The sequence below is a fragment of the Mustelus asterias genome (assembly GCF_964213995.1).
Source record: "Mustelus asterias chromosome X unlocalized genomic scaffold, sMusAst1.hap1.1 SUPER_X_unloc_2, whole genome shotgun sequence".
Lineage (NCBI taxonomy): Eukaryota > Metazoa > Chordata > Chondrichthyes > Carcharhiniformes > Triakidae > Mustelus > Mustelus asterias.
In genome coordinates this window covers 179545-251633 of record NW_027595347.1, presented here as the reverse complement: position 1 = coordinate 251633, position 72089 = coordinate 179545, and the positions used below count along the sequence as shown (strand labels likewise).

The 72089-nt window shown below is 44.8% G+C and overlaps 1 protein-coding gene across 1 annotated transcript; it reads left to right on the top strand.

Moving 5' to 3' along the window:
- The first annotated feature begins 20568 nt into the window (after window positions 1–20568).
- On the top strand, window positions 20569–27196 carry LOC144491328 (putative G-protein coupled receptor 139). Its single transcript, XM_078208991.1, has 2 exons — window positions 20569–20638; window positions 26295–27196. The coding sequence occupies exons 1-2, from the start codon at window positions 20569–20571 to the stop codon at window positions 27194–27196; spliced, it is 972 nt and encodes a 323-aa protein (XP_078065117.1).
- Window positions 27197–72089: the final 44893 nt, after the last annotated feature.

Sequence of the window (72089 nt, the reverse complement as noted above, 5' to 3'; positions counted from 1 at the left end):
AGTAGATTCTTAGTTTCAGATATTTTTTATTGAATACAAATTCCACCAGCTGCTGTGTCTCGATTCCCAGAACATTAGCTGAGTTTCCGGGTTAATACTCTAATAAATTAATAGACTAGTACCACTAGGCCATCGCCTGCCCCTCATATAGTATGCAGAAAGAACCACGTCAACAGGTTTTCATTGGAACATAGAACATAGAGCAGTGCAGCTCAGCAACAGGCCCTTTGGTCCACGATGTTGTGCCGAAGATGGTGCCAAAATGAAGTAATTCTTCTTTCTTTCCTTGCTCCATATCCCTCTATTCCCTGCAATGACATGTGCTTATCTATAAAATCGATGGGCCGAAAGGCCTCCTTCTGCACTGCAGTGATTCTCATTCTAATTCCAATAGCTCAGATGGCTTTGTTGTGTGGAATACATCTCTGCGTGGACACAATGACAGCAGCTCTGAGGTTAACATGAACAGACCTCGATATTGTGAGTGTCAAGAAAATACAAAAAGAAAATTACAGAGAGTGTGTCTGTGTGTGTGAGAGAGAGAGAGAGAGAGAGGATTTCTCTCGTCATTCACGCCGGCAGAATTCTCCAGTACCGCCGACAGTTCACCGCCGCCTGCAGTATTCCTGCCAGCATGGGATGATGGCAATGGGAATTCCCATTGACAGTAGTGGGACCTGGTAATGTCGCCATTATCAATCAACAGACCACCTCTCGTCAGTGGCAAACACGCAAACACGCAGTTGAGAGGCCGCAAAATTTTGCCCACTGCCTTCTTCCACCAACTTCTAGCAGCAACTGAGAAAGAAAATTAAAAACTCCACTTCAAACTACTGCTGGAAAGCGAAACAGAAAACTGGACTTTTCACTGGCATATCACCTGACCTGTCATTCATCCCCTATTCAAACTCCATCCTGCAATCTCCAGAGGACCATAAAACGCCAGGAAACTGCCTTAGAGCAGATTAAATCAACATGGCGTGCATTATATTGCTTCAGTAACAATTAGTGGACACCACTACAGACATCCCAGCACCAATAAAATGCCAAATATGCTTCAAAAACCTGCAGAGAAACATAATTGAAACATTACCTATTGGTACAGTGTTGTCACATTGACTCCAGAAAATCATGGAGGGTAACAGCCTCTTGTCCAATGGATGCATTGGAGACAACAGAAGAGGTAACAAGACTGCATTGATTTGCATTTACTTTAAAGCTTCCTCAACAAAATAAAATAATATCATACATGACATAATGGCCACATGGCTGACTAACTCGATCCTTTCGGTTTAATTATTTGCTTCCAAAAGGCAGAACCAACTGCCAAATAAAGACTGCAGCACATGCCTCCTGGCATGGCTGTGAGGCGCTGGGTGGTGTACGAAGGAGAGCAGGAATTGGTGCTGCTGGTAGAGGTAAGAAACTTCCTGTGACTGAGCAAAGAACCTGACAGTGCACACTGTGGACAGATATGGTAGTTAAACTCATTGAACACTGGAGGTAACTGTGGATATTGATGAAAAATAATAAACCTGTAACCCAGAGAAGTATGAGAGTACTTGTAGGTAGGCACACGAATAACACCTTCCCTGGATTGAATCTTTAATTGCCCCAAAGGAAATTGTTTAACCACAGAACAGAAACTCCAAAGTATTTTATGAAATTAGCCTAGATCCTAATGTTTCCCTTTGTTTTTTGGCATTAGGGTGTTTCACTCCAGGCACGATTCAATTGACCCACTAGGAATCTTTGATCAAAACAAACTGCATTTATTTAGAACATAATTAAAATTAATGAGCATGACATTTACCAATTTAAATACATGGACATTACAAAGAGAACGATCAGCTTAATGCGGCGTAGGTCCATTCAATGCCTGATGGCAGCAGGGAAGAAGCTGTTCTTGAGGCCACATTTGGAGTACTGCGTCCAGTTCTGGTCGCCGCACTACCAGAAGGACGTGGAGGCGTTAGAGAGAGTGCAGAGAAGGTTTACCAGGATGTTGCCTGGTATGGAGGGTCTTAGCTATGAGGAGAGATTGGGTAAACTGGGGTTGTTCTCCCTGGAAAGACGGAGAATGAGGGGAGATCTAATAGACGTGTACAAGATTATGAAGGGGATAGATAGGGTGAACAGTGGGAAGCTTTTTCCCAGGTCGGAGGTGACGATCACGAGGGGTGACGGGCTCAAGGTGAGAGGGGCGAAGTATAACTCAGATATCAGAGGGATGTTTTTTACACAGAGGGTGGTGGGGGCCTGGAATGCGCTGCCAAGTAGGGTGGTGGAGGCAGGCACGCTGACATCGTTTAAGACTTACCTGGATAGTCACATGAGCAGCCTGGGAATGGAGGGATACAAACGATTGGTCTAGTTGGACCAAGGAGCGGCACAGGCTTGGAGGGCCGAAGGGCCTGTTTCCTGTGCTGTACTGTTCTTTGAGTCGGTTAGAATATGTCCTCAGGCTTTTGTGTCGTTTCCCTTTGGAAGAAGGTGGAAGAGTGTATGTCAGGGGTTTGTCGGGTCTTCTATTATGCTGGCTGCTTCTACAAGGCAGCAGGAATTGTAGACAGTGTAAATGGGTGGGAGGCTGATTCCCGTGATGGATTGGACTATAGTCACGAAGTTTGTCGTTTATTGCGGTCTTGGATTGAGCAGTAACCACCCCAAGCTGTGATACAATCAGAAATAATGCTTTATATGGCGCATCTGTAAACGTTAGTGAGAGTTATAGTGGACAGATCAGATTTCCTTTGCCTTCTGAGAAAGTAGAGGTGTTGGTGGGGGCGGGGAGCGGGGGGGGGGGGGGTGGGTGGAGTGGGGGGGGGGGGGGGGAGGACATGTTGTTGCTGATCTGCACATCTACAAGCTTGAAGCTCTCGAATATTTCTACTTCGGCCCTATTGATGTAGGCAGGGGCATGTCCACTTCTACGCTTCCTGAATTTGATAACTATCTCTGTCATTTTGCGAAAATTGACAAGAGAAATTATTGTCGTCGCACCAGTTCACCAGCTTCTTCATCGCTTTGCTGTGCTTCGTCTCGTCATTGTTTGAGACTCGACCCACTACGGTGGTGTCATCAGCAAACTTGAAAATCGAGCTGGAGGGAAATTTGGCCACACGGTCAGAGATGTTTATGAAGTATAGTAAGGGGGTGAGGGCACAACCTTGTGGGGCACCGATGTTGAGGATGATCATGGAGGAGGTATTGTTGCCTATCCTTCCTGATTGCGGTCTGTGGGTTAAGAGGTTCAGTATCCAGTCGCAGTAGGAGGAGCAGAGCCCCAGGCTAGGAAGTTTGGAGATGGTTTCGTATGAATAATGGTGCTGAAGGTTTAGCTGTAGTCGAGAAATAGGAGTCTGTCATAGATGTCTTTGTTATCTCGGTGTTCCAGGGTTGAGTGCAGGGCCAGTGAGATGGCGTCTGCTGTGGACCTCTTGCCACAGCAGACGCCATCAGTCGGTGAATAGTAGTGGATCCAGGCAGTCTGGGAGGCCAGAATTGATACGCGCCATGACTAATCTTTCGAGGCACAAGATTAATAACCAGAATTGGCAGATTATATTGTTAAAACCCAGGCTGGAAATTGCATGGTGTTTTGTGAAGTAGGCCATTTCCCAATTTTTACATTTGATTTTGGCTCAGGTGAGCGTATGGTGTTTCACTCCAAGTTTTTCAAGACTCCCACCAGAAATCTTATCAACCAAACTTTATTTGTGAGTGGGAAATCATGCCTCACAAATTTGATTGAGTTTCTTGAAGGGGTAACCAAGAAAGTAGATGAGGGCAGTGCAGTTGATGTTGTCTGCATGGACTTTAGCAAGGCCTTTGACAAGGTACTGCATGGTAGGTTGTTGCATAAGGTTAAATCTCACAGGATCCAGGGTGAGGTATCTAAATGGATACAAAATTGGCTTCTTGACAGAAGCCAGAGGGTGGTTGTAGAGAGTTGCTTTTCAAACTGGAGGCCTGTGACCAGCGGTGTGCCTCAGGGATCAGTGCTGGGTCCACTGTTATTTGTAATTTATATTTATGATTTGGATCAGAATATAGGGGCATGGTTAGTAAGTTTGCAGATGACACTAAGATTGGTGGCATAGTGTACAGTGAAGAAAGTTATCTCCAATTGCAACGGGATCTTGATCAATTGGGCCAGTGGGCTGACGAATGGCAGATGGAGTTTAATTGAGACAAATGCGAGGTGATGCATTTTGTTAGATTGAACAAGGGCAGGACTGACTCAGTTAATGGTAGGATGTTGGGGAGAGTTACAGAACAAAGGGATCTCGGGGTACATGTTCGTAGCTCCTTTAAACTGGAGTCGCAGGTGGAAAGAGTGGTGAAGAAGGCATTCGGCATGCTTGGTTTCATCGCTCAGAACATTGATTGCAGGCGTTGGAATGTTTTGTTGAAATTCTACAAGACATTGGTAAGGCCACACTTGGAATACTGTGTGCAATCGTGGTCACCATATTATACAAAGGATACTATTAAACTAGAAAGAGTGCAGAAAAGATTTACTCGGCTGCTCCCGAGTAAATCTAACCTTTACCAATTACAAGACTTCAACATGGAAATTATAATCCTTAGCAGCTAGCTGTCTCTGTTATAGAGTCACACAGTCATACCGGTTTACAACATGGAAACAGGCCACTAAGCAAGTCTCAATTGCCCACGTTGGCCCACAAACCTCTACACCCATCATACCCATGTAACTGTCTAAACGCTTTTTAAAAGACAAAATTGTACACGCCTCTACTACTACGTCTCGCAACTCGTTCCGGACACTCGCCACCCGTTATGTAAAAAATTGGCCCTCTACACTCTTCTGCATCTCTCCGCTCTCACCTTAAACCTCTGCCCTCTAGTTTTTGACCACTGGGAAAAGATATTGACTCCCTACCTATCTTTGCCCCTCATTATTTTAATTTCCTCTGTGAGATCACGCCGAAGACACGTAATCTCCAGGGGAAAAGGTCCCAGGCATCCAGCCTCTCCTTATAACACAAGCCATCAAGTTCTGGCAGCATCCTAGTACATGCTTTCTGCACTATTTTTAGATTAATAATATCCTTTCTATAACAGGTTGACCTGAACTGTGCACAGTTTTACCTGCGTGGCCTTACCAATGTATTGTATAACTTCAACAAGACGTCCCAACTCCTGTATTCATTGTTCTGACCGATGAAAGCAAGCATGCCAAATACCTTCTTCACCACTCTGTCCCCCTGTGGCTCCACTTTTAGAAAGCTATGGACCTGTATCCCTGGATCTCTTTGTTCTATATCTCTTCCCAACGCCTTACCATTAACTGAAGAGGACATCCCTGTTGTTCCGATTTGAAGCAATACCCCATAGACAGACACCCTTCTTCAGTATTAGTGGCACAAAAATCAAATATACTCACGTCATAAATCTTAGAGGAAATATCAAACATACAAAAATGAGCAGACACAGGTCAATTAAAGGGGGGAAATCCCAAACACTGCACTTTGAATATGTTCATGCAACATTTCTGAATAACGTGCTTATCACCTGGCAATTTCAGTTACACTTCTGAAGGAGTGAGTGAAATCTGTTTATTCACATAAGAATAAGCACGAACTCTACACCTGCACCCCAAAGAAACCACGAATTCCCTCTCTCCACGTAGTGTTTTAGTTTCAGAGTTACATTTGCTCTCATTTCTTTTCAAAATGAAACTTAATTTACTACTCATACAAGAATAATTCTGACAAATCCTAATCATTCATATGATCTCAAAGCAAAATGCAGCAGATGCTGGAATCTTAAACAAAAACAAAGTCAACCTGCCTCGAAATGTTGGAGCTATTCTCTCTCCACCGATGCTGTCAGACCTGTTGAGATTTTCCAGCGTTTTCAGTTTTTGTTCCTAATTATTCATAGTTACCTACAGGGTATAACTTGGAACAATGCAATATAGGTGGTCATTTGACCCAACATATCTGTGCTAGCACTTTGAATGATTGATCCAATTAATCTCACTCCTCACTGCTCTTTCCCCATACCCTTGTAAATTACAATGTTCATCCAATTCCCTTCGGAAAGTCATGATTCAATCACTTTCCAATACTCTTTCAGACAGTGCATTCTGGAGTGTAAGGTTGCATTGAAATACATTGAACTTGATGGCTTGTGTTATAAGGAGAGGCTGGATGCCTGGGACCTTTTCCCCTGGAGATTACGTGTCTTCTGCGTGATCTCACAGAGGTAATTAAAATAATGAGGGGCAAAGATAGGTAGGGAGTCAATATCTTTTCCCAGTGGTCAATACAGGCCAAAAGGCCTGTTTCTGAGCTGTAATTGTCTATGGTTCTATGGTTCTATATCATTAGTTCTCTTGTTCTTTGCCCATTTTCCAGAATCTGTGTGCCTTTGGTTACTGACCCTCCTGCCACTGGGAACAGATTTTCCTTATTCCCTCTCTCCAGCCCCAGGGTGATTTAGATTCAATCTCCCTCAGCCTCTCCACATTAACTGGAGGGTGTAGGTTTAAGGTGAGAGGGGAGAGATAAAAAAGGGTCCAGAGGGGCAATTGTTTTCACACAGAGGGTGGTGAGTGTCTGGAACAAGCTGCCAGAGGTAGTAGTAGAGGCAGATAAAATGTTCTCTTTTAAAAAGCGTTTAGACTGTTACATGGGTAAGATGGGTATGGAGGGATAGAGGCCAAATGCAGCAATTGGGATTAGTTTAGGGTTTAAAAAAAAAAGGGGGGCATGAACAAGTTGGGCCGAAAGGCCTGTTTCCATGCTGTAAGCCTCTGTGACCCTATGACGTCATGTTAGATTTTCAGCTGTTTAATACTTCTGGCCAGAGATCCCCCCAGCAAGTTTCAGAGAAGGATAAATCCTCAAAACAGCAAAACCTCAGAGAGGTAAATTCATTCTTCAACTTCAGAGAACGGTAAATAGACTCTGCTCTACCTCAACTCCACAAGCAGCCTCTTAACTTGAATTTTCTGTGAAGAACCCAGCATCCCCGGCACATGATCATACCTGCCAATCATCCCAATGAAGCCTCACTCTGCGCAACTCAGGGGGAAACTGCAGAACAGCATTAGTTGAGATTACAACCAACATTCTAACCATTAGAAGCAATTTTACCGCTGCAGTGACAATACAGGATGTCGGTTGAAGTGAGAACGGCTCCGAGTGCATAGAACTGCGACAGCAGATCCTGCTCACGGACGTGACTCAAAGACATTTCTTAAAGGCACACTGTCGCCTGTTGTGAGAAAAGGCCTGGCAGGTTAGCCTTGCATCCAGTGAAGTTCAGAGGAGTAACAGCAGACTAATGGACTCATAGAGTCATACAGCACAGAAAACGTCCTTTGTCCCATCGAGTCTGAACTGACAATATCCACCACTAAATGCACGCTAATCCCACTTTCCTGCAATAATCCCATATCCTTGAACGTCCTTGAATATTGACTTGATTAGGTAATGCAAACTCCTGAGGGAACATGATATTTTTGACGTGGAAAGGATGTTTCCTCTTGCTTGGGAATGTAGAACTCAACGTCACAGTGCAAAAATAAAGGCTCGCTATTTCAGAGATAGATGTTTTTTTTTGCAGAGGTCTTGGAATTCTCATAATCAAAATGCGGTCGAGGCAGAGTTTTGAATAACCATAAAACATAAGTAAATGTATCCTCGATCCTCGAATGATGGCACTCAATTGGAAGTTAGAGCAGCCTGATCTTATTTCAAGTAGGATTAGAATCAAAGGATCGACACCCATCAATCCACAGCTCAGCCTTGAACACCGTCATCACAACAAACTTCATCTCCAAACTCTGTGGCCTTGGGCTCGGCTCCTCCCTCTGTGACTGGATCCCAGATTTCCGAACCCACAGACCGCAATCAGTAAGGATAGGCAAAGGCACATCCTCCACAATTATCCTCAACACAGATGAGCCACAAGGCTGTGTCCTCAGCCCCTTAGTACACCCCTTAAACACTTATGACTGCGAGGTGAATTTCCGCTCCAACTCCATATTTAAAGTTTGCCAATGACACCACCGTAGTGGGTCGGATCTCAAACAATGATGACATGGAGTACAGGAAAGCGATAGTAAACCTGTTGAACTTGGGGATCATATATGTGTGGATCCGCAAGAGATGGGTGAGATCCTAAATGAATATGTCTCATCATTATTTACTGTTGAAAATGGCATGGATGCTAGGAAGTTTGTGGAAATAAATTGGGATGTCTTGGGAGTGCACAAATTACAGAGAAGGAGGTGCTGGAAGTCATAAAGCACCTCAAGATAGATAAATCCCCGGGACATGATGAAGTGTATCCCAGGACGTTGTGGGAGGCAAGTGAGGAAATTGTGCAGAAATAATAGAATCATCGACAGCCGCAGATGAGGTGCCTGAAGATGGGAGGGTGGCAAATATTGTGCCTTTCATTAAGAAGGGCTGCAGTGAAAAGCCTGGGAACGCCAGGGCGGTGAGTCTAACATCTGTAGTGGGTAAGTTGTTCAAAGGTATTCTGAGAAACATGATCTTACAGGCATTGAGAGAGGCAAGGACTGATAACAAATAGTCAACATGGCTTTGTGAGCGGAAACCCATGTCTCAAAAATTGCATTGAGTTTTTTGAAGGCGTAGCCAAGAAGGTACGTGAGGGCAGTGCAGTCGACGTTGTCCCGATGGATTTCAGCAAGGCCTTTGGCAAGGTACTGCATGGTAGTTTGTTGCATAAGATTAAATCTTACAGGATCCAGTTTGAGTTAGTCAAATGGGTACAAAAATTGATTACAGAAGACAGAGGGTGGTTGTAAGTGTTTTTGTTTTCAAACTGAAAGCCTGTGACCAGCGGTGGGCCTCAGGGATCGGTGCTGGGTCCACTGTTATACGTCATTTATGTTAATGATTTGGCTGCGAATTAATGGGGCATGGTTAGTAAGTTTGCAGATGACACCCGGATTGGTGGCATAGTAGGCAATGAAGAATGTTATCTAGGATTGCAACGGGATCTTGATCAATTGGGCCAGTGGGCTGACGAGCGGCAGATGGAGTTTAATTTGGATAAATGTGGGGTGATGCATTTTGGTCAATCGAACCAGGGCAGGAGTTACGCAGTTAATGGTAGGGCGTTGGGGAGAGTTACAGAACAAAGAGATCGAGGGGTACATGTTCATAGCTCCTGAAAGTCGAGGCACAGGTGGGAAGAATGGTGAAGAACGCATTCGTCATGCTTGGTTTCATTGATCAGAACATTGAATACAGGAGTCGGGATCTCATGTTGAATTTGTAAAATACATTAGTAAGGTCACACTTGCAATACTTTTATAAATCTGGTCACTCTATTACAGAAAATATATTATTAAACTGGAAAAAAGTGCTGAAAAAGTTTACTACGATGGTACCAGAACTTGATTGCTTGAGTTATGAGGAGAGGCTGTATCGACTGGGACTTTTTTCCCTGGAGCATGGGAGACTGAGGGGTGATCTTATAGAGGCCTAGCAAAGAATAAGGGGCATAGGTCAGCGAGACAGCAAATATATTTCCCCAAAGTTACGGGTGTATATAACTTGAAAGCATAGGTTTGAGGTGAGAGGGGGGTGATACAAACGAATCAAGAGGGTCAGTTTTCTTTTCATTCAGAGAGTGGTGAGTGTTTGCAACGAGCTGCCAGAGGCAGTAGTACAGGCGGGTACAATTTTGTATTTTAAAAAGCGTTTCGACAATTACATCGGTAAGATATACATAGAGGAATATGGGCCACAGGCGAGCAATTGGGTCTAGCTTATTGGTGGGTGGCATGGACAGGTTGGGCCGAAGGGCTTGCGTCCATGCTGTAAACATGTATGAGTGGCATCTGGCACTTAGTTTCAGAGCGGAGTGCGTCTGACCACAGTTAGGCTGTTAGTCTATTTTACGGATAACACAATAGTTCAAGATATATTCTGTAACCTGTGCTGTCCTAAAAAGCATTGTGTCTATCTAGGAAGTAGGAGTGAAGGAGTATCGCAACATAGTCAACTATTTCACACCCAATGAATACATTTTATCTGATGTTTAAAAGCAATTTTTCTAACACACATTATTGTCTTTGGAGACAGAGTTCTATTCCAGGAACAACACGTACAGTTGTAACATCAACTGGGGAAGGTAACACTTACTAAAAGTGTCCCACTTTTCTCAGCGACAAATTATCAAGTTCCAAATCATAGATTCCATAATTTCTATTCAACTGGTGGCAAGTTAGCTTGCATAGAGATGTTTACTTTAACGCTTATCCATTCTTGAATACTGGGATAATAGATTCATATCCCGACAGTGCAGAAGAAGGCCATTCAGACCATCGACTGTGCAATGACAGCAATCCCTCCCAGGCACTATCCACCTCACACCGCATAGTGACACTGCTAATGCCCCGACACTAAGGAGCAATTTAGCATGGCCAATAAACCTAACCCCCACATCTTTGGACTGTGGGAGGAAACTGGAGCCGCGAAGGAAACTCACGCAGACACGGGGACAACGTGTAAACTCCAAACAGACAGTTAACCGCGGCCGGAATTGAACCCGGGTCCCCGGTGTTGTAAGCCAGCAACGCTAGCCACTGTGTCACGCTGTCACCCACAAGCTTGCTAAATTCAAATTTGTTATTTCCATGCAAAAATCAAACAGGAATGGATTGTAGCATTCGAAATTTGATTTGATTAGATTTGGTATTCTCACATGTATTGGGATAGAGTGAAATATACTTTTATTTGCACGCTATACAGATAAAACATAAAATCTATAGAGTACACGGGAGAAGGAAAGAAGAGGGTGAAGAATATAATGTTACAGCAATAACTTGGGTGGAGAAAAAAGATCAGCTTCATATCCGGTAAGTCCATTCAAAAATCTGATGGCAGCAGAGAAGAAGCTGTTCTTGAGTCATTTGGTACGTGACCTCAGATTTTTGTAACTTTCTCCCAATGGAAGAATTTGGAAGAGAGTATGTTCGGGGTGTGTGGGGTCCTTGATTATGCTGTTTTTCCCGAGGCAGCAGCAAGAGGTAATGCCTCGGTCTAATACAGATAGGGAATATACAGTAAATGGTAGGACACTTAAGAACATTGATAGGCAGAGGGATCTGGGTGTACAGGTACACAGGTCACTGAAAGTGGCAACGCAGGTGGAGAAGGTAGTCAAGAAGGTATATGGCATGCTTCCTTTCATTGGCTGGGGCATTGAGTGTTAAAATTAGCAAGTCATGTTGCAGCTTTATCGAACCTTAGTTCGGCCGCACTTGGAATATAGTGTTCAATTCTGGTCGCCACACTACCAGAAGGATGTGGAGGCTTTGGAGAGGATACAGAAAATATTTACTAGGATGTTGCCTGGTATGGAGGGCATTAGCTATGAGGAGAGGTTGGAGAAACTTGGTTTGTTCTCACTGGGACGACGGAGGTTGAGAGGCAACCTGATCGAAGTCTACAAGATTATGAGAGACATGGACAGGGTCAATAGTCAGAAATTTTTACCAGGGGTGGAAGAGCCAATTACTAGGAGGGATAGGTTTAAGGTGCGAGGAACAAGGTTGAAAGGAAATGTACGAGGCCGGTTTTTTTTCACAGAGGGTCGTGGGTGCCTGGAACTCGCTGCCGGGGGAGGTAGTAAAAGTGGATAGGATAGCGACTTTGAGGGGGCGTCTGGACAAATACATGAATAGGATGGGAATGGAGGGATATGGTCCCCTGAAGGGTAGGGGGTTTTAGTTCAGTCAGGCAGCATGGTCGGTGCAGGCTTTGGAGGGCTTTGTTCTCTGAGTCAATGCATGGGAGGCTGGCTTTTGCAATGGAGTGGGCTTCCTTCAAAACCCTTTGTAGTTGGAGGCGTTGGTTGGCTCTTAACTACAGCGTCAAAGTGCAGGTACCAGGATAGTTTGTTCGTGATGTTGACACCTAGAAACTTGAAGTTCTCGACCATCTCCACATCATCACCATTGATGTGGACAGGGGCATGACCTCCAATACGGTTCCTGAAGTTGATGACATTCGCCTTCGTATATACTGAATTGTGCCGATTTAACACATTGGTGATATCACAGAATATATTCGCGTTATGTTGAAAGTAAAGATGTGCCAATACTCACTCATACCTGAGCTGTCATGAACAGCTGTCTGACCAAGAGGTCATCAAGTCAGTCAGTCGCACTGTGTGTGGATTATTTTGATGTGGAGATGCCGGTGTTGGACTGGGGTAAACACAGTAAGAAGTTTAACAACACCAGGTTAAAGTCCAACAGGTTTATTTGGTTGCAAGTGCCACTAGCGTTGGGAGCGCTGCCCCTTCGTCAGGTGGAGTGGAGAGCTGCTTACAAACATGGCATACAGAGGCACAAACTCAATTTACAGAATAATGATTGGAATCCAATCATGAGTATGTAAATTGAGTTTGTGTCTCTGTATGCCGTGTTTGTAAGCAGCTCTCCACTCCACCTGACGAAGGGGCAGTGCTGCGAAAGCTAGTGGCATTTGCTACCAAATAAACCTGTTGAACTTTAACCTGGTTTTAATAAGAACATAAGAAATATGAACAGGAGTAGGCCATCTAGCCCCTCAAGCCTGCACCGCCATTCAATAAGATCATGGCTGATCTGATAGTGGGTTCAGTTCCACTAACCCGCCCGCTCCCCATAACCCTTAATCCCCTTAATGGTTAAAAATCTACCTACCTGTGTGGCGGCGCGGTAGCACAGTGGATAGCACTGCTGCTTCACAGCTCCAGGGACCTGGGTTCGATTCCCGGTTTGGGAAACTGTCTGGGTGGAGTTTGCACATTCTCCTCGTGTCTGCGTGGGTTTCCTCCGGGTGCTCCGGTTTCCTTCCACAGTCAAAGATGTGCGGGTTACGTTGATTGGCCATGCTAAAAAAAGTGGCAATTTGTTTTAGCACACATCTTTTAAGGAGCAGTTGATAGGACTGCAGGACAGGCATGTGCCTGTAAAGAGGAAGGATAGGAAAGGTAGGATTCGAGAGCCATGGATAACCAGTGAAATTGTGGGTCTAATCAAAAAGAAAAAAGAGGCATACATGAGGTCCAGGCAGCTAAAAACAGATGGAGCACTGGAGGAATACAGAGAAAGTAGAAAAGAACTCAAACAGGGAATTAGAAGGGCAAAAAGGGGTCACGAAATGTCATTGGCAGACAGGATTAAGGAGAATCCTGAGGCATTTTATACATACGTTAGGAACAAGAGGGTTGTTAGGGAAAGAATCGGACCTCTCAGGGACAAAGGAGGGGACTTATGCTTAAAACCAAAGGAAGTAGGAGAGATCCTAAACGAATACTTTGCATCAGTATTCACAAAGGAGAGGGACATGTTGACAGGTAGTGTCTCAGAGAGATGTGTTGACCTGTTAGAAGAAATCTCAATTACAAGGGAGGACGTGTTAGGTTTTTTAGGAAACATTAAGACAGACAAATCCCCAGGGCCAGATAGCATCTATCCTCGAATCCTCAGGGAGGCAAGAGATGAAATTGCTGGGCCTCTAACAGAAATCTTTGTCTCTTCACTGGACACAGGTGAGGTCCCAGAGGATTGGAGGATAGCAAATGTGGTCCCGTTATTTAAGAAGGGTAGCAAGGATAACCGGGTTAATTATAGGTCAGTGAGCTTGACGTCCGTGGCAGGGAAATTGTTGGAGAAGATTCTTAGGGATAGGATACTTGCGCATTTAGAACTGAATAGTCTCATGAGCGATAGACAGCATGGTTTTGTACGAGGGAGGTCATGCCTCACAAATTTGGTTGAGTTTTTTGAGGAGGTAACAAAAACGATTGACGAGGGAAGGGCCATGGATGTCGTCTAAATGGATTTTAGCAAAGCGTTTGACAAGGTTCCTCATGGCAGGCTGTTGCAAAAGGTTAAATCTCATGGGATGAAAGGTGAGCTCGCTAGATGGGTGGAGAACTGGCTTAGCCACAGAAGACAGAGGGTAGCAGTGGAGGGGTATTTTTCTGGTTGGAGGTCTGTGACTAGTGGTGTTCAGCAGGGCTCTGTACTGGGACCTCTGCTGTTTGTGATCTATACAAATGATTTGGAAGAAGATGTAGCTGGTGTGATCAGTACGTTTGCGGATGACACAAACATTGCTGAATTTGTGGATAGTGATGAACATTGCCAGAGAATACAACAGGATATAGATAGGCTGGAACATTGGGCGGAGAAATGGCAGATGGAATTTAATCCAGATAAATGCGAAGTGATGCATTTCGGTAGATCGAATGTAAGGGGGAGCTGTACAATAAATGGCAGAACCAACAGGAGTATAGACACACAGAGGGACCTGGGTGTACAAGTCCACAGAACCTTAAAGGTGGCAGCACAGGTGGGGAGGGTGGTGAAGAAGGCATATGGCATGCTTGCCTTCATTGGACGGCGCACAGAATATAAAAGTTGGCATATGATATTGCACCTGTACAGCCCACATTTGGAATACTGCGTCCAGTTCTGGACGCCACACTACCAGAAGGACGTGGAGGCTTTGGAGAGAGTACAGAAAAGGTTTAACATGATGTTGCCTGGTATGGAGGGTCTTAGCTATGAGGAGAGATTGGGTAAACTGGGGTTGTTCTCCGTGGAAAGACGGGGGATGAGGGGCGACCTAATAGAGGTGTATAAAATTATGAAGGGCATTGATTGGGTGAACAGCGGGAAGCTTTTTCCCAGGTCAGAGGTGACGAACACAAGGGGTCACGGGTTGAAGGTGAGGGGGGCAAGGTTCAACACAGATGTCAGGGGGACGTGTTTTACACAGAGGGTGGTGGGGGCCTGGAATGCACTGCCAAGCAAGGTGATTGAGGCGGACACGCTGGGATCGTTTAAGACTTATCTCGATAGCCACATGAACAGACTGGGTATAGAGGGATAGAAATGAATGGTCTAGTTGGGCACATGAGCGGCGCAGGCTTGGAGGGCCGAAGGGCCTGTTCCTGTGCTGCTTTGGTCTTTGTTCTGTACAGTTGCAGCATGACCTCCCTGCTTTTATACTCCATCCCTCTCGCGATAAAGGCCAACATTCCATTTACCTTTTTGATTTCCTGCTGCACCTGCAAACTGAATTTTTGTGATTCATGCACAAGAACCCCCAGGTCCCTCAGCACAGTAGCATGTTGTAATTTTTCACCATTTATATAACAGCCTATTTTACTATTCTTCCTTCCAAAGTGGATAACCTCACACTTACCAACGTTATACTCCATCTGCCAGATCCTTGCCCACTGACTTAGCCGATCCAAATCTCTCTGCAGACACTCTGTGTCCTCCACGCAATTTGCTTTCCCACTCATCTTTGTGCCATCCGCAAACTTTGTTACCGTACACTCGTTCCCCTCCTCCAGATCGTCTATGTATATGGTAAATAGTTGAGATCCCCTGCGGCACGCCACTAGTCACTGATTGCCAACCGGAAAAGCACCCATTTATTCCGACTCTCTGCTTTCTGTTAGATAGCCAATCCTCAATTTACGCTAACACTTTACCCCCAACTCCGTGTACCTTTATCTTATGCAGCAATCTTTTGTGAGGCACCTTATCGAATGCCTTCTGGAAATATAAATATAAAAAAGGGGCGGCACGGTAGCACAGTCGTTAGCACTGCTGCTTCACAGTTCCAGGGACCTGGGTTCGATTCCCGGCTCGGGTCACTGTCTGTGTGGAGTTTGCACATTCTCCTCGTGTCTGCGTGGGTTTCCTCCGGGTGCTCCGGTTTCCTCCCACAGTCCAAAGATGTGCCGGTTAGGTTGATTGGCCAGGTTACATATTGCCCCTTAGAGTCCTGAGATGCGTAGGTTAGAGGGATTCGCGGGTAAAATATGTGTGGGTAGGGCCTGGGTGGGATTGTGTTCGGTGCAGACTCGATGGGGCAAATGGCCTCCTTCTGCACTGTAGGGTTTCTATGATTTCTATGAAATACACCACATCCACCGGTTCCCCTCTGTCAACCGCACTCGTTCTATCCTCAAAAAAGTCCAGTAAATTAGTCAAACTGACTTTCCCTTCATGGATCCATGCTGCGTCTGCTTGATTGAACCATTCTTTTCCAGGTGTCCTGCTATTCCTACCTTAATGATAGATTCCAGCATTTTCCCAACTACGGATGTTAAGCTAACCGGCCTGTAGTTACTTGCCTTTTGTCCACCTCCTTTTTTAAACAGTGGCGTTACATTAGCTGTTTTCCAATCAGCTGGCACCTCCCCAGAGTCCAGTGAATTTTGATAAATTACAACTAATGCATTTGCTATTACTTCCGCCGTTTCTTTTAGTACCGTGGGATGCAGGATTCTCGTTCCCCACTAATTTTGGGTTTTTTAATTTGATACTCTCCTTTATTTCCTTCGTTATCCATGGCTGGTTATCCCTTTTCTTACATTCCTTCTTTTTCACTGGAATATATTTTTGCTGAGTACTGAGAAAAATCTCCTTAAAAATCCTCCACTATTCCTCAACTGTTCCACCAATTAGTATGTGTTCCCAGTTTACATTAGCCAACTCCGCCCTCATCCTATTGTAATCCCCTTTGTTCAAGCAGAGGACACTGGTTTGGGACCCTACTTTCTCACCCTCCATCTGTATTAGAAATTCAACCATATTGTGATCACTCATTCCAAGAGGATCCCTCACAAGGAGATCATTAATTTTACCTGTCTCATTGCACAGGTCCAGATCAAAGATAGCTCGTTCCCTTGTAGGTTCTGTAACATACTGTTCCAGGAAACTATCGCGACAGCATTCTAAGAACTCTTCCTCAAGTCCACCGCGTCCGACTTGAGTTGGCCAATCAATATGGAGGTTAAAATCCCCCATGATTATTGCTGTTCCATTTTTACATGCATCTGTTATTTGTTTGTTTATAGCCCGCCCCACCTTGAAGTTATTATTTCGGGGCCTATAGACTACGCCCACCAGTGACTTTTTCCCCTTACTATTCCTTATCTCCACCGACATTGTTGTTAAACTTCTTACTGGGGATTGTCTTATCAGAGTCAAGCTATCACATAGTGGGCAGAATTTTATTCCCTTCTCCAAGGCAGGTTCGATGGCGGAGTGGCATTAAATGGGATGGGTGGGTGGCAGGTGGGAATACGGACAGATGCCACCGCTGTATATGGGAGGTATGGTCGCACAGTGGTTACTGCCGCTGAACAACTTCAGGGACCCGATTTCAATTCCAGCCTCGGGTCACTGTCTGTTTGGGATGAAATTTCAAATGTTGCAATCCATTCCTTTTTGATTTTTGAATGGAAATAACAAATTTGAATTCTGAAAGCTAGTGGGTGACAGCGTGACACAGCGGTTATCACTGCTGACTCACAACACCAGGGACCCGGGTTCAATTCTGGCCTCTGCTAACTTCTGTTTGGAGTTTACACGTTGTCCCCTTGTCTGCTGGGTTTCCTCCAGATGCTGGGATTTCCTCAAAGATTTGAAAGATGTGTATGTTAGGTGGATCGTAGACTCCTACGGCCCAGAGGGGGACCATGTGGCCCATCGAGTCTGCATCCACTACAATCCCACCCAGGCCCTATCCGCATAACCCCATTCATTTACCCTAGCTTGTCCCCCTGACACGAAGGGGCAATTTGGCATGGCCTCTCCACCTGACCCGCACATCTTTCGAATATGGGAGGAAACCGGAGCACCCAAATGAAACCCACTCAGACATGGGGAGAATGTGCAAGCTCCACATAGATGGTAACCCAAGCCGGGAATCGAACCTGGGTACTTGGCGCTGTGAGGCAGCAGTGCTAAATGCAAGCCACAGTGCTAACCCATAAATTTGTAATCCCTGACACTAAATCCCTGAAGCTTGGCACAACATCGTGGGCCGACGGGCCTGTTCTTTGCTGTACTGTTCTATGTTCTATGTTCTGACTGGGAATCGAACCCAGACCGTGGCGGAGAAAGCGATGAATCCGAACTGTGGGAGTGTCAGGGGGATTAGCACCGTAAATCAGTGGGTTACAAGGATTGGGCCTGGTTGGGATTGCAGTTGGTGAAGACTCGGTGGGCCAATTGGCTTCGTTCTGCACTGTAGAGTTTCTTTGATTCTATAAGGAAATAAAGATAATAAGCCTGCATCAAGTGATGAGATAGAATAAGGAGCAGAATTGCATATATCAGTTTTACCCTCAATCTAGCAGTGATAGAAAGGGTAGGGAGTATCTCCCTGCAACACACTCATGCTTGGAGTCCACGTGGCTCTCTCCAGGCTGACTGCTCCATAAGACCATAAAACCTTAAGACATAGGAGCAGAGTTAGGCCACTCGGCCCATCAAGTCTGCTCCCTCATTCAATCATGGCTGATTATTCATATCATCCCCATTCTCCTACCTTTTCCACATAACCCCTGATCCCCTTATTAATCAAGAACCTATCTATCTCTGTCTTAAATACACTCAATAACCTGGCCTCCACAGCCTTGTGTGGTAAAGGGTTCCACAGATTCACCATTCTCTGACTGAAGAAATTCCTCCTCATCTCTGTTTTAAAGGATCGTCCCTTCAGCCTGAGGTTGTGGCCTCTGGTTCTAGTTTTTCCTACTCGTGGAAGCATCCTCTCCACGTCCAATCTATCCAGCCCTCGCAGTATCCGTAAGTTTCAATAAAATCCTCCTTCATCCGTCTAAACTCCAAGGAGTACAGACCCAGAGCTCTCACCCGTTCCTCATATGACAAGCTTTTCATTCCAGGGACCATTCTTGTGAACCCCCTCTGGACCCTTTCCAAGGCCAGCACATCCTTCGTTCGATACGGGGCCCAAAACTGCTCACAATACTCCAAATGGTGTCTGACCAGAGCCTTATCCAGCCTCAGAAGTACATCCCTGCTCTTGTATTCTAGCCCTCTCAACATGAATGCTAACACTGCATTTGCCTTCCTAACTGATGACTGAACCTGCACGTTAACCTTAAGAGAATCTTGATCAATGACTCCCAAGTCCATTTGTTTTTCTGATTTCCTAAGCATTTTCCTATTTAGAAAATAGTCTATGCCTCCATTCCTCCTTCCAAAGTGCATAGCCTCACACTTTCCACGTTGTATTCCATCTGCCACTTCTTTGCCCACTCTCCTAACCTGTCCAAGTCCTTCTGCAGCCCCCCTGCTTCCTCCATACCCCCTCTATATATCTTTGTATCATCTGCAAACTTTGCAACAAAGCCTTCAGTTCCTTCCTCCAAATCGTTGATGTATATTGTGAAAAGTTATGGTCCCAGCACTGACCCCTGAGGCGCACCACTAGTCATCGGCTGCCATCCTGAGAAAGACCGTTTTATCCCCACTCTCTGCCTTCTGCCAGTCAGCCAATCCTGAATCCATACCAGGATCTTACCTTTAACACCATGGGAACTTAACTTATTTAACAGTCTCCTCTGCAGCACCTTGTCAAAGGCTTCCTGGAAATCTAAATAAGTCATGGCCACTGGCGCTCCTTTATCTAACTTCCTTGTTACCTCCTCAAAGAACTCTAACAGATTTGTCAGACGTGACCTCCCCTTGACAAAGCCGTGCTGACTCAGTCCTACTTCATCATGCACTTCCATGTACTCCGTGGTCTCATCTTTAATAATGGACTCTAAAATCTGGACAATGACCGAAGTCAGGCGAACCAGCCTATAATTTCCCATCTGCTGCCTCCCTCCCTTCTTAAACAGCGGTGATACATTCGCTACTTTCCAGTCCTCTGGTACCGTCCCTGCCTCCAGTGATTCCTGAAAGATCACCACCAATGCCTCTACAATTTCCTCAGCTATCCATGGTAACAATGCAGTTTTCTCGAAAACAAAACTCTATGGAATCAAAAGGAGTCAGCGTTTATTTTTCAGGCCACAATCAGATTAGCCATAATCTTATCTGAATTGCAGAGAAGGCTCGAGGGGAGAGTGGCCCACTTTGTTATAAATTTCTACATTGGGAACTATCATTACTGGCAGTAAGGTGACTAACCAAGGTCTTTTTCCCAGGGTAGGGGTGTCCACAACTAGGGGGGAAAGGTTTAAGGTGAGAGGGAACAGACTTAAAAGGGACCAAAGGCGCAACTTGACGCAGGGGGTGGTGCGTATATGGAATGGCCTGCCAGAAGAGGTGGTCGAGGCGGGTACAATTACAACAATCGAAATACATTTGGACAGGTACATGAATGGGAATTGTTTCGAGGGATATATGCCAAACGCAAGCAACTGGGTCGAGTTCAATGTAGAGAAACTCGTCGGCAGGGATGGGTTGGATGGAAGGGCCGGCTTCTCTGCTGTATATCTCTGTCAGTTTATGACTCGAAAACAGTAAGCGTATTTTCTCAAAACTGTGTTTCTCAAAAGCTTTCCTGACGTTATGACATCAGTAATGATCAGGGAGTGATGCAATCTGTGTTTTGTTTTGTTTCAGGGTACTTTAGTGGTTATTGAATTTGTTGCAGACTAATTGTCTCACCGGGGATTTGCAACAAGCTTAAAAGAGGGATCTTCGTTTTTTTGACACGAAGTAAGTCAGTCTCTCGCCTGCACTTCAAGGGACATCACGGAAAATTAGAGGAGATGCACGGGCAAGTCACCGGCCCAGTGTATGCGATCTACTATCCAGTTCTGGCAGCATTTGGTGTCCCAGGTAAGTCAAAATGACGAACAATTCCTTTCATGCATCACCTCGAGCTCTCTCTGTGCTTTTGCCGTTTAACCGTGGATGGACAGTTTCCTTTGAATAAAATCCATTCTTCCCTGACCTTGATTCGATCAATAAGGCTCATTCTCTGTCCATTGTCGAGCAAATGAGAACAATAATTTGGCTGCTGAATACAAGATTAAACTTTTTGTAGAACTATTTGTATTTTAAGATAGCCCTCCCTGCTGTACAAATTGCACCATTGGTTTTGAAAGCAAATTTTCGTCTTTATATATTTTTAGAAATGGAGTAATGAATAAAGAGGAACATAATGCATGTCCAACACGAACACTTGTAACAGTACCTGATTTCTGAACATGCTGTTTGATCAACAGAAGAGAGGGTATTTGAGTGGAACGTATTGCTCTCTATCCAAATCAACAGTTATAACTGTCCATTACTTCAGTCTGATTTTTATTATTAGACTTGGAGTGGGCAAGAGATGGAGATGGAGTCTCAAGCTACAAAATCGCCATTAACAAAAATTCTACATGTTCTTGACCATCCCATTATATCAGGACCACCCACAGCAACCAATCTAATCCAGTCGCTGGAGCATTGTGTGCTGTTTTGGTGTCCTTTTCTGAAGGGGGATTTTGCGATAGAGGGAGTACAACAAAGGTTTAGCAGGCTGATTCCTTGGATGGCAGGTCTGTCATGAGGACAGACTGATTCAGTTACGATTATGTTCACTATAGTTTAGAAGTGAGACGAGTTCTCATAGAAACTGAAAGAATTGCAAGAGGGTTAGACAGGGTGGATTCAGAAAGAATGTTCCCGATAGTGCGGGAGTCCAGCCTTACATCAGTGGTAGGGAAAGTATTGGAGAGGATTCTTCAAGACAGGATTTATTCCCACTTGGAAATAAGTGGACGTATTCGTGAGAGGCAACATGGTTTTGTGAAGGGGAGGTCGTGTCTCACGAACTTGATCGAGTTTTTCGAGGAAATGACGAACATGATTGATGAGGGTAGGGCAGTGGATGTTGTCTACATGGACTTCATTAAGGCCATTGGCAAGGTCCCTCATGGCAGACTGGTACAGAAGGTGAAGTCGCATGGGATCAGAGGTGAGCTGGCAAGGTGGACAGAAAACTGGCTCGGTCAAAGAAGACAGAGAGTAGCAGTGGGAGGGTGCATTTCTGAATGGAGGGCTGTGACCAATGGCGTTTTTTCAGGGATCAGTGCTGGGACCTTTGCTGTTTGTAATATATGTAAATGATTTGGAGGGAAATGTAACTGGTTTGATTAGGAAGTTTGCGGACGACACAAAGGTTGGTGGATTTGCGGATTGCGATGAGGACCATCAGAGGAAACAGCAGGATATAGATCAGTTGGAGACTTGGGCGGAGAGATGGCAGGTGGAGTTTAATCCGTACAAATGTGAGGTAATACATCTTGGAAGGTCTAATACAGATAGGAAATATACAGTAAATGGCAGAACCCTTAAGAGTATTGATATGCAAAGGGATCTGGGTGTACAGGTGCACAGGTCACTGAAAGTGGCAACGCAGGTGGAGAGGGTAGTCAAGAGGACAGAGGCATACTTGCCTTCATTGGCTGGAGCACTGAGTTTAAAAATTTCGCAAGTCATGTTGCAGCTTTATAGAACCTTAGTTAGACCGCTCTTGGAATATAGTGTTCAATTCTGGTCGCCACACTACCAGAAGGATGTGGAGGCTTTGGAGAGGGTACAGAAAAGATTTACCAGGATGTTGCCTGGTATGGAGGGCATTAGCTAGGAGGAGAGGTTGGAGAAACTTGGTTTGTTCTCACTGGAGCGACGGAGGTTGAGGGGCGACCTGATTGAAGTCTACAAGATTATGAGAGGCATGGACAGAGTGGATAGTCAGAAGCTTTTTCCCAAGGTGGAAGAGTCAATTACTATGGGGCACAGGTTTAAGGTGCGAGGGGCAAGGATAAAAGGAAATGTACGAGGCAGATTTTTTACACAGAGAGTAGTGGGTGCCTGGAACTCGTTGCCGGGGGAGGTAGTGGAAGCGGATATGCCAGTGACTTTTACGGGGTGTCTTGACAAATACATGAATAGGATGGGAATAGAGGGATATGGTCCCCGGAAGGGTCGGGGTTTTAGTTCAGTCAGGTAGCATGGCCGGTGCAGGCTTGGAGGGCTGAAGGGCCTGTTCCTGTGTTGTAATTTTCTTTGTTCTTTGTTCTTTGTTCATTGTTCTTTGTTCTAATGGTCATAGTTTGAGGATGAATGGTAAACCTTTTAGACCTGAGGTGAGGAGAAATGCCTTCACCCAAAGCGTGGTGAATGAGTGGAATTCATTACCACAGAAAGTAGTTGAGGCCAAAACTTTGTGTGATTTCTGAAAGAAATTAGATCTAGCTCTTGGGGCTACAGAGATAAAGAGATATGTGAGGAAGGCGTCTTCAAGATATTGAATTTGATGATCAGCCATGATGAAAATGGATGGCGCAGCACGCTCCAGGGGCCGAATGGTCTATTTCTGCTTCTAGTTTCTATATCAATGGATCCCTTTCCGTGCTGTACTCTCGAACCTTCATGCAATTTAATCCACCCTGTTGTCGCTGCACAAAAGTGAAAAGGTTAAGATATTCAAATAAAATCCAATTACTGCATGATTTCCAAATTATTCACTTAACACTTGCTGCACTATTATGCATTCGATGCACGTTTTCACTTCTCTGCACAGCATTGATGGTGAATGTTGACTTTCCAAAGGCATTGATAGCTCTCAGTTATCTGAAACTTTCTGGAGATTAAATTGATTTGTAAAATAGGTGTTGGACAATCATGTGTTGCGGGAGATGTCTGCTCTTGGTACCCCACATGACTGGTTCTGAACACCAACAGGGAGATAGTGAAATGGCCTTGTAATCCTTGTAAAGTCAGAAACAAAACAAGTGTTTCAGCCTTGAGAGAAGCATGTCGGATTGATTGTCCGATATTTAAGAACATAAGAAATAGGAGCAGGAATAGGCCATCTAGCCCCTCGAGCCTGCCCCGCCATTCAATAAGATCATGGCTGATCTGACGTGGATCAGTACCACTTACCCGCCTGATCCCCATAACCCTTAATTCCCTTACCGCTCAGGAATCCATCCATCCGCGCTTTAAACATATTCAGCGAGGTAGCCTCCACCACCTCAGTGGGCAGAGAATTCCAGAGATTCACCACCCTCTGGGAGAAGAAGTTCCTCCTCAACTCTGTCTTAAACCGACCCCCCTTTATTTTGAGGCTGTGTCCTCTAGTTTTAACTTCCTTACTAAGTGGAAAGAATCTCTCCGCCTCCACCCTGTCCAGCCCCCGCATTATCTTATAAGTCTCCATAAGATCCCCCCTCATCCTTCTAAACTCCAACGAGTACAAACCCAATCTCCTCAGCCTCTCCTCATAATCCAAACCCCTCATCTCCGGTATCAACCTGGTGAACCTTCTCTGCACTCCCTCCAATGCCAATATATCCTTCCTCATATAAGGGGACCAATACTGCACACAGTATTCTAGCTGCGGCCTCACCAATGCCCTGTACAGGTGCATCAAGACATCCCTGCTTTTATATTCTATCCCCCTTGCAATATAGGCCAACATCCCATTTGCCTTCTTGATCACCTGTTGTACCTGCAGACTGGGCTTTTGCGTCTCATGCACAAGGACCCCCAGGTCCCTTTGCACGGTAGCATGTTTTAATTTGTTTCCATTGAGATAGTAATCCCATTTGTTATTATTTCCTCCAAAGTGTATAACCTCGCATTTCTCAACGTTATACTCCATTTGCCATATCCTCGCCCACTCACTCAGCCTGTCCAAATCTCTCTGCAGATCTTCTCCGTCCTCCACACGATTCACTTTTCCACTTATCTTTGTGTCGTCTGCAAACTTCGTTACCCTACACTCCGTCCCCTCCTCCAGATCATCTATATAAATGGTAAACAGTTGCGGCCCGAGTACCGATCCCTGCGGCACGCCACTAGTTACCTTCCTCCAACCGGAAAAACACCCATTTATTCCGACTCTTTGCTTCCTGTCGGATAGCCAGTCCCCAATCCACTTTAACACACTACCCCCAACTCCGTGTGCCCTAATCTTCTTCAGCAGCCTTTTATGGGGCACCTTATCAAACCTTATTTGCATTTCCCAAATTGGCCAGTTCAGAAGTGAGAGTGAACAGCATGTCCAAAGCCACTATTCATTCGACGCTCTTAACATCCTAGTATGGGCTGCCGATGAAGTTATTCCAGCTGCTCTCGAAATATCGATTGACAGCATTTGAAGATAAGGAACCCTCCTTACATTAGGACAAATGTCTCCATTTCAAAACGCAAATAAATGAAGGACATTGACCCCACAATGTATCTGTAAACGGTTTGATACAATTGACATCTGATTGCATGCGTAAACAGCAAAAAACTATTTCTTTAATTGAAACGGAGTTTTGAAAATCGTTCTATGGACGTTCATTTTTTTGATTTGATTTATTATTGTCGCATTTATTGGAATACAGTAAAAAGCATTTTTCGTGCACCCTGTTCAGACAAAGCATACCATTTGTAGAGGACAAAGGGGAGAGGGAAAGGAGAGGGTGCATAAGTGACATTGACATGTTCTGATAATTACCTAAGTAATTTATTTCCAAAACGATTTAATTTATATTCTAACCGGCTAGTGATCACAAATTATTTAAAACAATGTGGTAATTTGTAAGCTTCATTCCTCGTGAGGTATTGCTAATCATTCATGGATATTTTGTGTTGAGGTTTAAGTTCTCTGCAAACTGCTCCGGCGATCTGAGCTGACATCTCCACTTCACCCAGCATCCTTTCGCCAATCAACACTGAACTCCGAGCACAACTATGAGCCCTCCCAATATCTGAGTCAGTGGTTCTACCAGAGTCGTGAAACCATACCTTACGGTCCGCTGGTGACTGTTTGATCATATTGTGGAATTATATTTCCAACTGAAATTTGGGCTCTCAGTTTGGGAATCTTATTTGCTGACAACCTACCTCGACTTCTTGGTCCGTTCAATGATGGACGTCAGTGATGTTCAGAGGAAAAAAATACTGGAAAGTAAAATGGATGGAGAATAGCAGTTAGACCACCCCACCAACACTTGGCAGTAAAACCGACAATAAGCATTAAGGGGAAGAGATGGCCTAGTGTATTATCACTTGGGCAATTAATCCAAAACCTGACCTAATGTTCTGGAGCACATGGGTTCAAATACTGCCAAGGCAGCTGGTAAAATTTGAATTCAATAAAAAAAAATCTGGAATGGAGAATCTACTGATGACCATGACACCATTTTCGATTGCCAGAAAAACTCATCTGGTTCACGAATGCCTTTTAGGAACGAAAATCTGCCACCCTCACCTCGTCTGGTTTAGATGTGAATCCAAAGACACTTTGTGGTTGACTTTCAACTGCTCTCGGACAATTAGGTATGGACAATAAATGTTGGCGAGCCAATGATGCTCATGTCCCACGAATTAATAAGGATGAAAACATGCCAAGCTCCTAAGTAAGACATAAATACGTATTAAACATCCAAAAATTGGTAACTGATGCCGACCTAAATAATAATTTTATTAATCTATTCTCTTCCATCCACAGCTAATTTAGTGACCATTGTGATCCTGTCCCTCGGAAGGTGTGGGCTCTCGAAATGCATCACTCGCTACCTGGTGGGAATGGCGGTGACTGATCTTTTGGTCCTTACCACTGGAGTGATTTTAAACCGGATTAGTGTCATGTACTTCCCTGTACGTTTCCTGTCGATCACACCGGTCTGTCGCCTCAAGATTGCTCTAACCTATGCAGCGAGAGATAGTTCAGTCTGGTTAACAGTTGCTTTCTCGTTTGATCGATTTGTCGCCATTTGCTGTCAAATGTTTAAAACAACCTACTGCACAGAGGGAAGGGCAGCTGTTACAATGGTAACACTCTGTGTCCTCAGCATTTTAAAGAACATTCCATGGTATTTTGTATACGAGCCATTGTATATGATTAATGATGTCCCGTGGTACTGCAACATTAGGTTAGCTTTTTATTCTGAGCTTGCCTGGACAGCATTCGACTGGCTTGACCGGATATTGAACCCTTGCATCCCGTTCCTCCTGATGTTGCTCTTCAATGCTCTGACAGTCAGGCACATTCTATCAACTCTGAGAATCCGCAGAAAACTCTGCTCCCAGAGCAACGGAGAGAAACAGAGTGACCCAGAGTCAGAGAGCCGGAGGAAGTCCATCGTTTTACTCTTCACCATCTCAGGCAGCTTCATCCTGCTGTGGATGACCTATGTGGTGAATTTCCTGTATGTGCGGACCACGCAGGATTATAAGATCTCTGGTTTCAATGATCCCAAGTTTATTCTGCAGGAAAGCGGGAATATGCTGCAGTTATTGAGCTGCTGCACCAACACATGCATTTACGCAGTAACACAAAAGAAATTCAGAGAAGAATTCATGAAAATTCTGAAATATCCAATGAATCTTGTCAATAAAATAGCCAATTAAAGAACATATCTGAATACATTCTACAGATCTCAGAGAGGTTTCAAAGGTGATTCTATGACAGAGAAATATTTTCTCTGAACATTTTAACACTGAGGGGAATCGTTTAGGCTTCCAAGCTCTCACCAACTGACAAGTAGCCACATGGTTTTTGAAACTTGTACTGCAGCCATGTACCTTATGTACTGGAAAGGAATATCAAAATATGTTTAACTGGGAACTTTCTGCCTCTCACACCCCTTCCAAACAGGAAGCACCTGGCTATCACCATGCTCTGGGCAAAAAAGTCACATAATTCTGAGATGTCAGCATATCAGAGTAAGTATTCAGCCGCCGATGTTCACTTGTAGGCTACCTTGAATCACATGGGCTCTGCATCCAAAAATAGACAATGATTATCTACCCTCAGGAGCACAACTGGATATCCTTAACATTATTCTGGGACTTTGGACATTCAAGATGCATACACTTTGAGCATGCACTCTTCTGTCATTAAGCTTCAGCACATTGCAACTTCTCAGTGAAGCTTCTCATTGAAGCCGGGTACCACAGAGGCACTGTGGTTGGCATTGCTGCCAATCAGCACCAGGGACCCGGATTCAATTTGCGGCTTGGATCTGTGTGGAGTCTATACGTTCTCCCCTTGTCTGAGTGAGTTTCCTCCGGGTGTCCTTGTTTCCTCCCACAGTCCGAAAGACGTGCGGGTTTGGTGCATTGACAATGTTAACTTCTCCCTCAGTGTACCCGAACAGGCGCCGCAGTAGGGATTTTCACAGTAACTTCATTGCTCCGGAATTGTAAGCCTATTCCTGACAACAATTGATAAACTTAAAGTAAACTTAAAACATATGTAGCCTTTACCCTGTAAATGTCAGGGGAGTGAGGTGCTTTGTCAGGCAGAATTCGCAAAAGTCACCTGACCCCCTTTTTGAAAACTAAATTATCGACACAGATACGAAATATCGCATACGACAAACTTCATATTATTTGATAAGAAAAGAAGATTATAGCCCATTTCTGGAGCTTGGCCTGTTGCAGGAAGCGTCGGTAGATGATTGCTTGCAAGAAACATCAAGCACCAAACTGAACGCCTCTGCAGATTTGGATTTGGTTCTGCCCCCTTCATATTTGTCTCATACGGTCTTACTCTAATGTTATGCCAACATTTAGCAGCGCTCTATGGATTACATGACTGCAGATGAAACGATGAGTAAACCACAAATGACACCAATAGAAATTTGGTTCTTCAGTGGTTCAACTGTTGCATCCTGCAAGTCCAATGTCCCTGCCTCAAAAAGGATTTTTGGCCCTTTTGCCATTGTCTTCAATTTTGCATGGCGGCCTTAGAAATGTTATTCTTCTCTGTTCACTGCTTCCAAGTCGACAGTGAGATCCTGTTCTGAGTGGCCTCGGGAGACCCCAAGCTTCACTTTGGTTAACGCTCATTGTTGCATAAGTGGAATTTGACTACTACAGTGCTTCCTGGTCTGGAGGATATGAACTATGAGGATAGGTTGCATGAACTCGGTTTGTTCTCACTGGAATGACAGAGGTTGAGGGGCGACCTGGTAGAGGTTTACAAGATTATGAGTGGTATGGACGGAGTGGATAGTCAGATGCTCTTTCCTGCGGTAGAAAAGTCAAGTGCTCGGGGACATACGTTTGTGGTGCATGGGGAAAAGTTTAGAGGAGATCTGTGAGTCATGTGTTTTACACAGAGAGTGGTGAATATCTGACCTGGGAGGTGGTGGGAGCCGCTATGATGGAGGCATTTAAGGAGCAACTAGACAAATACATATATAGGATGGGAATGGAAGGATACGGACTCCGTAAATGCAGACGGTTTTAGTTTAGGCAGGCATCATGCACAGAGCAGGCTTGGAGGGCCGAAAAGGCTGTTCTTTGACTCCGAGAATCATAGAATTCCCACAGTGCAGAACGAGGCCATTTGGCCCATCGTAGCTGCAGCGACCACAATCCTACCCAGACTCTATTCACATTACCCCACTTCTTTACTCTGCCAACCACCTGACACTAAGTGCCAATTTAACGTAGGCAAGCAAACTAAATCGCACATCTTTGGACCTTCGCTCTTTGTTCCTTGACAGCACTGCCAGTAACACCAGCTTTTTGATGCTTGAGGTTTGACTGATTCGGCGCCACATGTTCTGATATGGGGCGGGAATTTTTCATTCTGCTGTTCTGGTAGTGTGAAGTAACAGAGCGGGGAATGCGAGTGAGACACGGAAAATGAGGTTCGCACTCAATTCTTGCATCTCCAAAATTTGGCGGACACATTCTGCCGGTGATTTCAACATTAATAACATGCATTGCCATGGTGGTCAGTGTGTGGAACGAGCTGGCAGAGGCCGTAGTAGAGGCGGTACAATTTTGTCTTTGAAAAAGCATCAAGAGAGTTACATGGATAGGACAGGTAGAGGGTTAGGGGACAATTTGGACTAGCTTAGTGGTAAATACTCGGTGGCATTGACAAGTTGGGCCCAAGGCCCTGTTGCCATGCCATAAACCTCGATGACCCTATGACACAAATATGCCCAAATCGCAATACTCTGTGATTGTGATTGCTGCAGACTCGATGGGCCAAATGACCTCTTTCTGCACGACCTAGATTTCTGAAAACATCGGTGGATGTTTCCAATCGGATGGATCACAGATTTTCCCTATCAATGGGCATCAGACATGATGGCCTCACCAGTGGAACCGGAGGCCGTTGGGGCCCCCTGGGCTGTTAGGGGTCGCGCCAGGCACTGCCAGTCTGGGACCCTGGCACAGCAAAGGGGCAGAACTGACGGGAGTAAGACCAGATCGGGGCAGGGCCTGACAGGGGCAGAGCCTGATGGGGACAGATGTCACTAAGGGATGGAAGGGGGTAACATTGCCTTGTGCGGTGGAGGATAATCGGGTGTTGTGGGTTGTGATCAGGGGGGCGGCCCTGGGTGGGTTTGTGGCAATCGGGGGTAGCGATCAGGGAGCAGGAGTCCATGGGCGGGTTGGGGGTTGATGTCCTTGGGGGGAGTGGCGACGTGCGATGTCCGTGGAAGGGGCGGGGTGGTGAGTGACCAGTCTCCTAGCAGCTGGCTTCCCGACGAGCTATAGCACCACACCGCCACCCCCCCCCCACAACCTCCCTCCCCCCACCCCCTCCCCCCCCCCCCCCCGCCAACCCTCTACTGGTGGGTATTACATTCCAGCCTCTGTATGGCACAGACTGCTTTGAATTTCGACTAGTTGCGTCGCTGGAAAATGAGTGAGAGAACCTTCCGTTTTCTTGCCCGTTTCGAAGAAATTTCCATCAATGGTCTGTCATGCATGTTCTTTATAATGCATGCCCTGACAATTTTCCACAATGTCAGGTCGATGCGACCTTTACTCAGAAGGAGATGCCAGGTTTTTAAGCATGAGACAATGGCAGCACCCCATGTGCAAACAGTTGATAGACTGTGAGTTCCCAAAATCCCAGAAATGTGTTGAGAATTTCTAAAGTTGTACTCCCGAGGACAGGGAATCAAGACTTCTACCTGGGGGCAGGGTACCATGCGATTGACGTTACCATGGCAATTAGATTCGGGAGGTTACGTTTTCTAAGATATTAGGACAGCTCACAAACGCAGTGGAATAGTTAGCTTCGCTGGGAGAAAGCAAACCTTGAATTCCAGCAGTAACCCTGGGAGTTTCATAGAATAATTGAATACCTACAGTACAGCCTATCGAGTCTGCACTGACAACAATTTCACCCAGGCCCTATCCCAATAACCCAACATATTTATCCAACTAATCACCCTGACACTAAACGGCAATTTTGCATTGCCAATCAGCCTATTCCGCACATCTTTAGGGTGTGGGAGGAAACTGGAACACCCGGCAGAAACCCATCCAGACACAGGGAGAATATGCAAACACCACACAGTCAGTCACCCGAGACCGGAATGGAACCTGGGTCCCTGGCACTATGAGGTGGCAGTGCTAACCACTGTGCCACTGTGCCACCTGTAGCCTTTGCCATGCTCAATGCGTTCAGTCAGTTCCTACTATGACACCGAGTTAACCAACCTCAACTGTCATGCTGGGAATCTCAAATGGAGGCCAGAATGGACTATTTGCTGGTGGTCTGGCATTGCTGAGAATTGTTTGTCATTTGCACTGAGTTGATTTCTTGCATCGTCCACGGGAATGAAAGTCTTTGCAGAGCCTTTTTGGTAGTTGCTTCACTTTTCGCCAACATTAACGACTAAAGGGGGGTCAGGGGTCTGATCGATCGGCTTATTGTCTGCCTCTTGAAAGTCGGTTCCACTAGTCTGCATACAAAGGGCATAGAATTTTCGAAGAAAAATTTGAGGTGTCGAACAGGCGAAAAAACAAAATGCGTTTTTGTTCTTTCTTTCCAGCGAAGTAAGTTAGTTCAGTTTATGGCACAGTGTGCAGTACAGAGGACATAATCTGATTCCCGGCAAGGGTCGTGCAGTCGATTTACACCCGGAATCCGGCTGCAGACTGCTGAGGGCGCCATTGCACAGGTGCCCCAATCTACCTGCATACTAAGTACATGTGTACACAGTACACTGAGAGCTCTGTCAACTTCCCTCCCCCTGGAAAGCGACCCCCACCCCATCCCAAATACAACCCCGATCGCCACCCTCCCCCCCCACCCGCCACTGATCCCCAAACGCTACCCCCTCAGATCCCCCCGATCGCCACCCCTCCAATCACCGGCACCTGATCACTGAATGCAACCCCAGATTGGCAGACCCCATTAGCCAGCCCCAACCCCCAATGCTGAATTCCTCCCTTCTCTAACCTCTGATGTACCTACTGCCCCTTCTACTTCCCTCAACATGCCTCGGCCACATCAGGCCCCACATCCATAGCACTGCACGTCACCCAGTAGACAGTGACAGTGTGCCAGGTAGGCTACACATGAGTGCCCAGTGTGCAAGGGTGCCACGCCGGCACTGCACCATGGGCCATGCCTGGCCCTGCCCCGCCCACCTGGCGGGTCCGCAATGGCCTCGGGTCCCACCAGCAAGGACATGACATCAGGGCCCCAATGTGATTAATACTGACATTAGCCCTACGTCCTTCCCAGGTGTGAGGCTGATTTGACTGTCAGAACGCGGTTGGCAATATTGGGACAGCTGAAATATCAAAGGAGAATCCAATTTTTGCCTCTCGCTCATATTTCACCCACCGCGCTACTCGGCAAGCGCATCAGTCGGAAAAATGTCTGTTTTGCATCGTCAACAGGCGTGTTTGTTTATTCAGCATGTCTGGTGTTTCTCCTTGCATGTTGTTCCCCGCTCTCCATTAAACCAGTGCCGATATCCTGGCTGGATGCCATTGTTGGAGTGAGGGATGTGCCAGAACATCAATTTACAGATTGTGGTTGAATACAGTTGATGCGTATAGTTAAAAGCAACTGAAGAACATCCCTCACTGCCAGAAAATTAGCTGTATCTAAACATTTTAACATGTTGGTCATATCATCACATACAAGAGTTTACATACACAGAATCAGAGAATTAGATAGTGCAGAAGCGGTCCTTTTAACCACCGAGTCCGCACCGACATACGAAAAAACATAACCTACTTACCTAATCTCATTCCCCAGCACTTGTCTGTGTGGAGTTTGCACATTCTCCCCTGTGTCTACGTGGGTTTCTTCCAGGTGTTCCAGTTTCTCCCAAACTTCAAAGATCTGCGGGTAAGGCGGATTGATCATGGTAAATTGCCCCTTAGTCTCCCCAGTAAGGGGATAGTATATAGGTTAGAGATATATAGGTTAGAGGGAAAGGCGTGGTTGAAAACTTGGGGTTATGGTGCAATCCTGGGTAAGAGTCAGCACAGATTCGATGGGCCAGATGTCCCCCTTCTGCACTGTGGGGAATCGATTAGTCTTTATGATCTCAACAATCATCGAATCATAGAATCATACAGCATAGAAGAGGCTATTCTGCCCTTCGAGTCTGCACTGACACATTAGAAACACCTTAATACCCACCTGATCCCATCTGCCAGCACTTGGCGCATTGCCCTGAATGTCATGATGTGCCAAGTGCTCATCCAGGTACTTTTTAAAGGATGTGAGACAACCCGCCTCCACCACCCTCCCAGGCAGCGCATTCCAGACGGTCAGCACCCTCTGACTTAAAAAAGTTATTCCTCAGATTTCTCTTAAACCTCCTGCACCGCACATTGAACCGATGCCCCCCTCATCACTGATCTTTCCGCTAAGGGGAACAGCTGCTCCTTTTCCACTCTGTCTATGCCCCTCATAATCTTGTAGACCTCGATCAGTTTGCCCTATGTTTGTTCCTATGAAATCAACTCAAGTCTCCAGCCTCTCTTCATGACTTATGTGTTACATCTCAGGCAGCGTCCACGTGAGTCCCCTTTTCACCCCCTCCAGTGCAATCAGATCCTCTGATAATTTGGCAATCAGAACTGCACACAGCACTCCAGCTGTGGCTTCATCAAAGTTCCATACAACTCGAACATGACGGTGACAGTCATGGCAGCAATAAAATTCAATGTCCTGCTTGAAACATGCAGCAGAGAAACATGACTAAAATTCATCTGTAAAAGGCACAGTATTATCACAGTATGTAGTTTTTAAAGGGGCTGCTGTTTGGGGGAATGTGTCGATGTTGAATATCTCTTGTTTTTCCAAGTATTCCCTGGACTTTCTCACTACTTTTACATGGATCCGATTATTCCTTTTTAGGCGACGATTTTAAATCCCACCTTGACCTGCTAATTGACGAACTCCCTCTTACAAAGAACCCTCCTGTGGATGTGGATATATGTGTAGTGATGCTTGGATAGTGATGTCTTCCTTGACTGTAGAAACTATTAATAATCTAATGCTTACAGTATTATAGTATAAGTGAGTATAAACTATTGCCTGGCTCCTGGTGGTTGGGTGAGGTCATGTGATGGTATGGCCTTGTTCTGCAGACAACTGCCTGCTAAGATAAGCTGAATGCAGCTGCGATCACTTGTTATCACACAAGTGTTCTGTGTTGCAGCGTCCGTGCACAGAATGTGACTGGCCAGTGAAGGTCAGCACGAGGAGTGCACAAAGTATTATTATCCTCTGATTGGTAATGGGTATATTGGGGCTATAGCTGGTAGGCTATCGGGTCGCTTGCATGCGTTAGAAAAAAAGTATTTGTATTGTACCAAAACAAAGAAGTGTGTTCAGTCTCCCCTGAGGGCTGCAAGCTTTGTTAGCCTGCATCATTAAGGAAGACTGACCCGACGTCGTAATATAATGAAATAAAGAGGTTGATTAAACACCTGGAGTGGAATCGATTTGTTGTCGAACCAAGCCTGATGGATTGTAATTTGAGATGATCACTCCTACGCTGTATGTGAAGCTGCTGGCTTCAGTCTTGGAAGAGATGGGTTATGTAGAGGTGTGGGGAACTTTGCATTCCAGGGATAAATACATTTGCTTTTGTTCCCTCCTCTGTCTCACACCAGAATTGATTTTTGTTTGTGCCAGATTTTATCCTGCAGCTGGTTGCCTCCTGTGGTAGCCTTGCAATATCTGACAACGCTCAAATGTTTGCGAATTTAGTCTCAAGGAACCCACCCTCGACCCAAGGGCTGGACGTTTGATATATATTTCTTGAAGACCATGAACTCATTTTGATTTCATTTGTTTCATTGTTGTCAAATATATTGGGATACATTGAAAAGTATTGTTGCTTGTGTGTGTTACAGGGAAAACATACCATTCGTAAAGTACATCGGGAAGAAGAAAAGGAGAGGGTGCAGAATATACTGTTATTATAGTGATCCTTACTTAAGTACAGAATCTGATGTTATTTTCCCATTAATTTACTTCCATCAGTAAGCCGCTTTTTTCTGTGGGAAATCTGGTTCTAAAGTTGTTGCAGGGATGTCAAATATCAATTAGTACCAAAAAAAGAAAATACTGGAAAATCTCAGTAGGTATGACAACATCTTTGTGGAGAGAATAGAGCCAACGTTTCGAGTCTGGATGTCCCTTCGTCAGAATCAGCTTCTCACCTGAGATTTAAACGTCAAGTATTAGGGGAGGACCTTCCTCTATGTGGCTTTGATGTTGAATCCAATCAATCCTTGTGCTAAAATCAGCCATTTGTTTTCGTAGGGATCCCATTGTGGTGATAAGTGCAATGACCCTCCTGTTATTAACTGTGGAATGTTTTGTGAGTACTTCTGCTATGTGGCCATATGGCCTGCAGAGGTTTAAATTTTAATCTGCTGAAATATCTTAAATCAAGCAAACCTGAGTTTTGGTCAAAGTTGTTTTTAATTATGCTGGAATCTCCTGTCGCCAAACTAGTCCGAAACGTATCAAAGAACACAAGGTGTTAGATCTAACAACTTGTCCCCAAACAAAAAAAGCTGACGACGTTGTTCACAGATAACTTGGAGTCAATGTTTCCGTATATGGGCATTGGAAAGTCGGCGAAATGCAGCAAAGCCTAACCACCATGGGGTCTGGAGGGGCCAGAGTATCTGTGCTGGATAAATTCGATTGGTTTGATCGAACGATGCAATCGGGTTTCTGATCAATTCATTGGCCCGTTTCCAAGGAAGTGTGGTAAGTGTGTGGAAATACCTGAGGACAAAAGCTCACAGGAAAGGGCAATATCTCGAAAGAAGAGAAAGGATGATACCATGCGACAAGGTTTCATATGCACGTGGAAATCAAACTTAAGTCAGTAAAGTAATGGACAGCAAGTATTTCTTAATGCAATGCATGTATTTACTATTGTCTAAGCATGTACAAAATAAAGGCTATTGTGTTTCAATATCTAAAATCGGCTGTGTCTTTACTTGCTTGTAGAGATTAAAACACACATGCTTGTTCAACAGCCCTTTCTCGGGTTTAAGGTACCTTTGATTTCCCACAGGTCTTAACGACAAGGGTTTGGGTATCAGGGGTGCATAGAAAATAGTATCAGAAGTAGGCTATTCGACCATTCGAGCGTGCTCCGCCATTCATTATGCTCTTGGCTGATCATCAAATTCAATACCCTGGCTCTGTCTTCCCACCATATCCCTTGGTACCTTTAGCCCCAAGAGCTATCTCTAATTTCGTCTTGAAATCATACACTGGTTTGGCCTCAACTACTTTCAGTGATGTTGAACTCCACACATTCACCACCCTCAGGGAAAAGAAATTTCTCCTCATTGCAGGCCTAAACTTTTACCACTTATTCTCAAACTATGCCCCCGAGTTCTGGAATCCTCCACCATCAGGAACGTTCTTTCTGAATCAATCTTTTCCAACACTGTTAGAATTTTTGAAGTTTCTATGAGATCCCCTTTTCCTCTTCTAAACTCAAATGAATATAATTCTAACCAACTTAGCCTCTCCTCATATGACTGACCTGACATCCCAGGAATCATCCGAGTAAACATTTGCTGCACTTCCTCAATAGCAATGATGGCCTTCCTCAGATAAGGACACCATAACTGCAGTCAATACTCCAGGTGTGGCCTCAGCAACGCTCTATAAAATTGCACTGAAACATCGCTGTTCCTAGACTGAAATCCTCTCGCTATGAAGGCCGTCATAATATTTGCCTTCTTTATTACGTGCTGTACCAGTGCGCTTCCTTTCAGTGACCGATAAATGAGGACTCCAAGGTGTTGCTGGGTACTCACCCCTCTCGGGATTTATACCGATTCAGGTAATAATCTGTCTTCCTATCATTACTGCCCAGGGGGAGGCGGTGGTATTGCCAATGGTTTAGAAAGTCAGAGACCCAGGGATATCCATCTGGGGATTGGGTTCGAGACCACGCCCCCGCCATCAACACCCACCTCCCAACACACACATACACATGCATGCACACATTGAAGCTGGTATAATTTGAATTTTATAACAATCTGGAATTAAAATTTTATTGAGAACCATGAACCCACGGTTGATTGGCATAGAAAAAAAAACTTATGGTTCTCTTTTAGGGAAGGAAATCTGTCGGTCTCTCCTCGCTTGCCCTACATGTGACTCGCCGTGACTTTCTTAACACTTAAGTTCTGGAGATACATTGTCCCAACAAAAGAGTTGTGGTAGGGGGTCGGAGCAGGACCGTAACAAGAAATGTTCCACTTAGTCTGTAAAGAGACGGGCATAACTGTGAGCCATGGAGGCACCCATAGTCACACATTTTAATTGGCGGAACTGAGATGAGTTAAAGGGGAAATTGTTTCAGGAGGGAAGATGTCCAGCCAGACGGAGGAGAGTGGTGGTGGATGGAGATTGTTCAGGCGTCTGGTCGAGGAACAAGTGTTGAGGCCATCCTAGTAGGGAAAGAAGGTGTAGATGGATTGGACATTCATGTTGAAGAGGAGGCGATTGGGGCCAGTGAATTGGAAGTTGTTGATGTGGCTAGGACATCAGAGGAATCATGCATCTAGGTGGGAAGGGACTGGACAAGAGGGCAGATAATGGAGTCAAGCTAGGGGGAAGTGCGTTCAGTGGGTCAGGGATAGTTTGACACGATGGGCCTACCGGGGAAGCCCTGTTCGTGGATTTTGGAAAAATTGTTCTGTTGAAGTATCATCCAGACTCAAAATGCCGGCTCGATTCTCTCTTCACAGATTCTGTCAGACCTGCTCAGAGTTTCCAGCATTTTCTGTTTTGGTTAACACTTAAAAAGCTAAACTGGGATGGGCAATAAATGCTGACCCAACCATCAACGTCCACACCTCATCGATCAATGAGAAATAAATGCCAGTGTCCGCCTCCGGCAAAACACAAAGTTGAGCATCCACAAAAACGTGCATTTAATTGGCCCCTTACCCGATCACAAATCATGCTTCCTTGTCTGAGGAACGCTTCCATAGACTGAAATGTTTTCCTTTTATTAATTCCTGGGACATGGGCGTCATTGGCTGGCCAGCATTTATTGCCCATTCCCAGTTGCCCAAGGACAGTTGAGAGTTGAGAGTCAACCACATTGCTGTGGCTCTGAAGTCACGTGTAGGACAGACCAGGTAAGGACGGCACACTTCCTTTCCTAAAGGATATTCGTGAACAAGATGTTTTTTTCCGATAATCGACAATGGTTTAATGGTCATCACTATTTGATTTGATTTGATTTATTATTGTCACATGGATTAGTATACAGTGAAAATTATGGTTTTCTGTGCGCCATACAGGCAAAGCACCCCGTTCATAAAGAAGGAAAGGAGAGAGTGCAGAATGCAATGTTACAGTCATAGCTGGGGTGTAGAGAAAGATCAACTCCATGCGAGGTAAAAGTCTGATGGCATCAGGGAAGAAGTTGTTCTTGAGTCAGTTGGTCCGTGACCTCAGACTTTGCATCTTTTTTCTGATGGAAGAAAGCATGTCCGGGATGCGTGGGAGCTTTGAGGCAGCGGGAAGTATAGACGGAGTCAATGGATGAGAGGTTCGTTGGTGTGATGCTTCTGTAGATTCTTAATGCCGGATTAGTTTTATTGAATTCAGATTCCACCATCTGCCCTGGTGGGCATCGAATCCGGGTCCCCAGATCATTAGCTGAGCTTTGGGATTAATAATGTAGCGATAATACACTCGGTCATTGCCTCCCCTTACCTCTGTGCAATAATATGGGGATATGCAACCCACCTGAACAAAATAAAATTTGACAATAGAGTTCATCATGCCAGAGTGGTTGAATAACAGTTAATTGGCAAACAAACAGGGCGATTTAGTAAGAGGGCAGAACTGAGGGAGATGAATATTAGTAGAGAAATGTTGCCAGGAAAATTGATGGGATTGATGGCAGATAAATCCCCAGGGCCTGATAATCTACATCACAGAGTACTTAAGGAAATGGCTTTAGAAATACTGGATGAATTGGTGGTCATCTTCCAGGATTCCATAGACTTGGGAACAGTCCCAGCAGATTTTAGGGTAGCTAAGGTCACTCCAATATTCGCGATGGGAGGTAGAGAGAAGACAGGCAATTATAGACAATGAAGCTTAACATGAGTAGAGCAGAAAAGTCTCGAATCCATTATCATGGACTAAATAGCGGAACATTTAGAAAGCAGTGGCAGGATCAGACAGACTCAGCGTGGATTTATGGAGAGATAATGCTTGACAAACCTGTTGGAATTCTTTGAAAATGTAACTCGTCGAGTTGACAAGGGGGAGCTAGTCGATGCACTACATTTGGACTTTCAGAAAACGTTTGACAAAGTCCCGCATCAGAGTTTATCATGCAAGATTAAAGCGCATGGGATTGGGGGAAGTGAATTGAGAGGGATAGAAAACTGGTTGGCAGAGAGGAAACAAAGACTCGGAATTAATGGGTCCTTTTCAAACTGGCAGGCAGTAATTAGTGGGGTGCCACAGGAATCGGTACTGGGACCCCAGCTATTCACAATATATATTAATGGTTTGGATGAGGGAACAAAATGTAAAATCTCAAAGTTTACAGATGATACCAAGTTGGGTGGGAGGGTGAACTGTGATGATGATTCAGAGATCCTTCAGAATGATCTGGACAGGTTCGCTGAATGGGCAAAGCAATGGCAGATACATTATAATTTGGAGAAATGTGAGGTTATACACTTTGGAAGCAAAAACCTGAAGGCAGGTTACTACCTGAATGGTTGTAAATTGGGAGAGGGAAGTGTGCAGTTGGACCTGCGTGTCCTTGTTCACCAGTCGCTGAATGTAAGCATGCAGGTGTGCAGGGGGTAAATAAGGCAAATGGTATCTTGGTCTTCATTGCGAGAGATTTCAAGTACAGGAGCAGGGATGTGTTGGGATGTGCAGGGATTACCAATTATACACGGTCTTGGTGAGGCCACACCTGGAGTTCTGTGTGCACATTTGGTCTTCTTTTTTGAGGACCGATGTTCTTGCTCTCAAGGGAGTGCAGAGAAGGTTTACCAGACTGATTCCGGGGATGGTGGGACTGATTTATGACGAGAGATTAACTAGGTTAGGATTGTTTTTGCTGGAGTCCAGATAAATGAGGGGTGATGTCATGGAGACTTATAAAATTCTAACAGGACCAGAAATGGTACATGCAGGGAAGATGTTCCCGATGGTGGGTGGGTCCAGTATCATTGGTCACAGTCTGAGGATTCAGGGTAGAGCATTTAGAATGGAGATGAGGAGACATTTCTTCACCCAAAGAGTGGTGAGCCTTTGGAATTCATTGCCACAGGAAGTAGTTGATGCCAAAATATTTTATGTATTCAAGAGGCGGCTAGATACAGCGCTGGGGCGAATGGAATCAGAGGTTATGGGGAAAACGCAGGGTCAGTCTATTGAGTTGGACGATCAGCAATGATCGTCATGAATGGCGGAGCACGCTCGAAGAGCCAAATGACCTCCTGCTGTTCCTTTCTTCTGTTTCTATGTTTCTCTGAGTGACGTGAGAAAAGTTAAAGGGGAAATTGTTTCAGGAGGGAATTACAATGCGTGTTGTTCGAGAATAAATTACAAGTTAATCCTTTCGAATTACATTCAGCATTCACTTTCAAAGTGGAACTGGACAGAAAAACATGAAAGAAAAACGTTTCACAGAGTTAGAGGAAGAGAGAATGTACATAGATCCAATTGGGTAGTACTTGAAAAGTGCCAACATCTGATAACAAAGCAATAACCTCCTTGCCTCTATTCTATTGTTCGTTGATTTCATTGATCGTACCGATAAGACAATGTTTCTTTCAAAAAAGAGTATTTTTCTCACAACTTGTCTGACTGATAGGTGAGGCAGAATCACAAAGGAACTTCCAGACTTGGAGTAGGCCACGTGTTGGGACCAACATGCAATAAGATCATGCCTGATCAAATTGAATTGGAGAGTTTGATTAGGCTGGAGTAATAGTGAGTTCTCAATACAATAGCGAGGCTGTAGAAGAAGATTATTCACCAATAGAGTCTGTAGAGACGTTGCAACAAAGCATCTTTCCCAGACGAGAGACCCAGGGTGGCACGGTGGCACAGTGGTTAGCACTGCTGCCTCATAGTTCCAGGGACCTGGGTTCGACTCCTGGCTTCGGTCACTGTCCGTGTGGAGTTTGCACATTCTCTCTGTGTCTGCGTGGGTTTCCTCCGGGTGCTCTTGTTTTCTCCCACACTCCCAAGATGTACAGGTTAGTTTGATTGGTCATGCTAAACTGCCCCTTAATGTCCCAGGGTGTGTAAGTTTGTGGGATAAATATAGAGGTTTACAACATGGAAACAGGCCCTTCGCCCCAACTTGTCCATGCCACCCTTTTTTTCAAACCCCGAAGCGAGTCCCAATTGCCCACATTTGGCCCATATCCCTCTATACCCATCTTACCCATGTAACAGTCTAAATGCTTTCTAAAAGACAAAATTATACCCCCCTCTACTACTACCCCTGGCAGCTTGTTCCAGACACTCACCACCCTCTGAGTTCAAAACTTGCCCCTCTGGAAACTTTTGTATCTCTCCCCTCTCACCTTTAACCTATGCCCTCTAGTTTTAGACTCCCCTATCTTTGGGAGAAGACATAGACTATCGAGCTGATCTATGCCTCCTCATTATTTCATAGACCTCTATAAGGTCACCCCTCAGCCTTCTACGCGCCCAAGAAAAGGTCCCAGTCTATCCAGCCTCTCCTTATAACTCAAACCATCAAGTCCCGGTAGCATCCTAGTAAATCTTTTCTGCACTCTTTCTTGTTTAATAATATCCTTTCTATAAGAGGGTAACCAGAACTGTACACAGTACTCCAAGTGTAGCCTTAGCAATGTATTGTACAACTTCAACAAGACGTCCCAATTAATGTACTCAATGTTCTGACCAATGAAACCAAGCATTTTGAATGCCTTCTTCACCACTCTGTCCACCTGTGACTCCACGTTCAACGAGCTTTGAACATGTACCCCTAGATCTCTTTGTTCTGTAACTCTCCCCAATGCCCTACCATTAACCGAGTAAGTCCTGCCTTGGTTCAATCTACCAAAATGCATCACCTCGCATTTATCTAAATTAAACTCCATCTGCCAATCGCCAGCCCATTGGCCCAATTGATCAAGATCCCGTTGCAAGCCGAGATATCCTTCTTCACTGTACACTATGCCACCAATCTTGGTGTCATCTAAAAATTTACTAACGATGCCTCCTATATTCTCATCCAAATCATTAATATAAATGACAAGTATCACTGATCCCTGAGGCACACTGCTGGTCACAGACCTCCAGTTTGAAAAACAACTCTCTACAACCAGCCTCTGGCTTCTGTCATCAAGTCAATTTTGTTTCCATTTAGCTACCTCACCCTGGATCCCCTGAGATTTAACCTTATGCAACAATCTATCATGCGTACCTTTTCAAAGGCCTTGCTAAAGTTCATGCAGACAACATCAAATGCACTGCTCTCATCTACCTTCTTGGTTACCCCTTCATAAAAACACAATCAAATTGTGAGACATGATTTTCCACTCACGAAGCCACGCTGACTGTCCCTAATCAGTCTTTGTATCTCTAAAATGCCTGTAGATCCTGTCTCTCAAAATACCTTCCAATAACGTATGATGTGAAGCTCACTGGCCTGTAGCTCCCAGGCGTTTCCCTGCAGCCCTTTTTAAACAAAGGCACAACATTTGCCACCCTCCAATCTTCAGGCACCTCACCTGTGACTATCAATGATTCAAATATCTCTGCTCGAGGACCCGCAATTTCCTCCCGAGCCTCCCACAATGTCTTTGGATACACTTCATCAGGTCCCAGCAATTTATCTACCTTGATACACTTTAAGACTTTCAGCACCTCCTTCTCTGTTATATGTACACTTCCCAAGACATTACTATTTATTTCCCCAAGTTCCCTAACATCCATGCTTTTCTCAACAGTAAATACTGATGAGATATATTCATTTAGGATCTCACCCATCTCTTGTGGATCCGCACATAGATGACCTTGTTGATCCTTTAGAGGCCCTACACTCTCCCTTGTTACTCTTTTGCCCTGCATGTATTTGTCGAAGCTCATTGGATTCTCCTTTGCCTTATCTGCCAAAACAATCTTGTGTCCCCTTTTTGCCCTCCTGATTTCTCTCTTAACTCTACTCCTGCACCCCCTATACTCTTCAAAGTATTCCCTTGATCCCAGCTGTCTATGCAGGTCATGTGCCTCCTCCTTCTTCTTGACCAGGGCCTCAATATCCCGAGTCATCCAGGGTTCCCTCCTTCTGCAAGCCTTACCCTTCAATCTAAGAGGAATGTGCTTATCCTGAACCCTGGTTAACACACGTTTGAAAGCATGCCACTTACCAGACGTCCCTTTGCCTTCCCACAGACTCCCCCAAATAACATTTGAAATTTCCTGCCTGATACCATCAAAATTGGTCTTGCCCCAATTTAGAATTTTAACTTTTGGGACAGACCTATCATTCTCCATAGCTATCATAAAACTAATAGAATTATGGTCACTGGTCCCAAAGTGATCCCTCACTAACACTTCTGTCACCTCCCCTTCCTTATTTCCCAAGAGGAGGTCAAGCTTTACCCCCTCCCTAGTCGGGCCATCCACAAACTGAATGAGAAATTCTTCCTGAATACACTCAACAAATTTCTGTCCATCCAACCCTCTAATACTATGGCTGTCCCAGTCAATGTTCAGGAAGTTAAAATCTATCACCACCCTATTTTTCTTGGAGCTATCTGTAACCTCCTTACATATTTGCTCCTCAATTTTCCACCGACTATTTGGGGGCCTATAGTACAAACCTATTAAAGTGATCTCCCCCTTCTTATTTCTCAGTTATACCCAGATAGACTCAGTGGCCGAACCGTCGGATATATCCCCTCTCAGTACTGCCGTGATGTTTTCCCTCATCAAAAGTGCAACTCCTCCTCCTCTCCTACCTCCTGTTCTATCTTTCCTACAGCACCTGTATCCTGGAACATTGAAGTGCCAGTCCTGTCCCTCCCTCAGCCATGTTTCAGTAATTGCTATTATATCCCACCCCCACGTACCCACGCATGCCTTGAGTTCATCTGACTTGCCCGTGGGGTGGGGTGACGGGGATAGGGCCTGGGTGGGATTGTTGTCGGTGCAGACACGATGGGTCGAATGGCCTCCTTCTGCACTGTAGGGTTTCTGTGATTTCTATGAACCCCCTTCTCTTGTTTGGATCGCTCAGCTTATGGTTCCGGCAGCTTGACATTAACTCAAAGGTTGGGGTTTGGTGATGATTCCATGTCACTGTCTTTATCACTCAAGTCCTCTCTGATTTTCTCTATCAATCTCTTTCTATGATACATCTTGGAATAAATGTAAAATATTTCAACATTTGCCTTTATTTTAATCAATTATTTTCTCTCTCCCTTTCTCCAGAAATTTTAGATTCGAAGACTGCAATGTGACTCACAATCCTTGGACAAGGGCTTTTCTCCACGGGAGAATTGATGTCCTGCTTCATCATCTTCAACCACGTGAGTTCTCTTTTTATTACCCTCGTGCAACTTTAATTTTACTTTCAGTTCCTCGTGTAAACCAGTTCCTGTTAGATTGTGAGGGTGTTCCTGGAGTTTGTTATTCTCGGGCTACAATGGCTTGACATTGCAATTAATCACAATCATGTTAATCCTTGACAAGGGTGACAAATAGAAAATTAACTATCTGTAATAGAAAGCTGTCTAACGGTTTGTTTTGATTCCAAAATAACAGGCGGGGGACACAGAGCAATGAAGCAATATTAAAAAAGATTCCTAGAGGCCATTAGAGTTCAGTTTTCCGAAGCTCAGAGAAACCATTTTTCTCCCCCATTTCCGAATTTCTTCCCCATTCTGTCTCTCCTCGCCCCCAACTTTTCCGTGTTTTTTCCAGATTCCCTATTCCATCTGTCTCTCTTGCCATTCTGCTCTCCTGCTTCATACATCTTCCTCTTTTCTTCCCTTATCTATCTCGACAGCCCATTACTCTCTCTTTGAAGCTTGCCCCCCCCCCCCCCACCCCCCCCCCCCCCCCCTCGCACCCCCCATCTCCAGATTTCTCTCCCATTTCTCTCATTCGATTCTTCTCTCTCTCACACACACTTTCTCTGCACATATCTGTCTACCTCTCTCCGGCACTTCTATCTCTCTCCCTCTCTTCAGCTTTCTTTGTTTGTTTTATATCTTAAATCAACAAAATCTTTCCAAAAGCAGCAATGTATTTTGTCGTTAGCGTAAACAGCGAGACAGAAATACTTCATCAATCATTTCAACACAGAGTAGATGAAAGAAAAAAGAAACAGAGATATGGACAGACATATCGAGTGAGAAAGGGGGATGGGGAACGAGGGAGACAGGGAGAAGGACCTTGGTGGGAACATCCATCTTTACCCTGCCTAAATGAGACAGGAACAGAGGGAGAAAAGCAAGGGTTAGACGGTCAAACAGAAACAGAGGGAAAAAAAAGGAGTGAAGGGTCAAAACAGAGGTGGTGATGGAGAGAGGGGAGGTGTGGGAGAGGGAGAGAGACAGGGTGTGAGGGTCTCCAGTGTGTAATGAATGGCTGTAGCTCCACTCACATCCTCTCAGTGTTTTTGAATTGTGGAGCGACATGAGAGGGAGCTGTTAAAACGTGTCCCACAGGAGTAAGCAGCCTCTTCCCAAGCTCAAAGAGGGAGTTGAGCAGCTTCTGGAGACAGGGATTCTGGAGATGGCATCTCCACATCATGACAGGGAGGGCGACAGGGGGTGGGCAGGGGGAGGAGGGAATGACATTTTGATTCAGTTTTAGGATATTCTCTTTGTGGATCTCGCTCGCTCCACTCCATTATTTTTTTATCATTCTGATTGAAAGAAAATGAGGCAGAGAGAAAGAATGTGAAAAACAGAGGTGGAGAGGTAATTTGTGTGTGTGGCTTCCAACATGGCAGCAAATGCATGAGAAAGAGATGGAGAGAGACAGTGAGAGGGAGAGAGGAAACGGGGGAGATGGGAACAACTAGAGGTGGTGGGTTAGACACAGGCTGTTAGTGGGAGGGGGGTTTTAATGAGGGAAACGCTCTCTATTTTAAATCTGAGTGTCGTGTTCGCGTGTGTCGCAGTCTCTGTCTCATTCTCTCTCTCTCTCTGTCTCTGTCTGTCTCATTCTCTCTCTCTCTCTACGAAGGCCAATAGATATATTGCTGAATAAAAAAAGGGATATGGGGAACAGTTGGGGAGGTGGATTTGAGACCAGGGAGAGATAAGCCATGATCTGATTGAATTGCAGAGGAGGTTCAAAGAGTTGAATTTGCCTATTTCTGCTCCTAATTCCTTTGTTCATATGTTCTACTGTTGCTTCACCAAAGTTCTACACAACGCCAGCATGATTTCACTGCTTTTGTAATTTATACCACTATTGAAAAAGGCAATTGTCCCATATACCTTTTTCATCACACTGCTAACATATCCTTCTCCTTTCAGAGATTTGTGGAGAAACACGCCAAGGTGCCATTGTTCCGAGGCATGGTACATTGGGGAAACCATGCAGACGCTACGACAACGGATGAATGAACACCGCTCAACAATCACCAGGCAAGACTGTTCTCTTCCTGTGGGGGAGCACTTCAGCAGTCACGGGCATTCCGCCTCTGATCTTCAGGTAAGCGTTCTCCACGGCGGCTTTCACGACACACGACAGCGCAGAGTCACTGAGCAGAAACTGATAGCCAAGTTCCGCACACATGAGGACGGCCTAAACCGGGATGTTGGATTTATGTCACAATATGAGTAACCCCCACAGCTTGCCTCCTGGACTTGCAGGCTGTCCTGTCTGGAGACAATACACATCTCTTTAACCTGTGTTTAATGCTCCCTCCACCCACATTGTCTGTATCTTTAAGATCTGGTTGGCTGTCGGGATTCGCATTCTGATCAGTATTCGTTTACTTGATTTTGTGTCTCTGTGCCCTGTTTGAGAGCACATTTCCAGTCCATCTGACGAAGGAGAAGCGCTCCGAAAGCTAATGGTATTTGCTACCAAATAAACCTGTCGGACTTAAACCTGGTGTTGTTAAAACTCTTACTGTGTTCACCCCAGTCCAACGCCGGCATCTCCACATCATTGATCAGGCTACCCAGATGATCAGTGAGTGGCAATGCACTGACGCCGCCAAGAGACAGCGTATAGTGGAGAGTTTAAAAGGGCCTGCTGCTGACATCGTCCGATTTTTGAAAGTTAGCATTCCCACTGCTACGGCCACCAATTATTTATCTGCTCTGGACACAGCGTATGGCACCACAGAGAGTGGAGCCGACATCTTGGCCACGTTCAGACACAGATACCAGGATGAAGGAGAAAAACTCTCTGCTTTTCTATATCGTCTTGACAAACTTCTCCATCGTGCTCTTCTTAAGGGAGGAATTACGGCTGCAGACATGAATCGAGCTCGGATGGAACAGCTGGTCAAGGGTGCACTCACTCGAGACATGGTTGCTCTGCGTGCAAGGATGAGCCACACCCTGGACAAACCCCCTTCCTTCTTCCAGCTGATGCGGGAGGTAAGAGAGGAAGAAAATTGGATTAGCGCCAGAGAAGGGGTGAAAGCTACTGCTACCGCAGCCACCGCCAGTGTACCGCAGTCCTCAGCTACGTCTGAGTTGAACAGCCTACGAAATGTGGTCAGGGAACTGACTTCTCAGGTGGCCAGACTGTTGAGCGCCGTTCCAGTTACCCCTCCATCTGAAAGTACGACAGCAAGGACTGGGTCCGTACAGCAAGCGCCAGAAGCTACTGTTAGGGACGTGTCGCCCCGAGTGAAAATGTCCAAACCACTGCCGGCAGGAATCGTTTGCTACAGGTGTGGGCAAGATGGGCATACAAGGAGAGAGTGCAAAGAACTCGAGGATCTGAGGAGAGTGAATCAGAAGCTGATCAAAGCAAGCAGACAGCAGGGAAACTTCTCAGGAGCCATGTGAAGGAACGGTGCTTGGTTCCGTGTGAAATACGTTCCACCCACTGTCCACCCCCAGCGAAGCAAGGCTCAAAACAGTTACCTGCAGGCTTAGTGGGGCGCATCTCTGATGTACCTGTGCAAATAGAAGGAGTTTATGCAAGAGCTTTGCATGACAGTGGCTCCCAAGTAACCATTTTGTATCGCAACTTCTATGACCCCTACCTGAAACACTTACCTCTCCAGCCTCTTGAAGGCCTGGAAATATGGGGTTTCAGCTCTAACCAATACCCATATGATGGCCACCTGTCCATACAACTCGAATTTACTGCCACTGTAACCGGAGTGCCGCAGGCAGTTGACACTTTGGCCTTAGTATGTCATATACATGGACACTTTGGCCTTAGTATGTCATATACATGGATTTTAGTAAGGCGTTTGATAAGGTCCCCCATGGTCGGCTATTGATGAAAGTGAGGAGGTGTGGGATTGAGGGAAAGTTGGCCGATTGGATAGGTAACTGGCTGTCTGATCGAAGACAGAGGGTGGTGGTGGATGGAAAATTTTCGGATTGGAGGCAGATTGCTCGCGGAGTGCCACAGGGATCAGTGCTTGGTCCTCTGCTCTTTGTGATTTTTATGAATGACTGAGAGGAGTGGCTGAAGTGTGGATCAGTAAATTTGCTGATGACACCAAGATTGGTGGAGTAGTGGATGAGGTGGAGGGCTGTTGTAGGCTGCAAAGAGACATAGATAGGATGCAAAGCTGGGCTGAAAAATGGCAAATGGAGTTTAACCCTGATAAATGTGAGGTGATTCATTTTGGTAGGGCTAATTTAAATGTGGATTAAAGGATCAAAGGTAGGGTTCTGAAGACTGTGGAGGAAAAGAGAGATCTTGGGGTCCATATCCACAGATCTCTCAAGGTTGCCACTCAAGTGGATAGAGCTGTGAAGAAGGCCTATAGTGTGTTAACTTTTATGAACAGGGGGTTGGGGTTTAAGAGCCTTGGGGCTATGGTGCAACTGTACAGGACCTTGGTGAGACCACATTTGGAGTATTGTTTGCAGTTCTGGTCACCTCACTATAAGAAGGATGTGGAAGCACTGGAAAGAGTGCAGAGGAGATTTACCAGGATGCTGCCTGGTTTGGAGGGTAGGTCTTATGAGGAAAGGTTGAGGGAGCTAGGGCTGTTCTCTCTGGAGCAGAGGAGGCTGAGGGGAGACTTAATAGAGGTTTATAAAATGATGAAGGGGATAGATCGAGTGAACGTTCAAAGACTATTTCCTCGGGTGGATGGAGCTATTACAAGGGGGCATAACTATAGGGTTCATGGTGGGAGATATAGGAAGGATATCAGAGGTAGGTTCTTAATGCAGAGAGTGGTTGGGGTGTGGAATGGACTGCCTGCAGTGATAGTGGAGTCAGACACTTTAGGAACATTTAAGCGGTTATTGGATAGGCACATGGAGCACACCAGGATGATAGGGAGTGGGATAGCTTGATCTTGGTTTCAGATAAAGCTCGGCACAACATCGTGGGCCGAATGGCCTGTTCTGTGCTGTACTGTTCTATGTTCTATGTCCTAACCCTGTGAAAGATGACAACATTGCCATGCTGGTGGGGACAAATACCCGGCTGGTGAGAAGGTTGGTGAAGTCCGGTAAAGAACAGGCAGGGGAACGCTTCTTGGGTACTTTGACCATACACCCCGTCCTCCGAGAAGCTTATGAGACACTCACCCAGTCTGAAACCACAGAAGGGTTAGACAAGCATGGTACTGTGTGGTTTACCCAGCACAAGCCAATCACCTTGCAACCAGGACAAGTGTTTAAAGTCACTGGCCTCCCAAAGTTTCCTGGTGATTTCACAGACCAGCTCGCACTGATAGATCAGCCTATTGACACTTTTCCCCCTGAAGAGTTGTGGGTGAGGCCTGAGGTTCATCCTACATCAGTTCTTTCCAGCAGACGAATTACTGTGACTGTGAAGAACCTTGTCATCCAGAGAAATCTCCTTGAAACGTGGGACTCCATTAGCCCACATTTTTCCAGTCGCCCCTGTTCGTCTGCCGAGGGCACAGTGTGCAGATGAAGCTGCAATCGAACTGACCCCTTCATCTTTTGATTTTGGAGCCTCTCCTTTGCCAGGGGAGGCAAAAAGGCGTCTCTGTGAGAAAATGATGGAGAGGAAGGAGGTCTTCTCCCAGCACGAGTGGGATGGAGGTTGTTCTAAAAGTACCAGACATGAAATAAGACTGAAGGATGCAAGGCCCTTCCGAGAGAGGTCACGTCGCTTGTCGCCTGCTGACTTTGAGGATGTGCGCCAACACCTACAGGAACTACGGAACCATGGCATCATCTCTGAATCGCATAGCCCCTACGCATCACCAATGGTAGTCGTACGCAAGAAGTCAGGGAAGGTACAAATGTGCGTGGACTACCGAACCCTTAACCTTCGAACAATACCGGGCCAGTACACTGTCCCAAGGATAGAAGACGCTCTTCACTGCCTGTCTGGGAGTAAATGGTTCACAGTCCTCGACCTGTGGAGCGGGTACTATCAAATACCCATGAGTGAGGCTGACAAGGAGAAGACCGCTTTTATCTGCCCGTTGGGTTTTTATCAGTTCGAACGCATGCCTCAGGGAATTTCCGGAGCACCGGCCACTTTTCAGAGAGTCATGGAACATACTGTCGGCGACATGAACTTTCTGGAGGTGTTGGTGTACCTGGATGACCTCATTGTGTTTGGACGAACCCTCGAAGAACACGAGGAGCTGTTGCTCAAAGTGTTCGACCGGCTACTAGAAGAAGGTCTGAAGCTGTTGCTTGACAAGTGCCAGTTTGGCAGGACCTCTGTCACCTACGTCGGACATGTAGCGTAGCAGGACGTAATAGCGACGGACCCATCCAAGATGGAGGCTGTTGTCTCTTGGCCGAGACCCCAAACTGTGACAGAGCTCAGATCCTTCCTTGGATTTTGTGGCTACTATCGCTGCTTTGTCAAGGACTTCTCCAAACTCTGCCGTCCCCTCAACGGACTCCTTCAAGGATATCCTCCCCGTCCCCGCTCCAAGGGGAGTCAGATGGCAAACTCAGCTGACAAGACTTACTTCCAGCCTTCTGAACCCTTTGGCTCTCGGTGGAGTGAGCAATGCGAACATGCTTTCCAAAGACTCAAGACCCAGCTCACCAAAGCCCCTGTATTGGTGTTCGCAGATCCACAGAAGCCTTACGTTCTGCACGTGGATGCTAGCCTGGACCGACTCGGTGGCGACTTACACCAAGAGAAGGATAATGGTCTACGCCCAGTTGCATTCATCAGCAGAATCTCTCGCCATCTGAGAAAAACTATCCAGCACACAAACTGGACTTTTTAGCTCTTAAGTGGGCTATTGTGGATAAGCTACATGACTATCTTTACGGAGATACTGTACAAGTCAGAACGGACAACAATCCCCTGACATACGTCACAACGTCAGCTAAACTGGGTGCCACTGGTTATCGCTGGCTCTCAGCACTGTCCACCTACAATTTTAGCCTTAAGTATAGACCAGACCGGCATAACCTTGACGCAGACTCGTTGTCTCGACGTCCACATGACAGCATGACACCAGATGATGAATGGCAGGAAATCCCAGTTCCAGGAGTGCGGGCGCTCTGTCAGACTGTGTCGAGCAGCACACGAGCAGGACACTCCTATTCATGTGTGCTAGAACACATAGGGGCTCATGTGTCGGCAGTTCCCAAAGCTTTCTGTCATACTGCTGCAGTAGTAGCTGATCAGCTGCCCACTTTCAGTCCAGCAGAGCTTCAGGCTGCTCAGAAAAGTGACCCGTGTATAGGAGAAATATGGCTAGCTGTCAATCAGAAGGCACCGGCAAGTCAAATACAGACAAACCATCCTGATCTTACACTTCTAAAACGAGAGTGGCACAAGCTGTCAATGGAGCAGGGACTGCTTTACAGAACAGTCAAACACTCTAACCAACGTTTACGGCTCCCCAAGCAGTTCCACAGTATTGTTCTGAAGTCACTGCATGACAACAATGGACATCTGGGAGTTGACAAGACATTTGCACTCGTCTGCGTCTGGCGCCGCACGAAGTTAGACGTAGAGACACACTGCAAGACATGTGAACGCTGCATTAAGAGAAAGACTGCCACAGAGAGCAGCACCACTTTCCCACATCCAAACTTCAGGCCCTATGGATCTTGTATGCATTGATTTTCTCTCCATAGAACCTGATTCCCGCAACGTATGCAATGTGTTGGTAGTCACTGACCACTTCACTCTGTATGCACAAGCATTCTCAAACAAGGATCAGAGAGCCATAACGGTTGCCAGAACTCTATGGGAGAAATAGTTCATTCACTACGGCCTACGCATACATTCAGACTAGGGTCAAGATTTTGAAAGCCAGTTAGTGAAGGAGATGTTGACCACGTTGGGTGTGAGGAAATCAAGAACTTCAGCATACCAACCACAAGGTGACCCTCAACCAGAGAGGTTCAATAGAACCCTGTTGAACATGTTAGGAACTCTTAGCCCAGTCAAATGTCCAAAAGGAATGAGCCGCTCAACTGTCAAAGAGCTGCATGGTCAATAGGCTATGGATGTAGCTAAGAATACGTGATTGACTCATAAATTGGAAATCCCGTTGTCCGGCTCCATGGTTTGCTGAGGTGACATGCTGCAAACTGGATGAACATATTTGAATGGCTGAAGGTTACATGGTGATTGGAAGAAGCTTGCTGCTTTTCAATAGTTGATCAGAGTGACCATAAGAAAATGCTCAACCACTGAGTCAACTATCAGTCATCGGGTGAATTTGCCCAATTGAATGCGTCTCTGTAAAATTGCTTTGAGAGGATATGCAACACCAAATTAATTTGCTCTCTGAACTTGGAAAGAGTTACCACATAAATAAATGTGTTTGTGCAGCAATTTAAATTGAGCATCGCACCTCCTGCAGCTTGTAATATACATGCAGAATCGCTGATGAAAAATAATTCTATTACCTTATCATATACAAATTATACAACACTGACCGACCAAAGGAGAATTCAGGTTCCAAATATCGTGAAGAGTAAAATCATAGACTTCCTGCTGCTCTCCATCTATGGTTCACTTATTTCCATCCATGCGCTGAGCCATCAGTCCCTTCTTGTTATTAAAATATGTCTGACTGTCAGAGAATTAGAGTCATAGAGTCAGAGAGGTTTGCAGCATGGAAACAGGCCCTTCAGCCCAACTTGTCCATGCTGCCCTTTTTTTAAATCCCTAAGCTAATCGCAGTTGCCCGCATTTGGCCCATATCCCTCGATACCCATCTTACCCATGTAACTGTCTAAGCAATTTTTAAAATACAAAATTGTATTCGCCTCTACAATCACCTCTGGCAGTTGACTCCAGACACTCACCACCCTCTGTGTGAAAAAATAAAATGACCCTCTGGACCCTTTTGTATCTCTCCCCTCTCATCTTAAACTTATGCCCTCTAACTTCAGACTCCCTTATCTTTCGGAAAATATATTGATTATCTGGCTGATCTATGACCCTCATTATTTTATAAACCTCTATAAGATCACCCCTCAGCCTTCGAGAGAGAAAAAATGTCCCAATCTATCCAGCCTCTCCATATAACCCAAACCATCAAGTCCCGGTAGCATCCTAGTAAATCTTTTCTGCACTCTTTCTAGTTTAATAATATCCTTTCTATAATAGGGTGACCAGAATTGTACACAGTATTCCAAGCGTGGCCTTACCAATGTCTTGAACAACTTTAACAAGACGTCCCAACTCCTGTATTCAATATTCTGACCAATGGAACCAAGCATGCCGAATGCCTTCTTCACCACTCTGTCCACCTGTTACTCCACTTTCAAGGATCTATGAATCTGTATCCCTCGATCTCGTTGTGCTGTAACTCTCCCCAACGCCCTACCATTAACTGAGTAAGTCCTGCCCTGGTTCGATCGACCTAAATGCATCACCTCACAATTTTCTAATTTAAACTCCATCTGCCATTCGTCAGCCCACTGGCTCAATTGATCAATATCCCGTTGCAATCCGACATAACTGTCCACTATGCCACCAATCTTGGTGCCATCTGCAAAATTACTAACCATGCCTCCTATATTCTCATCCCAATCATTAATATAAATGACAAATAACAGTGGACTCAGCACCGATCCCTGATTGATCAATATCAGTAAACCAAATGGGAGCAATGGAGTCACAGCCTTATCAAGCCACTGAAATCGGACCCAAATATTATTACGAAAAGAGCTTAGCTTTGTTTTACAGCCCCATGGTACATTTCTGTATATGAATATAGGATCCTCTTTAAAGCAGAAGGTTATATTTTTTAAAAGGAGCAGAACGCCAGTTTTTGCAAGAACCACATTCGCAGTTTCCCCAGTTCAATAATTTGTTTTCAGCATCTGGCAACAAATGGCCTGAAATCGATAGAACGAAAACATTACGGTGAACCAAACAAAACATTCTGTGGCTGCACCCATCAAGACAGACGTAACACGACACACAGGGGTGATGTACAGGAAACAAACAGGAAAAAAATATTCATTGATGTTGGTAAGTATAACCGCAATGATAGTGACCAGTAGATCTGCTGTTGCGATTCCGCGGCGGGAGGGAGTGGCGCAGATGGAGAGGCCACAATTTCTCCGGGACAGGAGCAGAATGGCCAAACTGTAAGAAATCGCCAAACTGTAAGAAAGAGACGACGAAAAAAAACCATTATTACTGATAATGCAGTCTACTTTTCTGGCTCAGGCACTAAGCGAAGAGGCTTTACACTAAAGGTTTGGTGGATTAGGCCTCAGCCAATGTGTATAATTTTAAAATTTGGACTTCGACCCAATGTGCATCCATCCCACCCCAATTTAATGATTAATACAGACGATGCGGGGGTCAAGCTGACAGGAGGATGCTGATTAATAATTCAATGATTTTGGTGAGGTTGGATATATGATGTAATGTTTTTGACATATTTACCACTGACATGTCATGTCTCTGTACCGGACATGAAAGTATACAGGAAGACACCCATGATTGATATCAGTTGAGCCATGACCGCCCCCCACCCCACACATAAATATTCCAGATTGACACCTACTGGGTCTGAACAGTTGAGGGGTTGAAACAAACACCGGGATTATTGCGTTCTCAAAGAATTGTGGCCTGTGGCCAGAGCGTTTACAATGGCAGTCAATATAACATATTGGTAGATACAGAAACTGTCCTGACACATTATACTCAGGAATAAACACCCCATTGTTCCAAGCCTCCTATGACACGCAATGCTGCTGAATGGACCGTCTCCAGGTTTCAACTGTCCTCAGATATGGCAAAATGTGTCATTTATCCCAAACCTCCAGCGCAGAATCAGAAATATGGTACCGACTACTGTTTCCCTTGTTTGCCTCTGTTCCCATATCAGACACATAGAAGTCGGGGCTGGGCTGGATAGGCACAACCGACGATAATATCCAATATGTGGACCTAAGCACCGCTAGAAATGTTCATCTTTCAGGTGCAGATCAATATAAGTGAATAATATATCTTTCTACCAGGATCAGTCCTCCAGCCCAAAGCAGAGCCACCCACAGGCTGAGGACCAATGCACTCTCAAAATTAGACCGGCATTGAGGGTCACATGCCCTTGCACATTTAGACTCAGACGTCCTGCACAAGCAGCCTCCCCCACTCCACACCGACAGCAATGAAACATATTGCTGGGGATCAGAGACGCTCATTCGAGACACCCATCTTTAGAATTAGAGCTCACTGCCGGATGAACTCCCTCATGACGATAAGAACGACAATCAGTATTCGATATTTCCTTCAGGATCAACTGCACCCCCTCCACCTGCACCCCACCCACTGCTGCAATTTCAACCTCACATTAATTCAACACACCGGAGCAGTCACCACTCAGGATCGCATCCTCTCCTGATCAGATTATTTCTTCAAAATCGACCACATACAGGCACAATGAAATAAAAGCAAATTATTCGGAACGTTGGAATCTGAGACAAAAACGGAAAACTATGAAGAATCCCAGCATGTTTGACAACATCTGTGGAAAGAGAAGTGTGTTATTACTTCAATTCTGAATTAAATGTCGACCGGCATGCACCGCACTCTGGTAACACATCATAAGCTTTGGAACACTTCGCTCATTGTAAAAAGGAACTCCACATGATTCGACCTCATACAACCCATGAACGACGTCAGTATCAGATAAGCCTCCACCCTTAGCAACCGTCTCCAACAAACATGAAGATGTTTCTCGATTCCAAATCAATCCCCTGGGATTGGATCAGCTCACTCTCCACAATCAATTAATGGGTACACGAATATATTTCTGTCCATCATGTGAACAGATTCCCACATCCGTCAGAAATTCTTCCGTGCTCATCCCAGTATGCAAAGTTCACTCTTGCACGCCATATCTCTCCTTCCATGCTTGGTATCCAGGCACACTTTCCCGAGCAGGTATATAGAAAATAGAATTTATTCAGTGTAGAAGGAGGCCATTCAGTCCATCGAGTCTGCACCGACCACAATCCCACCCAGGCTTCATCCCCATAATCCGATGCATTTACACTTGCTAGTCTCCCTGACACTAAGGAGCAAGTTAGCATGGCCAATCCACCTAACCCGCACATCTTTGGACTTTTCATTCCAATGCTAAATATGAAATTAACACCAACACATGCAGCGGAATTCCATAAGAACACAACACTGGCAGAAGAATCAGCAATGCGTGAAGAAAGGGTAATCGTGCCTTTCAAGCTTTTTTTTTCAGGTGATAACGAGCAGAGTAGAAAAAGAGGAACAAATAACTGTTATATCTTTGGATTTTCAAGATAAAAATAAATGATAATGTGCTGCACATCATGTTGCTTAATAAGAGGGTGGCGCGTGCTGTTGGAATCAGTATCTTAGCATGGATAAAGCTTTGACTGAATAATAACAGACAAAGCGTTGGAATTCGAGGGCCATTTTCAGGAGGTTATCATGTAACTAATTGTTCGCCACGAGGATCCGTGCTGTGGTCACATTTATTTGCAATATATACTGATCATTTGGAGGAAGGGCACGAATGTTCCCTTGCCAAGTTCGCAGAGGACACGAAGAAAAGAACATGGCAACAATCAAAGGTAACAAAAGTACGACAAAGTAACTGGCCCTTCGGTCCTCCAAGCCTGTGCCGATCATGATGCCCCAACGAAACAAGAAAAACTGTCCTTATTCGTCCGTATCCCTCTGTTCCCTCCCTACCATCTGCCCATCGAGATTCCTCTCACATGTTGCTACAGGACAAGAAAAATGTGGACGTAAAGTCCTCAGAATTACACAAATATTCCACGAGTAGATATCGACAGGTTACGTGAACTTGGCAGGTGGGATATGATGTCATAAAATGTGCAGTTATGCACTTTGGTAGGGCAAGTAAAGAAGTCGGATGGTATCTAATGGAGAAAGGCTGCCGAAAGCTATTGCATAGAAGGTGTTGGGTGTTCTCGTGCACACATCAGTAAAATATAGCATGTACATTCAGCCGGAAATTGTGCAGGATGATTGAATTTTAGCCTTTATTTCAATGGAAATAGAGTGCAACAATAGAGAAGTTTTTCTGAAACTACACAAGGTGTTAGTGTTCCAAGGACATATATAGTGGCTTTGGAGCCAGTCAGATTACGGCTCAATAGATTGGAGGGAAATTCCTATGGGGACTGGTGGAGTCAGTTGAGACTGTATCATTGGATTTTAGATGAATCAAAAGGAACCTGATTGAGAGAAATATGATTCTCAGGGTGCTTGGAAGGGTTGGTGCCGACAAGGTATTCCCCTTATGGGATAGTATAGAAACAGAATGTTATAATCTTAGTGAAAGGGGTCTCCAAATTAAGACATGCAGAATCAGTATATCTTCTCTCAGTGGCATTCAAACTCATTGCGGGTTGCAGAGATAGCATTAAGTATGCTCAAGTCAGACAGTCAGATTTTTAATGGAAAGAAGAGAATCAAGGGCTATGTTGAGAAGGTGGAAAAGCGGAGTTGATGATTATCATTTCATATCGGTCGTTATCTCATTGGCTGGCAGAGCAGACACGATGTGACGATTGGCCGACATCTGTTCCTACATGTTGTGGCCTGATGGTCTACTGAATGTCGCCACGAAACCCAGACCTTTAGGATGAAACAATATGATATACATCCTGCCTAAAGACAGCATGGTTAGCGCACATAGTGCATTAAGAATCAATGAAGAATTGGAACATACATTATTCGACAAGTCATATTCAGCATATGTTGCACAGCTACACATCTTCTGCACAACTACAGCACGACTTGCACTCATCCCGGTTTTCCCAGCAGAGAAATCTGAGCGAGAATTATCCCAAAGTTTACACACGAACTCCACACCATTGCTTTACAGCACAACACCGGTGAATAGATTAGGGTGAATAAAACGCGAATATTGACATTCCCATATCAGAGCTGGTGTACATAAAACGAATTCTAAAGGGACTCAATAGTCAATGAAATGGAACAAAGCATTACCTTCCCGGAATGTCTCAACAGAAGCTTGTGGAGGTACATGTCTCCCACTCGGCCCCCTGGTGTCTGCCAGGCAAGCCCCACGCTACTGGATCATGGGTGCATTGTACTCTGGATCTGGTTGATACAGAACAACATGGACATAATCGAAAATTTTCTACGGGATGACATCTCTCACCACAGGACAAGTTCATTTGCCAGGACACTCCAGACAGACTGAACCAGCAAATGGGGATTTAGCGCATGTAGAAAGGAAATGCATCTCGGATCGGTGGATTTATATCATCAAATAGAACTGAAAGAATTCAAGTCGAAACATATTTTCGGCAAACATTCAGTAAACTTATCAAAGCGAGGGTAAAACCTCTCGTTTGGATGAAATGCATCCAAATAAATTAACAAAAGCAAGAGAGAGACGTGGCAGAGTAACACTTATCTGTTCCTCATTCATCATTGTAACGTCATCTAAGGCAATGCATCAATATTTTTTTTACTGGAAGACAGGAAAAATGAAAATAAATATAGACCAGTTAGCACAACTTCAGCGTTAAGAAGAACAACGTATCAAACATATGTATAAACACGGAATAATATAAAGAACCTTCTGTAAATATATGTCAATGCATGTTTATGCTTTATTAAATTCTATTAAAAAATTATCGGGGATTAGTGTTTCCAAGTGTCCAGCTGATGCCATGCATGTTGAGTTTCTAAATAATTCAGTAAGTTACAAGGAAACATATCTAATCTTAAAAGAAGTGCAGTAAGGCGACACTCAGCAAAATGCAACACAACCTCTTACCAAAATGGAAACAAAAAGCAGTACGGATTTAAAGTTAAGGGATTTCGCCAGATTTGGAGACTGTAGTAAGTGAAGTACACAGGTTTGGGCACTGAGAGCATTGACCTTCATCACTTACATCAAAAAAGAATATGGTCTCAGCGAATAGAAGGATACTTGGAAAAGGGGAAGTTGGAGAGAATTAAAAGCAATAGTACAACACAGTATCTGTAAACAATAATCTCAATAACGATTAATATACACTTATATTGTGGCATCATTTCGCAAGAAGGAACCTTCGGGTGCAACCAATTGATCGAAACAACAAGGTCCTGATACCCCTTGGAAAATAAGAGCCTGAATGGGGCCAGCACAGCACAGCTTCGCTTGCCATTTGAATTGGCCAGGAACACTAAACATCCAAACAAAGCATCTGAATTAATTATTCGAGGGAAATGTGTAAATAAATATCACTACGCAGATTGTAATATTGCTCGAGTGTTGTCGGTTGGTTTAAGTGTCAGGAACTAGTTGAGGAGTGATTCTTTTGGATTGGTTTGTTATAAAATATAGAAATGTTTCGAAATATTTTCTTAATATACTCAGCAGAAGCAAAATACTTCCTTTTTTCCATCTATCTAACTGGTAAAACACTAATGCAGCTTTAGGAAATGCAGGGCTCATTCACCAATATCAACAAAATACAAAATTGTTCCATTCTATTTACATATCAGTACAATTCCAATTTTGCAGATACTTCCACTGATGTATGGTCATGTGGTTCAACATCCCACTCTGATTAGTGACCTACACTCAGTGCAATTCTACTCAAACAGACTCCTCTATACCCTAACTATGACTGCAACACTACATTGTTCAGTCTCTCGTTTCCTTCTCTTTGAACGGCATATTTTGTCTGTACGCCACGCAAGAGACAATACTTTCCGCTGTATGTTAATACATGTGACAATAATAACTCAAATCAAATCCAGTCCCCAGAAGCCATCCCGTCTGGTTAATAACATACTGTCGGTGCAATTCCATGCACAAACATTCCCGGAATACATGGCTACTGGGATCAGATATCCCACGCAGGTTAATGACTTATATTCACTTTGTTTTTCTGCTCTCTCCCACTGATTTGTTCCTGCAGAGAACTTGTTTCTTTGAGGTCAGATTTAGCATTACAAAGTATTCCACGACTTAAATTAAACTGAAAATTCAGAAACGTGAGTTACAAATAATGGTGTATTACCGGTTATGTGACTGATGCTAAACCGCAGATCTAATTCAAGACAATTTTTATGAAAAAAATAATTTGACTCTTTGCATTTCAATGTAACTGAAACCAGTGATTTGATAAGACCAGATAAGAATTCACGAACGGATCTTCACATATCCAGTGGTTATATCCTCATATCCGGGACACCTATGACAGCATTCTGGACTATTTTCCAAGCCATATCAATTTTTCCATCATTTTTGATATCGTGAAGTGCCCTTTCTGCTGCAGTTAATTTCCTGTAAAATCTGAAGTGACCCATTTTTAAAGTCATTCATCACACCTGAGGTCACGACTTGCATATTGCAGTTTTAGTAATGGATATTGTTTTTCAATTGATGCAAACAGGGCGATATCGATTTCAGCAACAGAATACGTTTGTTTCAGAGAGTGCGCAACCACCTTGAAATATTAGATTATATTGGCAACATCTTACAATTAAAAACAGATCTGTATTCAACCAGCAATGGATTTGGCCACGTTAACAACATCAAATTCGATCTGCAGATATGTATAGACATATATTTTAGCAATGGATTTCACTCGACTGTTCCCACTGCTGGATGCAGCTGCCATCCTTAACTATTGACCTTCAGCTAAGGGATTAAAGTCAGTCATTAATGATTTTAATTGCAGTGTTCAACGAATCAAATTTATAGATTAGTTCAGCATCGCAGCATGATTGAACATCAACTTTTAAAAATATACCTGAAACTAATAAACCACTTTGAAATGATAGTCAGGGTTTGGAGACACTCGTGCTGTTGTGGCGAATGCAAGAGATACTGGCATCAGGTCTGCTGGTGCTGTTTCGATTGGTGTCCGTGCCTTTGGTGCCTCTGTTGCTGGTGCCTGTGCTGCCTCTGCTACTGGTGTGATTGATCCTGGAGAGGCTAGTGCCACAGGCACCGGTGTGAGTTCTGCTGGAGCCGTTGACATTGGTGGTTTGCAGCTGGTGCCTGCAATGCTGTTGTGGTTACCGACAAAATGCCGCCATTTGGTGATCGGAAACCTGTCAGATTGAATCGTAGAATCTCATTTATAGGCGTGGTCCACTTCATGCATCGGGAGTGCGCAAGGGAAGAGGGTAAGTATGCCCACCAGGTCGTCAAACAAATGGAGCCACTCAGTGAAGGATTCTGTTGAATGCATCGCACTGTCGAAGCAGTAATAATCTTTACGTGCTGCTGAAGGTGACTTTATTCACGGGCAGTGAAGAAATAGCCAAGGGTCACTCAACTGCTCAGGATGTCCGGGGTATAGAACGAAATTCGGAAAAGTAAGCGCAGTTTGTCTAATTGATAGCCCTTTCTGCAGCAGAAGACATGAATCCTGAATGACTTGCTACCTCCCTTCTGCCCGAGTCAACAATGTTAGTTACAACTGCAGAGCACACTGCGGTGCGAGGCCAAATGGCCAAAAGACGTGGTCGACATCGGTACCACTCAAAGATGTAGAAGATGGGAAGCTGTTGCAGTAAAAACGAATCTAGAGCTGGCTGGGAAATGTACAAACGGCAGCTGATAAGTCTTACTGTCAGGATTATTCTCAGTGCAACATGGAATTGAATATAAAAACTGGAGGCTGAATGTGGCTGAAAAGACGGAGAAGGAAAAAATAAAAATAATCCATTGAATAACTGCAGCGGAGAAGGAAGCCATTCGATTCATCAAGTACAGAGCAACTCTCTGAAAGGTTATGTTACCCTGTCCTCCTTCTCAATTTATTCCATTGAACACGCACATTTATCCTGGCAATCCAAATAACGTGCACATCTTTGGACACTGAGAGGCAATTTAGCATGGCCAAATTGAGGGACAATTAAACATGACCTATCCAAATAGACTGCACATCCTTGTTTCAGTCGTACACCAGAACACTCAGAAGAAACCCATGCAGACACAGCGAGAACGTGTAAACTCCACACAGCCATACCTAAGGGTGGAATTGATCCGGGAACCTTGCGTCGTGAGGCATTATTGTTAACACAAATTGAAAAATTTCACTCACAACCATAAGAATTTTGGGAATATCTGAATGGATCCCCAGCAGCTGTGGTTCTGTAAGTCAGACAGATTGCACTGTAACAGATCCACTCCTCAGTTTGTAGTGGGGAGTTTTGCTGAGGAGGTTGTCAAATAACTCAACAGGGGAAAATATCATCAGAAAACCAGGTGACAAATAGCCTGAAGAACAGAATCAGAGAGAGATCAAAATGGAGCTGTCTGCTTGAATAGATGGTTTTCCAGGACGGGAGACATTGATAGAGGCTAGAGTCGGTATCCAGTGCACGCGTGTGAATATATGCAGTTGTGTTAATCAGATTGATGAAACATAAGCGTAGATATATGGATGGAAATAGGTTTTTGTTATAACGGAGACCGAGCTGAAAGAAGGGCAGCTTTGTGTCTTATTCTTGGTAAACAAGGGTGTGAAACGTTATGACGAGTATGCGGAGTATTGATTTTACATTGCTATCAGGTCAGCCATGATGCAACTGAATGGTGGAGCAGGACAGAGAGCTGATTTTTAAAAAAAGTTTATTCATTAGTGCCACAAGTAGGCTGACATTAAAACTGCAATGAATATTCTGTGAAAATCCTCGACTCACAACACTAAGGCGCCTATTTCGGTGCACTGAGGGAGACTTTAGCATGGCCGATGCATTTATTTTGGACAGAGGGAAGAAACTGGAGCACCCGAGGAAACCCACACAGACATGCGGAGAACGTGTGGACTCTGCACAGTCACCCAACCCGTGTCCCTGACGCTGTGAGGTAGCAGCGCTAACTACTGTGCTACAGTGCCGTCCTTAGTGAAAAGAAAACTGAGAATCAATCCCAGGCCGCGGCTGTGAGAGCACGGAATACTAACCATGAGATCAGCAGGGCAGCTGAAGGCCCTATTTGTATGCTTGTATGAAGATTTCCTCTATGCAAAGTAAAGGCAACATACTGTGGATGCGGAATCTGAAAAAAGCTAACCAAAAATGCTGGAAAAACCGCACATGTCCAAGAGCATCTTTGGAGAGAGAATAGAACCAACGTTTCTGCACAGAGCTTTTTCCAGCTTTTGAGGTTTTAGAATCCAGAGTGCTGAAGGAGGCCATCCGGCCCATCGAGTCTGCACGGACCACAATCGCAGAGAGGCGCTATCGCCATTAGCCCATGCATTTACCCTAGCTAGTCCTCCTGACTCTAAGGCAATTTGGCTTGGCCAATCAACCTAACCCACATATTTTTGGAGAGTGGGAGAAAAGGCACGCAGATACGGGGATAACGTGCAGACTCTGCACAGACAGTGACCCCAAGCCGGGAATCAAACCCGGGTCCCTGGCGCTGTGAGGCAGCAGTGCTAACTACTGTGCCACCTTGCCGCCCATGTCCATGTGCCCCAGGAATGAATAAGAAACTGAGATGAGTAATTTGGGCAATCCTTGAAGAACTCACAATTAATTGATTGCTGTAACCGGCTGAATTTCATGTGAGCATTCATCCATGTGAGCATTCATCCGTTTGGTAAATTGCTGAGAAATTATATTTAAATATGGTGTCAGCTGAATGAATGCGTCTCCTACTATAATCTAATACAACGTTAAAAATCAGAAAGCGGCCAAGGCCTGGGCAAGGGCGGTGCAGCCGGAGATTGGGAGTATGCATGTTTTGTGGGGACCGAAGGTGGATGTGGAAGACGTGTGGGAAGTATGTGTTGAATGCGAAGTCTGGTAGGGTGGAAGTTGTGGATGAGGCGACTTTGTGATTTCCAGTCCTGGAAGGGGAAGAGGTGAAACCAGTAAAAAGGACACTGGGTTGGACACGATCGAGAGACACGTATGAAACCGAGAAGGAGAATCTGGGCTCAGGGATAATGCAGAAATTTCCGAAACGCTTGCTTAGCAGATTGCGTTGCTGGAAATTATGGGACAGTGTATAGACACTGGGAGATACGGAAACATAGTCTCTCCAAGAAACTTGGGAGTGTGGCGGTGGGGGTGGGGGGCACATGTGTGTGCGGAGAATTCATTGCGTTATGGTGGATAGTGCTGCGGCAGTCGGAAAGATTTTTATTACATATGGTGGACATCTAATTATGTTGGATGGAGTTTGATACATCGAGTATTTGTAAGTAGGAAACATTGCAAAGAGGATGGTAGATGCAAATTCAAAGCAAAAGTATTTAACTATTTAGTTCTAAGCAAAATAATATACCACTCCAAAACACACACTGAAATACACATGTGAGAATGCGAGAAGGATTAGAACAGCAAATGTTCTCTGAGGACTCCTTATCATAGCAAGCATAGTTACGTTTATTCCTAAACAAGGCCGCATAGCTAGCACACACACAGACTCCGCCAGAGGGATAGATTGAGAGTAGATTATCCCTATGTTTGCACGTGAACTAAGCACAGCTCTACTGACGATAGAGGCCCTGTATCAAATTCACATTGAGGAATCTGCGGGAGTTTAAAATTCGAGGGTACATTTGATTATGCTGGAAATAATTCTAATGGTCATCAAAAGTTAATAACACTAGAGGATTTCTCCTCGCAATATCCGACCTGGGAATGATGGAAGGGGCCTGGCTAGGAAACGACTAATTGTGTATTCGAGGCACGTTCCGTACTTTGTGAGTTGACTGAAAGCTCGGATTAACAGGTGTTTGGAGCAGACCGTTAGATGGAGAGAGAGAAAGGGTAAAAATAGAAATGGACTTCTGAAACACAGGTTCGAGCTCAGAATGATGGAGCTGACACATATTTTGGGATTGCCATTACTGAATGGACCATTCCAGGATCATTCATTTCTTGAAGAAGGGAGAAAACTCTCTGAGGGGAGGAACTATAATCGAGAATAAATTCAAACCAGTAATTCAAATATATTGAAGTGGAAATTTGATAAAGTAATCGAATCCACGGGGAAACTTCCAGTTGTGGGTTTCATCCGAAGATATCAAAGCAAACGGAATGACAGGAGTGTTACTATTATATGATCAGTAATAATAATCATAACGATATGAAATGACAAACAGAAGATAGATAGATAAACAGAAGACAGTAGAAGCCAATGAATCACAGGGATGTTAAAATAATGTCAGCGTTCGGAAAAATAATGGAAACAAAACAGACTATAAAATGAAACATCTGAAAACACAGAATATGATAAGCAGTACTCAGTGCAATTTATAAAAAAAAGTCCACAGGACCATCGCTGGAATCACTGTCTTTCAATATTTGCAGAGCATACCTGGAATCAGAAAGAATACAGCTCATTGGAAAATCCAATTTGAACATCCAAAAACCCCTGCCTGATGTCCGCCTCTCTCAGATACAATCCCGGTCTGATATCCAACTGTCTCATACATAATCCCTGTTTGATATTCCCCTCTCTCATATACAATCCCTGTATGATGTTCCTCTCTCACACGTACAAACTCCCTGTCTGATATTTTCCTCTCACACAAATAATATCCTTGTCTGATATTCCCCCCTCTCACACATAGAATCCCTGCCTGAGAATCCCCCCTCATACACGATTCCTGTCTGATATTCCCCTCTCTCACACCCAATCCCTGTCCGATTTTCCCCTCTTTCTCACACACACCCTGTCTCATATTTCCCTCTCTCACGCACAATCCTTGTCTGATATTCCTCTCTCACAAAAATACTTGTCGAATGTTTCCCTCTCTCAAACACACAATCATTTTCTAATATTCCACTCTCTCTCGCACAGAAAATCGCTGCTTGATATTCCCCTCTCTCACAGACATAAACCCTGTCTGATATTCCCCTCTCTCACAGGCAATCCCTTTCTGATATTCTCTCTCCTACGTATAATCCCTGTCTGATATTCAATCCAACTCGTACACAATCCCTGTCTGATATTCCTCTCTCTCACACATGCAATCCCTGTCTGCTATTCCCCTCCCTCACACACAATCCCTCTGTGATATTCTCTCTCCCACATATAACGCCTGTCTGATATTCAATCCAACTCGCATACACTGCCTGTCTGATATTTCTCTCTCACGCATGCAATCCCTATCTGATATCCCTCTCTCTCACACGCAAACAATCCATGTCTAATATTCCCCTCTCTCACACACATTCCCTGTCTGATATTCCTCTATCTCTCCCCCACGCACAGGCAATCCATGTCAAATATTCCCCCTTTTCCCACACGCAATCCCTGTCTGATATTGCTCTCTCTCTCTCACAAACAATCCCTCCCTGATAACCCTCTCTCTCTCACAAATACACGTATAATCTCTGCCTAATACCCCCTTCTCTCTCACACAGTGGGAGATTCTCCCAAAAGAGTTCTAAGTGCTGAATTCGCGGGAAAACTGCTTTTTCAGCGGGATTTCAGACACACATCTCCCACACTCTGTGCACTGCAGAGGTCACAATCATGAATCTCATTAAAATTAACGGTGGGTGGGGAAGGAGGCGGGTTTCATGCCGGAGCCTGACAGTTCCGGGCCTCTTCACATGCCTATACACACTTCATTCAGTCTCTAAGCCCTCTCTCCAATCCACACTTTATTCAATGTCTATGTCCGCTCACCAATACACACTGCATTCAGTCTCTATGCCCTCTCCCAACACAGACTGCATTCAGTGCCGATGCCATCTCTCCAATACACAATGCATTACCTCTCTATGTCCTCTCCCCATTACACACTGCATTCAGACTCTAAGTCCTCCCATCAATAAATACTGCTTTCAGTCTCTATGCCCTAACAGTATTCAGTCTCTATCCCCTCTCCCCAATACACACTGCACTCAAAGAGCAAAACATATTCCGGGACAGGAACAGGCCCTTCGGCCCTCCATGCCTGCAGCGACCATGCCACTCGACTGAAATATAACCCCTTATGTTGATGTTGCCTGTCCCCAATTTATACTTCATTCAGTCTCTATTCCTTCACCCTAAAACACAGAGCATTCCGTCCCTATTCCCCCTACTCAATACACACTGCATTTAGGATCAATCCCCTGCCTTCAACAAACACTGCATTCAGGCTCTCTGCCCTCTCTCCTATACACACTTCACTCAGTCTCTATGCCCTCTTTCCAATACACACTGCATTCAGTCTCGATGTCTTCTCCCCAATACACACTGCATTAAGTCTCTATGCCCTCTTTCCAGTACACACTGCATTCAGTTTCTATGTCCTCTTCCCAATACACACTGCATTCAGCCTCTATGCCCTCTTTCCAGTACACACTGCATTCAGTCTCTATGTCCTCTTTCCAGTACACACTGCATTCAGTCTCTATGTCCTCTTCCCAATACACACTGCATTCAGTCTCTATGTCCTCTTCCCAATACACACTGCATTCAGTCTCTATGTCCTCTTCCCAATACACACTGCATTCAGTCTCCATGTCCTCTCCCCAATACACACTGCATTCAGTCTCTATGTCCTTTTCCCAATCGGTACTGCATTCGGTCTCTATGTCCTCTCACCACCACACGCTGCATTCAGTCTCATTTCCCTCTCTCTAATACTCAATTTATCCAGTCTCTATGCCCCACCTCCAATACACAATTTATTCAGTTTCTATGTCCTCTCACCAATACACCCTGCATGCACTTTCTGTGCCCTCTGTCCAATACACACTGCTTTCAGTCTCAATCTCCTCTCCCGAATAGCCACTGCATTCATTATCTATACCCCCTCCCCAATACACGCTGCATTCAGTCTTCGTGTGCTCTCCCCGATAGGTACTGCATTCATCTCTATATCCTCTGTCCAATACATAGCTTTAAGTCCCCATCCCCTCTCCCCAATGCACCTTGCCTTCAGCCTCCAAGCCGTATCCCCAATAAAATCTTCATTCAGTCTCGATTCCCTCACTCCAATACACACCACTCTCAGTAACCATATCATCTTCTCAATACACACGACTTTCAGGCTGTATGTCCTCTCCCCAAGACACACTAGATTCAGTATCCATGTCCTCTCCCCAATACATACTGCATTCAGTCACGAAGCTATCTCCCCAAGACAAACTGCATTCAGTATCAATCCCTGTCCTGAATAAAAATTCATTGAGTCTCTATTCTCCCATCCCAATGCACACTGCATTCAGCATTAATCCCCTGTCCCCAATACACATTGCATTAAGTTTCAATGCCCTCTCTCCAATACACACTGCATTCACTCTCTGTGCCCTCTCCCCGAAACACGCTGCTTTCAGTCTCTATCTCCTCTACACAATAACAACTGTCATCAGTCTCTATGCCCTCACCGCAATATGCATTGCATTCAGTTTCAATATTCTTTCCTCATGCACCTTGCTCTTAGTCTCTATGCCCTCTCCCCTAGACACCCTGCGATCTCTCTCTATGCCCTCTCCCCAATTCATGCTGCCTTCAGTCTCTATGTGCTCTCCCCAACACACACACTGCCTTCAGTCTCCATGCCATTTCCCCAATACACACTGCATTCAGCTTCAATGTCCTTTCTCCTATACATGCTGCAATCAGTCTCGATGACCTCGTCGCAATTCACTCTGCCTTCAGTCTCTATGCCATCTCCCCAATATGCACTGCCTTCACTATGAATATACACAGACGGAACTCAGTGTGTCTTTGGGTGAGCGCATCAAGATTGAATGAAGTGTGTATTGTAGAGAGAGCGAAGTGACAGAATAAATTGAATCTTGGAAGGAGGGCAGTGAAACTGAATGCAGTGTGTTTTGGGGACAGGGAATTGATACCGAATGCAATGTGTCCCCAATATACAGCATTCTGTCTCTATTTTCTCACCCCATAACGCACCGGGGACAGAGAAAGAGCAGCTGCAACAATGATTTAACAACAATAATGGCAATAGTGGCTTCAAGAGCTAAGAGTGCTGGGAATTGTGGTCAATTTATAGATAAAAACCAGATGCAGGTCGCAAAGAGGCTCTGGTCTGGGAGCTTTGATCTGAAGCTTCCTTTATTGGTCAAATCAGGGAAGCTGTTTCCATTAACTGAGACAGCGTGGCTCCGAATTTTATGGCTGCTATGAATGGGACATGTAAAATGAGCTAAGCTTAATGGCATCGTTCAAAAGTAATTTCACTGGATGTTCGAGCCATGTGATATGTTTCTGGGGACACAATTGGCTGGATGATAGAGAATCTTCCGGAATCAAGTGGAGAATTGTGAATGAAAGACATGTGGGTCCTTTATTTTGCAGCGATTACTCGAAGAGCTCAACCATCGCAACAAGACCTTGTACCCCGAAGGATACTTCAGGGAGAACAAGAAGGTAGATTCTATATCAATGATATTTCTTGGGCAAGGTTTTCCGAAACTCGATAGTATCTATTTTCAGATAAATAGTTGAAGTTGATGTTTAGTTAAAGTTGATGTTCAGTTGAAGTTAAAGTGCAGTTGAAGAGTTGAAGTTCAGTTAAAGTTAACGTTCAGTTAAAGCTCAGTAAAGAGTTAATGAGTTGCAAATGTTTATGCTCAAGTTGGCACTAGAAATGTTAAATAAAAAAATAATTTAATTGCGATCGTTGTTTGTCTTATTAAACTGGAATGCTTGGAAGGTGTTTAAATTAAAGTTGCAGAACAACACTGCATTCTGTCTGCATACCTTCTCCCCAATGCACACTGCATTCAATCTCTCAATGTGAGTGGATAGAGCATCAAGACAGGCTAAAAAGATGTGTATTGTCTCCAGACAAGACAGCCAGTGAAACTCTGTGGGGGTTACAAATAGTGTGACATGAACCCAATATCCCGGTTGAGGCCGTCCTCGTGTGCGGAACTTGGCTATCAGTTTCTGCTCAGAGACTCTGCGCCGTCGTGTGTCGCGAAGGCCGCCTTGGAGAACGCTTACCCGAATATCAGAGGCCGAATGCCCATGACCGCTGAAGTGCTCCCCTTTTAGCCTGTCTTGATGCTCTCTCCACTCACATTGTTTTGTATCTTAAAGACTTGATTAGTTGTAAGTATTCGCATTCCAACCATTATTCATGTAAATTGAGTTTGTGTCTTTATATGCTCTGTTTGTGAACAGAATTCCCACTCACCTGAAGAAGGGGCTTGCAGCTCCGAAAGCTTGTGTGGCTTTTGCTACCAAATAAACCTGTTGGACTTTAACCTGGTGTTGTTAAACTTCTTACTTCGTCCATTGAGCCAGTGTCTAATCCAATTTACTACCTCACCATGTATACCTAGCGACTGAACCTTCCTAACTAACCTCCCATGAGGGACCTTGTCAAAGGCCTTGCTGAAATCCAGGTAGACAACATCCACGGCCTTCCCTTCATCCACTTTCCTGGTAAACTCCTCGAAAAACTCTAATAGATTGATCAAACATGACCTACCACGCACAAAGCCATGTTGACTCTCCCTAATAAGTCCCTGTCTATCCAAATATTTGTAGATCCTATCCCTTATCACACCTTCCAATAACTTGCCCACCACCGACGTCAAACTTACCGGCCTATAATTTCCTGGATTTCTTTTGGAACCTTTTTTAAACAACGGAACAACATGAGCCACCCTCCAATCATCCGGCCCCTCCCACGTGAATACTGACATTTCCAATATGTCTGCCAGGGCCCCTGCAAGTTCAACACTAGCTTCCCTCAAGGTCCGTGGGAATACCCTGTCTGGTCCTGGGGATTTATCCACTCTGATTTGCCTCAAGACATGGAGCACCTCCTCCCCTTTAATCTGTAAAGGTTCCATGACCTCCCTACCTGTTTGCCCTATTTCCGTAGACTCCATGTCCGTTTCCTCAGTAAATACGGATGCAAAAAAAACATTTAGTATCTCCCCCATCTCTTTTGGTTCCGTACACAGTCTACCACTCTGGTCTTCGAGAGGACCAATTTTATCCCTCACTATCCTTTTGCTCCTAACATACCTATAGAAGCTCTTTGGATTTTCCTTCACTCTGTCTGCCAAAGCAACCTCATGTCTTCTTTTAGCCCTCCTGATTTCCCTCTTAAGTAGCTTCTTGCACTTTTTATACTCCTCGAGCATCTGATCTGTTCCTTGCTGCCTGTACATTTCATACAACTCTCTCTTCCTCTTAATTAGTGTTGCAATCTCCCTTGAGAACCAAGGTTCCTTATTCCTTTCTACTTTTGCAAAGAGCTGCAAGATTTGGAGGACAATGTAACTGGATTGATTAGTAAGTTTGCGGATGACACAAAGGTTGGTGGATTTTCGGATAGCAATGAGGACCACCAGAGGATACAGCAGGACTTAGGTCGGTTGGAGACTTGGGTGGAGAGATGGCAGATGGAGTTTAATCCGAACAAATGTGAGGTAATGCATTTGGAAGGTCGAATACAGATGGGAAATATACAGCAAATCACAGAACCCTTAAGAGTATTAAAGACTTAAGGGTTA

Bases quoted from the DNA above. Each gene is read 5' to 3' on its own strand.
- LOC144491328 (XM_078208991.1), top strand. From the start codon at position 20,569: ATGCACGGGCAAGTCACCGGCCCAGTGTATGCGATCTACTATCCAGTT. The intron at 20,639-26,294 runs GTAAGTCAAAAT...TTCCATCCACAG, and splicing joins GGCAGCATTTGGTGTCCCAG to CTAATTTAGTGACCATTGTG.